The 72,089-nt window shown below is 43.6% G+C and overlaps 1 protein-coding gene across 1 annotated transcript; it reads left to right on the top strand.

The window, feature by feature from the left end:
* The first annotated feature begins 16,851 nt into the window (after positions 1 to 16,851).
* RAD23B (RAD23 homolog B, nucleotide excision repair protein) lies at positions 16,852 to 47,164 on the top strand. The gene is made up of 10 exons (XM_054986715.1): positions 16,852 to 17,112; positions 25,566 to 25,647; positions 27,600 to 27,679; positions 29,346 to 29,641; positions 30,719 to 30,774; positions 36,836 to 36,963; positions 42,151 to 42,286; positions 44,951 to 45,078; positions 45,390 to 45,566; positions 45,794 to 47,164. The coding sequence occupies exons 1-10, from the start codon at positions 17,047 to 17,049 to the stop codon at positions 45,905 to 45,907; spliced, it is 1,263 nt and encodes a 420-aa protein (XP_054842690.1). The 5' UTR covers positions 16,852 to 17,046; the 3' UTR covers positions 45,908 to 47,164.
* The last annotated feature ends 24,925 nt before the right edge of the window (positions 47,165 to 72,089 follow it).

Below are 72,089 nucleotides of genomic sequence, written 5' to 3'. Positions count from 1 at the left end.
TACATATAACAAGAAATCAGCAATAACTTACAGTATTCAAAAGGAACTCTAATGATAGGGTCAATAAACAGTTATTGAATGAATCAGTTAATGCTTAATCTGAGTTAAGCAATACTCAGCGTACATTCCTGTTTAAGAAAATAAGAACTACACCTAAGAGTCCATATTATCCAGCATTTTTTGGGAAAATCCTAGTGACCAAAAGGTGCTAGGTAGAACTACCCAGTGGTTCACCAGCAGACCTACCTTCTGTCCACTCCATGTCCTCATTCAGACATCACAACAAACCTGTTTGTCATAATGGGAATGAATGCCGCTGGTTATTGTATGCAGGGCTTTTTTTCAGCTTGAACGTGGTGGAACGGAGTTCCGGAACCTCTTGAAAATGGTCACATGGCCGGTGACCCCGCCTCCTGATCTCCAGACAGAGGGGAGTTGAGATTGCCCTCCGCACTGGCATGGAGGGTGATCTAAACTCCCCTCTGTCTGGAGATCAGGGGGCGGGACCACCGGCCAAGTGACCATTTTCGCCGAGGGCAATTTAAACTTTTAAAACCTCCCCCCTTGTTCTAGCTGACCCAAAGTGATGTCATTGGTCCTGGGAGCGTGCACGCACTTTACGCGCACATGTGGTACCAAGGGCACCACCTCCCACCAAGAGTTACCCCCTGTGCTGGCAACCCACTGAGTTCCACCGCCTCTTTTCCGAGAAAAAAAGACCTGATTGTATGCATATGATCCCGCCTTCCTTCGGCTTCCCATCATACATGAAATGCAATGGAGAACTTGTTTCCATACTACAGTCTTAGGTTTCTGCCCAGTTTAGAATGCTGACTTGCACAGAGGAAACAAATTCCAGTTTGCCGAGGCATCTGCATTCACGTTACGGCAAACTGGAGTTTGAGTTGAGGCTTTCCAAACCAGGCACAAAAGGGAGTAGAGAAGGAAATATGTGGGCATAGCAAAAATTGCACAGACCAAAGTTTATCATGGAAGGCATCCTAAGAAATTCTAGCTGACTAGCTAAGGATTCTTAAGTTCACAAACTTCAACTGATTTGACCGTTTAAGAAGACGAATCTGCTGGGTCAGACCGGTGCTGTATGCAGGATGTTATAAGAGCAAAGTCACTCTTGATGCACTTCCAGTTTGTAATGCAGAAGAGGCCGTTGACGGCCGGCTGTTTTCCTCACCTGTTCAGAAGTGTTCAGAAACAATGCACTGCAAATATATATCCATATGGAACAACATGCCATCGCAGCTGTTTGTCCTGAAAACGTTTAGGATCTTTTGTTTCCATGTGCCTCCAGCCATTTGAACAAAGCCTCATTTTCTCGAGCACGTCGGGCGGCTTGTTCTGTTTAAAAGCACGGGACAATCTCAACTGCTGTATATTCCATGCACACCTGCCCGTCTATAACATTCAGACCAAACGGAGAGATATTGATTTCTCCTCTCGTCTCAGTACTGCTACCGTGATGGATTACTCAGACTCTTAAACTCCCTGTTGCAAGTTTGGGGTTCTTTTTTTGAAAAAAATCTCTGTTTGGGCAGCTTTCTTTGTTCTGACATTAGGGATGGAATGTGTCAGTCAATTCTGCACCTCAAACTCAGGAGAAGTTTTCAGCATAGATCCCCTGATGCAGCTTCTGCAAAACCATTAGTGAAGGAAACAAACCGTTTAAATGGACAGGGCTTCAGCTTGATGCTTTCTCTGGAGGCAGCTGCTGCCACCTACAGGTTTAAATCTCCGGCTTCCCTGATTTCTTCTTCTTTCCTTCCAAAAATGTATGGTGGTCATTTTTTTTGTTTACTCTGAAAGTTATGACATCAGCTAAGCACGACACAGGCATGCACATGTATGCAGAAGTGGTTTCTATGGCAAAACATGCCCTTCAAGACAATGCTCTGGAAAAAAAGCTAGAAAGCTAGATAGTGGAGCAGGCGCACAACCTACTTAACCAAACATATCCCACCAGCTTATAGAGAGATTTACAAAATCTCCAATTTTTCCTGCCTGAAAAGGACTGCAAAATCAGGAAAAGGGGGCATACTAAGGACCAGGCAAGCCACAATTCATGGCTGGACAGCGCATTTGGCCAAATAGGTCACAACTCAAGTATGTTAGGAGGTGGGCTGCTGCATTCTGAAACTTTCAGTCTGTGATCAAGCCTCATCGCAAACAGTATTCTGACATTGTTTTTTCTGGACTATCCCCCCAGAAATGTATAAATGAACATCAACACATTTTCCCAACAGCAACACATGTAGAGCTCCTGCTATTTTTTCTTTCTTTGATGTGATGGACACGTGTAGCCCATGCGAGAACCGTTTTTTGGAGTGTACTCATCATGTGTTGAAAGAGGTAACTCCCCCCCCCACGCTAAAAATCTGGAACGCAGCTGCACAACATGTGATTCCTCCAAGCTAAACGCCATGTATTGAGTGGCCTTCAGGTGTTTGTTGTAGTTATTTGAAAAACTTAAGTGAGGAGTGAGCTTTCCCTGCTCCTTATGCAGGGCGCTGTTGATTGTTCTTGATTCCCTTAGCATGTGATAGAAAAGCAGCAGATACATTTGCAGCTGCGTGGAAATTTACTATGTTAGCAACATGTTTGACAGGAGTACCGGGAAGATTCTATACTCTTGTATAGCAACACATGGCGAGGGGGGCGTGACCGGAACAAGGAAGGATGCTTGCCCATGTGACAGTAGGCAGGAGAGAGAAAGCAGTTCGTATCAGCCACAAGTAACTCTGTACTTTTTAACTTTTAAAAAATTTTAATAATAAAAGTTACACAGAAAGGAAAACAAGGTTATATAGGGATTATATAACATAGTTGCATAAATCAGAGATAGTTATATATAACAGACTATATAAACCACCAAGTATTTCTCTCCATCATCCTCTTCATCATTTTTAAAAAAAAACACTTTCTATCGGATACAATAATCCTTACTTATGTTAAAATAATTTATATTCCAGATTTTATATTCAACAGTTGAATTACAGATTTAATCATCAATCTATTTATTGATAATCGTTCTTAGTTGTTCTTAGTTTTCAGCTACGTAATCAAAAAAAGTTTTCCGTTTTTCCTGAAATTCTTGGATTAGCTTATTGGGTATATAAGATGTTAATTTTGCCATTGACGCATATTCGTATAGTTTATTCCTCCATTCTGCCAAATCTGGACAGGATATGTATCTATATATATTTCCATTATATATATATACAGCAGGGCTTTTTTCTGTGAAAAGAGGTGGTGGAACTCAGTGAGTTGCCCTCGGAGAAAATGGTCACATGGCTGGTGGCCCCACCCCCTAATCTCCAGACAGAGGGGAGTTTAGATTGCCCTCCGCGCGGAGGGCAATGTAAACTCCCCTCTGTCTGGAGATCAGGGGGCGGGGCCACCAGCCATGTGACCATTTTCAAAAGATTCCGGAACTCCATTCCACCCCGTTCCAGCTGAAAAAAAACCCTGATATACAGTAACTTTGTGCCTCTTTTAGGCTCTAGTATTTTACTCTTTTCCCTCTAAACAGTATCTTTTAACATTCCCAGGTTTCATTGCAAGGCAGAAATGTCAAGGTTTTAGCCTCAGAATCCCAAGGGAAAGGAATAAGATATCACAATTAGAGCCTAAAGGAAAGGGGGCAAGTAGTTTTTCTCAGAGTTTCTCCCTATGCTCCTTCACTATTTTAAAGAAAGAATTTTATAAAGCACCTTATCTTCAGCTTCTGTTGCTCACTCTTCCTCTTTGACGATCATGCTCTGCCCCGTGACTAGATACCTGCTGTCTGATGCTCTCCTGACCTGTTAGGTGCAACTGTATTCCTTTCTACCAGGTACCATTAGACTCTGCCTCTGCCCTCCCAGGCACCAGCCCCTGAGTTCTGAGACTTCACGCGGTCTCTTGAGGAGACTGGGTACCTTAACAGCCATCTCTCTGCTAAATGGCAAACTACTTGTGAAATGTAAGGTATATTCAAAAGCGTTTAATGCTGTGATCTGATGTAAATAGGAGAAAAGTTAACATTCCAGTGCCAGGTTCTCAGCCACAGTGTGAAATTTGATTTCTAGAATATGATCATGGATTAGCAGGAGATAACACTCTAAGGCTGATTCCGCACACGTTGGATAGTGCACTTTCAATGCACTTTATCAATCGTTTGAGGTGGATTTTTTGTTCCGCACACAAAAACATCCGTTCCAAATGATCTATAAAGAGGATTGGAAGTGCATTATCCAACGTGTGCGGAATCACTCTAAATCAACTAACCGTTGGGAAGTCTACGATTCCAATCTCACCCCAGCAGCCATGAATTTGCTGGCAAACTCCTATCATTCACCTTAAACTCCTCTTCTCAACTGTAATCTGGAGATTACAACAGTATGTTTCAGTAAGGATTTGCTGAGTAGATAGATGGATGGATGGATGGATGGATGGATGGATGGATGGATGGATGGATGGATGGATGGATGGATGGATGGATGGATGGATGGATGGATGGATGGATGGATGGATGGATGGATGGATAGATAGATAGATAGATAGATAGATAGATAGATAGATAGATAGATAGATAGATAGATAGATAGATAGATAGATAGATAGATAGATAGATAGATAGATAGGGTTTTTTAGTATTTTAGAAAAAAATCTATCTAAATAGCAATTTATTTTTTATTTTGAAATGAAATCCAGCCCTCAAGTCCGAGTTGACTTATGGTGACCCCCGGTTGGGGTTTTCATGGCAAGAAACTAACAGAAGTGGTTTGCCATCGACTGCCTTTGCAACCCTGGTCTTTGTTGGAGGTCTCCCATTCAATTACTAACTAAGGCTGACCCTGCTTAGCTTCTGAGATCTGATGAGATCAGGCTTTCCTGGCCTATCCAGGTCAGACCATTTTTTTATTTTACTTCATTTATAACACACCTTTCTTCCTGATGGGGACCCAAATCAGCTCATATCATTTTCCTCCCATTTTGTCCTCACAACAACCCTGTGAGGAAATTAATGATGAAGCCTCAGAATATTGTTCATCAGGGCCCCAATGTTGTTTAATCCAGTGCCGGGCCGGCTACTTTCTTGGGAGCTAATATCTGATTGCTACTTAAGATCTTGCAATGCAGTTTAGACTGATCAGTCCCATTACTTGAGTTCACCCACATGAAAGAGATGATTAAATTAGTGTCATCAAACATAGGAACAGTAGATTTACTTTGATAGGCACAAAACTATATTCTATATCTATCTATCTAAAGACAAGTGTCTTGATTGACTCATCAACACCCAGCCCAAACCCCTGGACCTAGAAGCATGAAATTTGGGGAGAATATTCTTTTCATCATGTAAACACCTACTAAGAAGGGATTTTAAGAAATTTGCCCCCTACGGGGGTAAAATGCATTTTCTCAAAGGGATACAGATTCCCTATGTGGCTAGCAGGCTGCTGCCTGCTTGCCCTCCCAACCCGCCCCCCCTCCGCCCACTGCCAGCACGGCCACTCTTCCCTGATTGGCCCAGCCTTTCAAGGCTGATTGGGCCAGCCTTTCAAGGTGATTTGCATATGCAGGCTGATTGGGGCTCACAACATTCCACACATCATCCCCCCCCCCTCCCAGAGACAGCTGGAACATAGAGGTTGTTTACGTATGTGGCCTGGTTGGTCCTCGCCTTCCACATTCTAAACAGTATGCAGTTGCTATTGGGAGTCATTGCATGTTTCCTGAGGTAAAATGTACCTCCCAGTCTTTCCCTAAAATTCACTAGGGTTGCCAGTCTCCCTATGGGGCCTGGCTTTCCTGTGCGGCTGGCAAGCTCCTGCCTGCTTGCACCCCTCTCTCTCTCTGATTGCTCAGCTGTAGAACTCTGTGTTCTGAGATAAAAGTCAGGTAAAGGAAACTGCAAACAGTTGAAGAAAGACGGTACAAGATTCCTGAATAGGGATTTTATATAAAAGTCAGTATGGCAACTGAGTTTTTAAATGTTCATGGGGAGATGGTGCACAACCTTTCTAGGGGGCATTTCAATGTGAACCTCTCACATAAACCTGCTGAAGTGCCCACCACACCACCCCTCCCTCAGTCCAACTCCACCTCACACTTTCGAATTCAAGAGACTGCAGTTCCCCCTCAAGGTCTGCTTTGCTATGATGATCAACAAGTTACAAGGGCAGATAATGAAGGTAGCAGGAATTGACTTCAGGGAGGACTGCTTCTAACATGGGCAGTTCTACATGGCCGGCTTCAGAGTGAGCTCACCCAGCAGCCTGGTGATCCTAGCACCTGAGGGAGAAACCACCAATGTGGTCTACAAATAGATCCTTCAGTAGAAAAAAATGGCTGTATGTATTTTTCACTTTATTCGTTCCTTTTAAAATCTCTTCTATAAATGTTACCTTTTGAAATTTGCTTCATCAGTTTTTGGTGTAAGCAGTCAGCCCAGCCTCCGCCATCTTTAACAGCCATTTTAACGTGGCTGCTTGTGATATTAAAAATCACCAGGCCTCTGGATTTAAAATGGCAGCTTTTATTGCAAACCAGAGGGCCTCCAGCTAACAGTTGCTGAATCCTGCAGGCATGAATGGAATGCCGCACAGGAATGCGGAGAGATTCACGGTGATTAGATTTGCAGTCTCCCCAGCCCCTAAGGAATCCAGTGCAACAAAGGTCTCACAGAGTCCCTCTTAACACATTCCTTTCCCTCCCCCCGTGATGAGATCTCCTGTCCTTGATTGAGGAGCTAATCAAATGATATTCATAAGTATTTACAGTTTTCCTGGGAAGGTACATTTCCCAACTATATTTATCAACTTAGCTCTGGTGGACTTCATTAACAAACTATCCCTTTGTGCAGCGCTAGAACAAATTTTGCATTTACTTTCACACGCGCCGGCAGCTGCCAATCAAGGTAATCAAACCTTTTGTCAATCCCAGGAACTGACCATTGGAGTCTTTGTTCTAATGGCTAGGTGAGTTCTCCCACCTCATGGCACATTTTACCTATAAAGGTAGGGCCCTGGCCTCGTTCAAATTGTGCATGCTTCCTGGCTGCCCTCTTAGGGTCACTTCCCTATGCGTCTCTGTCTCCGTACACGCTTGCTGGATCCAAAGCACTGTTCCCTAGGCCTCTTAATCCTTTAGCCGAGAACGCCGACGTTTGAAGCTCTCCCTCTGCAGACTTCCCTGCTTTTCAGATAGGTAATTATTGCCTTGCAATCCCTCATATCTATTCCACCATCACCACTGCTTTTCTTAGGCCTTTTCTGTGTTTGTGTGTGTATGCATTTGCCCCTTGAATACAAATTACCCTTTAATTAAGAACACCAGCTTCATGTGTGTATATCCTTGGGAAAGGACTCTGTAGATTATTGGTGATTAGATCCCGCAGTTACCGGCCTCTCGCATAACTGTCATCCTTGCTTGCTAATTCCTCCCGCAAGTTCTATTTACTCGCAAGGAGACCAATTCAGATAACATTCGGCATCAACATGCTTTACCTTTGCGAAGCTCGGGTACTATGCAATTATACTACACAACCAACTAAAAAAAACATAAACCAAAAAAATGTTACATACCCATAAGTATTATAACTGGATTTAAAGTAGTTAAATACCATAGCAAAGCACAGGTATCAAGCTAGTATATATATAAAGACAAGTGTCCTGACTGACTCATCAATGCCCAGCCCAAATCCCTGGACCTAGAAACATGAAATTTGGGGAGAACATTCCTTTCATGATGTAAACACCCACTAAGAAGGGATTTTAAGAAATCTGCCCCTTAAGAGGGTAAAAAGGGGTAAAATGTGTTTCCCCAAAGGGATACAGAGTCCCTGTGTGGCTGGCAGACTGCTGCCTGCTGCCTCCCCCCCCGCCCACTGCCAGCTTGGCCACTCTTCCCTGTTTGGGCCAGGCTTTCAAGGCTTATTGGGCCAGGCTTTCAAGGTGATTTGCATATGTGGGCTGATTGGGGCTCACAACATTCCACACCTCATCCCTCCCCCAGAGACAGCTGGAACATAGAGGTCATTTACGTATGCTGCCTGATTGGTCCTCACCTCCCACATTCTAAACAGTATGCAGTTGCTATTGGGAGTCTTTGAATGTGCCCGGCCATTTGTTGCAGTGTGCTGACGCTGACACGTAAGAGAGTTCATGTGTCCGTGAGGATGAATGGTGAATTTCTTGTGGCACAACCCCTGATGAAGCTTCCTTTGAAACAAGTTTAAATTGATCCTGTTTCCTCCCTGCACGCAACCCAAGGTGCCTGGCTCTTTTGCGGCATGCTGAGCCTCAGTGGCGGCAAAACAGGAACAGACCCTGTGCCCCAGCTTGTTGGGGAGGAACTGCCTCTACCGCCGCTTCCTTGAGCACTTCTCTCTGGCCAGAGGCAGAAGGAAGCCTCCCCACCCGCAAGGGCATGCCGGGCAGAGAAGCAGCAGGCTTGGCCAGTCAGCGCAGGAGATTTCCTGTCCCGGGTGTGGAGACCAGGCACTGGTGCTTCCCCTTCCCTGCACCCAGGCAACCCAAGCTCATGGGCTTGCTCAGGCCAGTGGCGTAGTATGGGGGGATCAGAGGGGCGGTCGCCCTGGGAACAAAATTTTTAGGTGGAGCCACACCGAGGAGAGCCTGCACTGTGTCCATGGGAGGCTGCCTGCATCGCCTGCTGCGCTGACAGGGTGGCTGGCTCACTGGATGCCGAGCTGGCCCTCCTGCAGTGACTGCTGGCTGAGGAGGTGGTGCTGAGCTTGTGGCGGTGGCATGGGTGGCTGTGTTGAAGAGCTGCCAGGTAAGGGGCGGGGAGGTAAGTGGGCCTGAATCACAGGAGTGCTCCGGGGGGTGCGGGGGGGGGGCCGTGCCCTGTACAATGACATCACTTCCCAGAAGTCATGTCATTGCGTGGTCCCGGGAGCATGCGTGCTGTACCAGCGGTGCCACCTCCTGCTGGGAGTTGCCCCGGGTTCTGGCAACCCATGCTGAGTTCCACCAGCTTTTCTCAGAAAAAAAGCCCTGGAATGATATATTAGAAACCATTAGCACGTGTTGGTCTTCACTTATCTGTGACTTCGGGCTCAATACGTATAGGTATTGTATACGTGTATGTATATATATATGTATTTTAAATGTTAGGATGTTTATATATTTATAATTTTAAACTGTGTAAATTGTTAGATGTATTTTAAATGTATGTAAATTGTAATCTGCCCTGAGCCTGCTGGTGTTGGGAGGGCGGGATATAAATCTAATAAATTAAATTAAATTAATATTGCCTTTTTGTTCACCTGCAAAAAAAAAAAGGTTATAAAAACTGGACTTTCTGACCATTTATTAACTTTTTGGATCATGATTTGGACTTTGATGGTGTTATAACAATTGTATTTATTATTGTATATTTATATTTACTATATGCCAGCATTTTATCACTTCTGCACTTTATTAGATATATAAATATTTTTCTATATCTATTGTCTACTTTTCCCCCTCTTCCCTTCTATTGGTGGCACCCCACTCTTTGTTTTCTGTCTTTTCCTGTGTGGCTGGCAGGCTCCTGCCTGCTTGCACCCCCCCCCCCCCCCGATTGGTCAGCTGTGGAATTCTATGTTATGAGGTAAAAAATCAGGTCAAGGAAACTGCAGACAGGTGAAGAAAGACGTTACAAGACTAGGGATTTTAAACACCTTTGTGAAGCTCAGGTACTATGCTATTATGCTACAAAACCAACGTTAAAAAACCCCACAAACCAAAAATCTCATAAGTATTATAACTGAATTTAAAGTAGTTAAATATTGTAGCAAAGCATGGGAATGAAGCTAGTAACTCATAACTTTGGAAAAATGACAGGGGAAGAAATTAGACCTTCTCTATTTTAAAAGAACAAAACCAGTACAGTGTAGCGCCAAAATCAAAAGTGCTAAAATTATCATTCATCTGCCCTCTTTATTGTATAGCCTTCTCCCTTTTTGCAATACTCAACAGGATATTCAAAAGACCAAGTACTGTGCTGATATGACCTACAACCTCACCATGTGGTGGCTACATCTTAAATGAAGGGGTGCATGGTGAAAGAAGCTATTTTACTATATATTCTCTGTTCCTACAATTCTGTATGATAACCAGAGTGGGATCAGTTGGCTACATTAATAATAAGGCCTTCGTCATTGTTACAGCCACAGCATAGCACTTGACCAACTGAAACAATCCTAGGATTGAGTCCAGTTTGATTGATTAGGTGCGGGGCTCATTTCGAGGGGGAACATGCAGGAATGCAGTTCCAGCAGTTCCCCAAAGAGGTCACATGTCAGGTGGCCCCGCCCACCTGACTCTTGGCCATTTTGGGCCCGTTTCAGCCTGGATTGGGGCCGAAACGGCCCGGATCAGGCCTCTGGAAGGTGATGAATCACTCTCCCACTCAGCAGCGGCCTGATCCTGACCATTTGGGGCCCCTTTTCAGCCGTTTTCAGCCCCCTTTTGCCATTTTGGACTCAATTTCGGCCCTGAATAGCCAGGATTGGGTCCAAAACAGCCAGGATAGGTGATGTAAGGGGGTGTGGCATATGCAAATCAGTTATGTTAATGACATACTTCTGGTGATGGCAAGGGGTGTGGCATATGCTAATGAGTTATGCTAATGAGTTCCTCCAGCTCTTTTTCTACAAAATGACCCCTGATTAGGTGACATGGAGAAGGACTGAATGTACCTCTCTCACTGACATGTTAGCATAGAATATGTACAGAATATTTTTATGTGGTGGAATATTCAGCTTGAAGTGGTACAGGAACAAAATTAACCTTACAATCTGCTCTTTGCATATACTGGGCTGTGATGATTAAGCGGCTCAGAACTTTGTTCATTGTCTTCCAATAAGATTGACAGGCACGATGACCTAAGAGATTGAATCTCTTTCTGAGTAATACAAAAACTAACAGAGAAGCTGTGCTTTTCAGCCTGGTCCCTGATGAATTCATTGCACTCCAGCTGGAAAACTACCTATATGCTAAGAGAACCATTTATTTCACCAACGACATTATTCCACAGCAGATGGTGTGTGCTGTTTGTTTAATAATGTGGCAGCAGCCTCAAGGCACAGTTGCATTGTTCTGTATTCCAGTCATCACAACCATAATGTAGAAATATGGGTGCCTAGTGCAATACATAATTAGACTCCTAAATATAGCTATATCTCCCCTTCATCTTTAATCACTTCCTTAGGAAATGTTGACCTTTCTTTCTTTTATACTGCAGGCATGTTTGAAATGGGCATTCTGAATCAAGCACAACCTTGCGTTGGTATTTAAAGCTATGTGCAATTTGCTTTATAGAATCCCTTGTGATGTTGTGTCTCTACTGATGCATGCCTGGTTGCTTACCACCTGTTCAATCTGTAGATGCTTTAAAAAATTGTTACAAAACACCATACATTTTTCCATACTCTTCCGTTACAGAACGGTAGACCCAACAAAGCAAAAAGGTGCTCACAGGCTCAAATGTGATGGTTAGCAAAGTTAAGCAGGTTTCAAGTGACACATGATGCTTCTTTGTTCATGCAAGAAAAGTGTATAGATTTTGCTTCTGCTACAACCTCAGGCAATCCGTCTTCTCGTTATTGTAAATATATTCCATGTGTGATTTGGTTTTGAATTAGTATTTCATGCTCACCCCCACCCCCCAAACAGTAGGAAATTTCAGGAGCAATCTTTTATAATGTTCTGCATTAGATCTGATGATGCACCAGTGGAAGATGCACACTGCTTTATATTTATTATTTACTACTACTACTACTACTACTACTACTACCACCAACAACAACAACAACAACAACAACATTCAATTTATATACCACTCTTCAGGATGACTTAACACCCATTCAGAGCTGTTTACAAAATATGTTATTATTATCCCTACAACAACAAACACCCTGTGAGGTGTTGTTGTTATTTGTACTCCAAAGAGTACTTCTTTTCCCCAAAGAGGACCCAAGGTGACTTAAATCATTCTTCTCTCCTCTATTTATCCTCACAACAACCTTGTGAGGTAGATTAGGCTGAGCGTGTAGGATTGGCCCAAGGTCATCCAGCAAGATTTTAAGGCACAGTGGGAAGTTAGACCTGGTTCTCCCAGATCATAGGTGACACTCCAACCACGACACCGTGCTGGCTTTCTGATGTGGCTGTTTCCCACATCCCCTTCTCCTGAAGGCATGTTAAATGTTGATGCTGGAAGTCATGGGACCTGCATGCACAAAAAACCCTCATGGTAACTTGTATCTATTTACCCTATAATATTGTTTATGAAATGTCCTTGATACTGTATTGAAACGTATTTGATACTGATTGTACTAATCTCATACTGTGTAATCCGCCTTGAGTCTCAGTGAGAAAGGCGGACTATAAATGACATAAATAAATAAATGGTGCAAGGACTGAGAATAGAGGAAGGATGAAATTATCATACTTTTACCAGTGTTGGCACAGTAGCTTCATTGGCATGAAAGTGAGGTGGAAACAATTTTTCTCAGCTTGCTGTCCTCACTATAGTCCCTGGACCATGTGGCTTTTTGTCCACGTAGGTCCTGTGTTCTCCATCATGTTTTTTGGGAAGTCTTGGACTTTCTTAGGGAAGTGGCAGGAAACGACGATGTAAGCAAATGCCTTCCACTGATGCGTCAAGAGAGCCAACAAAAAGTACCATAAAAGATTGTTCCTGAAACTTCTACTCCTGAGACAAACATGAAATGATCATTCAAAACTAAGGCTGAAATCTTAAGAACGCTCTTCCGTGAATAAGTCCCACTGAATAAAATGGGACTTACTTCTGAGTAGATCTGCTTGCACAAGATGAATCCCTGAATTACTCCTGATTTGCTTGTTACATGCTTTGGAAACAAATAGTGTGGCATTAGAGTAGAAGCAGAATCTTTTACTGCTTGAAGAATAGTTGTATTTCATTTGAGAGTTTCTTTCTCTAGCTGACTTAACACATTTGATCCAATAAAAAGAATGCAAACCTTTTAGATTGGGTTAATAAAACTAACTAGCAACTCTTCTTGCTAGGATGTTCTATTGATTTATGTTTATAGCCTGCTATGGCCCTAAGGTCCCAACTAATTGTTGTAACTGGTGAGAGGCATTGCTCTGAGAGCTATGGTTCTATATTGACAATAAGCATACTATATTTCAGGAACTCTGGATTGTATGCACAGGAGTATTCCATTGTAGCTTCACAACAACACCATGAGGCAGAGGCAGGTTAGTCTGAGAAGAGACTAGGCCACTTAGTGAGCTTTATTGCAAATTAGAGACAGTGCCATCCTAAACAGAATTACAGAATTCTAAGCTTATTAACTTCAGTGGACATTGGGTCCAACAATGCTTTATGATTTACAATACAAATGTAGCCCGTCAGTAAATGTGCAGCCTCTCTCCCCCAGCAGACCAAGTAATGCCATTTTGGGTAGGGAAAACGGCACTGGGGAGGCTGAAGTCCCTTCTTCCCCTGCAACACAGTTCTAATACAAATTGGAGCCCTGCATGCATGGGAAATCATATCCCCTGCACCTGATGTCTTACTGTCTTAATCAGAGCTTTTATTCTGGGAAAAGAGGTGGTGGAACAGTGGGTTGCCAGCACAGGACCACACAATGATGTCGCTTTGGGTCATCTGGAACAAGGGGGGAGTGTTTTAAAGTTTAAATCGCCCTCGGCGAAAATGGTCACATGGCCAGTGGTCCTGCCCCCGATGGGAGTTCAGATTGCCCTCCGCACCAGTGGTGCGGAGGGCAATCGAAACTCCACTCTGTCTGGAGATCAGGGGGTGGGGCCACTGGCCATGTGACCATTTTCAAGAGGTGCCGGAACTCTGTTCCACCGTGTTCCAGCTGGAAAAAAGCCCTGGTCTTAATCAAAGTTAGGTTGGGGCAACTGTCATTACCTGTTATAAATTGTAATATGTAGCTTTGCCCTAATTAGAAGGATGTAACAGCTTAAAATGGCTTTGTTAAGCTGAGTCTCTAGACTGCATGTCTAACGCACTATCTATTACCATATTATAGCCACAATCCCATGCACACTTACCTGGGACCAATTCCTACAGAAATCAATGGGATTTGATTCTGAGTATACTTGCTTTGACTTGATCCTTGGTGTTCTTTTATTGCCTTCTACAACTCTATTAATTTACCCTGAGGTTGGATCTTGCTTAAATTGCTCAAAAGAAATGATTGCGTATCCAAGTTCTAAGAATGAATTTCCTGAAGCAATAAGTTAGAGTCTACAGTTATTGAATGGAATGTAAAAAATCTTGGGACAAGAAACATTAATATCGCTCACCAAACTCTGCGACAAAAATACAGATCCTGTGATGGAGTCTGAGAGAAAACTGACTTTAATTAATTATCCTTTTCATTATTTTTGAATATATTTTATGCTTTGATTTTTTTAAATTAAATGAAGCCTCATCGTGTTGCTTGCAGTGCGAGCTTGTTCACATTCTATGAACAATTAAAGATAATATGAAGTATGAAAAATAAAGATATTATAGAATTAGAATGTGGCCCCTAGATCAACTTAAAATTAGTGGTGACTAACGGTGTAATACTGTGCCCACTAATCTGAGAATAAACCTTATGGAGTTCAGTGGGCTTTCTTCTGTGTAATGCATAGAATCAGGCTACATATCCCACTGGCAGCAACAAAAATATATACCAAGTTTAAAAGGACTCCCAAGTAAGTATGCGTAGGATTGTAGCCATGCAGGTCAAGCTTACGAATTCTTACTCAAGAGTATTTTTAGCTGCATCAGGACTTTGGTTTTTGACATGTCCAGTAATGAGGCTAACTTACACCCAAGCTGCGTCGCTTACACACAACTTGTACTCCTGAAACTCAGTACTTTAACAGAATTGAAAATTCTTCCCATTAGGTGGTAAGAGAAGCTGAGGTCTGTTCCTATACTTTATTGTGAAAGATACAGAAGTATAGATAATGAGAACTGTGAATATTTCCCATTCTATGTAAACAATGCACTAGGAGACCTTTAAAATATGTTCTTAGATCTATTGAGCTCTCATACCTTGCAGATATTTTAACTTTTGAAATACGGACCCTCACTTCATGTTTATTCAAGAAACTGCAGACATACTACATAGAAATTTCAATGGGATAGCGTGAGGGCATATCAATCAGTTTCAAGCACCTCCATATTTCAACAAATCTCACACACAGAGACGCACACAAAAACACACTCACATGTCTTTCCTTTGCCTGAACATTCACTTTGTTACAGTCCCTCTGCTAACAGTTCATACTGCATTTATTCAAAAGCAACACTAGTTTATTTCCCCAGGTATGCCATAAAAAGAGTGGGCCATCTTACATTCACATACAAGTTACAGTAATGATTTTGTGTGTGTGTCCATAACTTTTTAAAGTAAGTTATCTTATATTCAGGTTGTCTTCGATTTGAATTAACACAGTACTTTCCCCAGAGGTTTTGTAAACAATTTTTTTGCTTCCTTCCAGTAACTCCACAGGACTTATTAAATAGCGCAGCCAAAATCGCACCCTTAAAACTCTAGAACATAACTGTGCACATTTCTGTATCATTTTTTTAAAAAATCTGATTTACAAATTTGCTGAGCCACTCAGGTGTTAAGTTCCTGAATCCTGTCATAAATATAAAATCTTACCTCTGCCAATTTCACTTAACCATATTTACTTCAATATGATTTTTAATTGGTTCTGCAAAGCTCGTTTTAAATGAAAGCTTATGTTGTTTTCTGAATGCTGTTGAGATTCCGCTAGGCCAGGGAAAAGCCCTCAAAATTGGATCCACAGCATCAGTAAGATTTCCATGAAAATTAAAATTCAAGCAGTGCAAGGGTTATCAAGGGCCCATCTGCTTCAGTCCTTGTGCTCCAACAAAGACAGTAAGAAGACACTCGAAACTCACGTCAGTTTTGTGGACTGCGGCGAGGGTAGCATTTGCAGAAAAACGGAAGGCCGAGTCTTGTGTCTGAGTGGATGAACAAATAGTGTGAATGTGCATCTATGGCAAAATTAACTTCCTATATGCATAACTGACCAACCTTAAGAATTTGAGGAAAAACGGGAAGCCCTTAGTGAGGGTAACGTTGAATATAAAACGCTGAGTATAAAGTGAGGAAATGGAGAGGAGCAATATATTTTCTAGCTTAAACGTGTTGTTATATGTTCTTTTTATGGGATGTACTAAAAGGAATGACAAGATTGCCCATTGAAAATAATGGGCAATCCTGTCATTCCTTTTAGCACATCCCTTTTATTGTCTTTTTTAAACGTGTTGCCAGTGTCTTTTCTTTTCCAATAAACTTTTTATCTGGGAAAAAAGTAAACTGACTTTTTTTTTCTTTTTTAAAAAAACTGTAGCTATTCCTTGTGCAGGTGCCTATTCGTTGCGCCTTCTTTCTCCTTTGAAAACGGAATTAATATCTAACCGTCTATTAGGATTCCTTCCCCTTTCCCCTCACACAGCCCTCTTTTCTCGGCCTCCCTTCTGGACCAATCACAGCCCGCCTCTTTTCCCGCTCTTCCACCCTCATCCAGCTCACCTTTCCCAGCCCCCACCCCCTCAAAAAATTCGCACATGCGTAGCGTTCTCTCCTTTTTTTAAAAAAACAAACGTTCCCCGCTTGCGCACTTCACGCCCTTCCAGCGCTTTTCCGGCTTTTACCGAGGGGGAGGGGATAAGGAGGGTCACGAGTCACTCCTCCCGTCACGGTGGCTGCGGCGCGCGCCAACTGCCCAGCCTAACATCGCTCTCTGCCGCGCGTGCGCGAGAAAACGCCGGTCCCTCCCGCTTGGCCCCGCCCCTTCCGCGCGGCTCCTCCCTCCTTCCTTCCCTCCCTCACCCCCCCTCCCGCTCGTTTCTCCCACCGTCGCGTAGCCGAGCCGAGCTAGGCCGGAGTAGTGAGCGGAGGACCCAGGGGGAGCCGCCCTCGCCCGTCGCACTCCCCGAGGCAGCCCGCGAGGTAGGCCTGGCCGGGGCCTCAGCCGAGCAGCCGCCATGCAGATCACGCTGAAGACGCTGCAGCAGCAGACCTTCAAGATAGACATCGATCCTGAGGAGACGGTGCGGCCTGGGGGGGACCGGGCGCGGGGGGGGGAGTCGGGCCTGGCCTGCCTGCCAGCGTCGGGGTCGGTTGCGGAGGCCTTGGCCTGGAAGGCTCGGCCTTGACGCGCCTCAGCAGCTGCGGCGGGGAGGAGGCCTGCTTCGCGAGGGCTGGAGAGGGGAAGTCGGGCCTGCCTGGGGCGGGGGGCGGTCGGGCGAGAGCGCTGGCCGCGGCTGGCTGGCTCCCTCGGCGCAGGCTTCGAGCCCTCGAGGCGACGGGGGGCCCGTTCCCGCCCCCCCCCCGGCGCCTCTCCCCCCTGGAAGCGGCTTTTGGCGCCCGCCTCAGCGGGCTCGGCGGCGCGAGGGGTGGGCGGCGGGCGGCCTCGCGCGGGCTGTGCCATGACTGTGCAGTATTTCGTTCCGCGGGAGGGGAGGAGAGGGAAGGGAAGGGGGGCGTGCGCGGGAGCGGGGGCGCGCGCGCGTGCGCTCCCTGGCCGTGCAAGCCGAGAAGGCCGTGCGGTGCGAAGGGAGGGCGGAGAGGGCAGGTTAGGCTGGGCGGCCTCTTGCTTGTGGGGCCTGCGCTCCTTTTTTCTCGTGGGCTTTAGTCGAAACAGGGCCTTGGAGAGCTCGGGCTGTGTAAACTGGCGGGGGAAGGAGGGGCTTTGGATATATCAAGCGGTGTTGGTAGGAAAGAGCCAGGAGTGCAGTAGCATCTATAAGACAAACAACATTTGTGGTAGGGTTTGAGCTTCTGTGAGCCACAGCTTGCTTCTTCAGGTTCCTTCAGATGTTTGAAGAAGTGAGCTGAGACTCTCAAAAGCTCATACCCTGCCACAGATTTTGTTCGTCTTTTAGGTGCTACTGCACTCTTGCTCTTTTCTACTGCTACAGACAAACAGGGCTACCCATCTTGATCTATCTCAAATCATGGTATATATCATAATGTCTGAATGTGGTCAATGTGTGCTGATTTACTGTGCTACCCTCCTGATTTAAACAGGATGCTGGTGCAGCAGAAGGGATTCTCTATGTGACCTGGTATGTGCTCGCCATTACATTTAAACCAAGCTTCTAGTCACATGCGCGGTCTTAGTATACCAGAGATAGGTAGCCTGTGTAGGTGTTGTCTTGTCATGCTAGTGTTGTACACATAGTGGGATTGTGGGGACCCAGTTTAAACAAAGTTTGGATGATTTTCTGAATTGACATGGTAAGCGGAGGGTATAGTGCTGTGCGTAGGCTGCTCTCCGAAAGTGTTACCAGGCAAACTCTTTGCAATAGAAAGGAAGCAGGGTTAAATCCTACATTTGTAGATTTTGAAGTGATCTGATTTCCCCAGAAAGATATCTGAAAAAGCAGGAAGGCTAAAGTAAGATTGGCAGTATTACTGGAGTATTTCCTTCTTTTTGGCTGGACTTGGATAGCCCATGCTAGCATGATCTTGGCAGCTCTCTGAAGCTACAGAATAATCTCTGAAGCTAAGCACAGTTAGCCTTGGTTAGTACTTGGGTGGGAGACCACCAATGAAATCTAAGGTTGCTACACAGAGGCGGGCCATGGCAAACCATCTCTGAACATCTCTTGCCTTGAAAATCCTATGGCAATCACCATAAGTCAACTGCAACTTGATAACATTTAAAAATTCCCTTTTTGTGGGGAATAAGAAGTATTTCATATTTTGCCCGGTGTAGCTTTTTCAGATTAGGAAGTAAGTATGATTGCAGAGAGGTCACTAATTTCTATCTTTACCTGGGTAGCTCATACAAGCCGAATCTCAGAAGCTAAGCAGGGTTGACCTGGGTTAGTAATTGAATGGAGACCTCTAAGGAAGACCAGGGTTGCTCTTCAGACACAGTGAGTGGCAAATCACCACTGCTAGTGTCTTACCTTAAAAATCTCATGAGAGGTTGCCATAAGTAATTGATGACTTGACGGCACTTTCCACCACTAACTCACAAATTATGTGACACCACATTTTCTTGAAGCAGCAGATACAGTTCCCTCTTATTAGGTTATTCATTTCTGTATTCAGCTTCTCTGTGTCTCAAACATCACATCTTTTCCCTGTTCTTGTTTCTTCTTTATTTCCCCCCTTTGTCGCTGAATTTTGGTAAAGGACACTTGGATCTGGAATTTGAAGGAGCCAGATTATGTATAGTCCCATTGGGAATTTATCCTCAGAAGGTTAAAATTGCTTCCTTCACAGTGTAAGCAAGATGTTCTTTCTGTTGTTTTTTAAACTTGAGTAGTTGACTGAAATTCAAGAACTATCACCAAGAAAGTAAGTTGAAGGTAGATCTTGTAAGTCGGGTCTTTAAAATTTCAGAATATGTCTGAAACCTGTGGGAAATGAACAAATTAATAGACTACCTTGTTTCTATAGACTTTGAGGGTTTTTTCCCTGTGCGTTGGATTTGGGTAGCATATTTTTCCTTGGTTCTTCTAAATCTTATCTTGGTATACGACTACAGATAAACTTAGAATTTGGTGTGATGTCCAATAGGACAGCTTTATGAATATTTTCTTCAGGCCTAACTAATAACTATTGGTTAGATAACCCCCTTTTGTTGTAATATAGTGAACTTGCTGTCATAAGGGGTGGTTCTTTTTAGAGCTCCCTCAACCAGTATGTAAACGGACAGAAACCATTTATTTTACATGTGCCAAATTGTGACATGTCATATAGAGGATTCCCATAACTTTATATTTATTCATTACAAAGGAAGGCTGGGGCAACATGCTCACTGACGGGCAGGTGGCTTTGGATCTAACAGTTCTTTTCCTAGCTTTGCAAGTCAGTGGCAGACCATAAGATCTGTCTATACTTCCTGATGTGTCTGCTTAGGAGTCAAGCAGCTGCCCATGTGTTTGTGGAAAGTGGGGGACATGGCCACACGTTGACCGTAGCATTAATTCATTGGGTAGTTTTGGGCAAGCCACAGTCTTTCTCATCCACAATCCTCCGTATGTAATATGGGGATAATGGTGGATTCCCATATAGTGCTGTTGTAAAAGATTATTGAAGTTATGTTTGGGTATGTCTTTAAACAATATTTATAGTGTTTTTGGTATTAATAGGATTTTGTGTATACATTCATTGCAAGGTGGTATGATTTAAATAGCCAAGAAAAACGTAGATTTAAATAAAAGCTACTTGTTTGGTACTTGAAACATTACTTGTATGAGAGACGTCTGCTAAATGATGGTGACAACGAGGTATCAGCTAAAATAGTTTTCTGTTTCTTGCCAACCAGGGAGGTGTCGTGGTCAGAGAGTTGGACTGGGGTCTGGGAGAACCCAGTTTTGATCCCTGCTCTTGCCATGTAAGCTTGCAAGGTGACCTTGGGCGAGACATGCACTCTCAGCCTATACTATCTCACAGAATAGTCATGTGATAGAATGGAGAAGAGGAGAATTATGTAAGCCATTTTAGGTCCCCGTTGGGGAGATAAGTGGCATATAAATAAAGTAAATAAATATAAATATCTAGGCATAAGTGGTGTATAAAGTAAATAAAATAAAAATAAATGTCTGGGCATATAATTCCAAACTTCAGTTGTAGCCCCATGCTCTTAAAATTGCAGATTATCTCTAATAGAGAAGGCAATTGTGAAATAGATTTTTCTTTGGCTATCTGTCCACATGCAGCAATGCACTGCAAAATGACGGAAGTTTCCAGAAGCAAGGATTCGTAGTTGCAAAGGTTTTTTTTTCCTTTATGAGATAGAATGTGGTTTTATGTGGAAAATGCTTAATGAATTCTAAATACTCATTTTATATAATATAATATATATAAGCCACATTTTGTTATATGTACTTCACCTTGTATTTCAGATGTTTTTGTCCCTGGTTTATTCTTTTAAATAGCCAGTGTTAAGTAAACATGTAATGCCATACTGTATTTTAGTAGGATGTGAGCAAGCTTGAAATTACTGTCATGTTTGTGTGTGCCCCCCCTCCCCGCCAGTAATTACAGCATAATTTTCCAGTGCCTACTGAATTAAGCGTACCCTGTAACCCAGATATTAAAATTATGACCAAACCCTGTTTTGCAATTCTGGTTTGCAGGGGAAGTGCAAGCTGTAGTTTGGTTGGTTGCGGGGGAGAGAAGGAAGGAATCACAGCATACAGGGTGAGAGTGAGCAAGCCCAAGGCTCATTCCTCTTGTGCCAGGTTCTTGATTGGCACTGACTTGACTCTGATGCCAAGTGTTTGATAGTTATTAAGATGATAGTTATTCAGATATTAAAGTAGACTTCAGTGCATTTGTAAATTTAAATTTCATATTATCCGGGTTATCTTTAAGAGCCATCTAAGAACTGCAAGTTAAAATAAATCAAATCATTTTTCTTTTTTAAAAATACTTTTGGTCATCTTGGTTCAGCAGGTCTATTAAAGTAGTAGACTCAACGCTTATTTTGGATTTTATGTGAAATAGGAAATTTATTCTCTAAATTAATTAAGCTACTAGAATTCCTAAGCAAATATTATTAACTTGAAACATGGAGTCTTGAAGCATTACTAGCTGGTAACCACTCTGCAAAAAGCATTACTCGGTGGTTTGATACTTAGCCTCTGTTGCCGATCAGGAGTAAGAGGATATGTAGAGAGTGTGTGTACAGCTTTGGCAACGAGACTTGCTATCTGGCTACTTGGAGGAATGGGGTTTGGAAACTTTGGCTTGACAGTGTTCCCAGCCCATTTTTAAAGTGGTCCTCTGGCAAAACTGGCTGCGGACAAGAAGATACATCGTCTTGAAAGAAGGAGCTAGCGCCATGGCTTATTTTCAGTGTAAGAGAGCATGTGGGTTGCTGGGATGTCTGCATGTGTGATATTGTCACTGGCTTTGTATACTGTATCAGTTTAACTAATACTGTTTCTGTATTGCTGTATCAAGTTGCCTTTCTTTCAGCTTCTGTTATGTGTGTAGATGTCTTGGCCCTCACCTTTTTCTGTCCTGGCCCCCACCTGGTGGATCTCTCTGTCAGAAGACACTCGGGCCTGCCAAGGTGTTGTATCTTTTCGGCGGGCCTGTAAGACAGAGATGTTCCGCCAGGCATATGGTTGGGGCCAGCAAATGGATCCATCAAACCAGCCTCCCTGCCAGTCTCCTGCTAGTGGAGGGGCCATATGACCATCTGCCCCCCCCCCCCGTATGGTGAGCTAGAGTAGAGTTATAAACACACCTCCACCCTTTTCTTCTGGGTATGACATGCAGGGGAAGGGGGCCCATCTAGGTTACTGGTAACTATGCTGTGGTACATGAGTTCTATGATTTTATTTGTTTATTTATTGTAATTTTATCTATTTGTTTATTTATTGTAATTTTATCTATTGCTGTAACCTGCCCTGAGCCCACTCATGAGGAGGGTGCGGTATAAACCAAATAAATAATAAAGTTTGTGTAGTAGATTGGGTCAGGGTTTGGGAAGACCTAAATTCATATCCTTCCTCAGTGATAAACTTCACTGGGTGATGTTGTGCATATCTTTCAGCCTGTAACCTCTTTTATAGTGTTTGGATTAAATGGATTAAATGGTGAATAGGCCAAGAAGCCCTTGATTTCATGAGGGGGGAGGGCTAGATGCTCAGTTCTTAAGGCTTCTCATTATCATAAGCTTTAGTATTGGTAGGAACTACCAACATCTACTTTTCAAACCTATATTCTTCTTTTTAGTTAAGTAGTCACAATTGTGGACAAACAGGCAGGAAGAATAATAGTACAGGGGTTCCCGATGCCTTTTTTGAGGTGTGTGGGCACCGTGGGACGGAGACACTGCTGGTTGCCCTCATGAACGATCTTCGCAGATACCTGGATCAGGACAGATTGGCATTGCTGATATTATTAGATATTATTAGATCTAGCAGCAGTGTTCGATACAGTTGACTATGCTTTTTTGATTCGAGGGACGGCCCTGCATTGGCTTGTCTCTTTTCTCCACAATCAGGGCATAGGGTGGCACTGGGGGAGAAATTGTCATTTTGCCCCCCACTGGTGTGTGGTGTGCCTCAGGGGGCAATACTCTCCCCATAATTGTTTAATATCTATATGCGCCCCCTTGCCCAGCTGGTGAAAAGTTTCAGACTTGGGTGTCATCGGTATGCTGATGACACCCAGTTATATCTGTTGATGGACTGCTGGCCTGACTTGGCCCCAGATGTTTTGGAGCATGCTTTTGAAGCTGTGATTGAATGGTTGAGGCAGAGTTATATTGTTATTTAAACTGTTTTAATATAATTTATATTGTAAATGCTTTTTATCATACTGTAATCCACACTGAGCCTGCTTGTGCTCAGGGAGGGTGCAATATAAATCGGAAATATATATATATAAATAAATAAAATCCTATGCATGTTGGTCTAGGGTGCTAGAGGTTCTAAAATACTTGTAGCTGGTTGACTTGTTAATCTCGTTTAATTGCTTACTCAAGCACATCTTTAACCACTTTTAAGTTTCCTTTAAGAGGCTGCATGTTCATTTGGGACTCGACTGGTAGACAGAACTGTGGAAACTCATTCTGTGGGGATGTTCAGAATCCGTGCCGCAGCCGGTCCAGGGCCCAGTCCTCTCTAGCAGTTGAAGTATAGGCTATCCCCAGAGTTCCTGGATCATCGTCCATGAGAGACTTCTTGGAAGTGGGTAGAGAGAGTAAAACCTGTTCTGCTGGATGGTTTGCTGCTTCAGTAGTAAAGTAACTCATAGCCTTCTCTTCCCATCGTTAGAGTTGAAATTTTACTGCTAAAGATGGTCTTATTTAGGCACGTTCCAAAATGTCACTTGGAAAATAACTGAGATACAGCTGTGTAAGTTCCCAGAAGGAGAAATCTGAAATCGTTAGACTCATTCTTTACTGTGTATGCCTTAATGTTAGGGGGTCAGGGCCTAGCTGTACTGGTGTAACTTTAGTATAACTGGTATCCTGTGCATTCCTAGCAGCAAAACTGAAAAAGAAATGAGTAGTACTTTGAACAGAGCCTGCAACACCAGTGTGGAAAAGTATACTGATGCCCCCATATTAGCCATGCCTGTGAGGTGTGTATTGCGAGAGTATTACCTTTCCCCACCACTCAAACAAGACAGGCCCTTGAAGACACCAACCCACCACTACATAAAACCCTGTGGCAAAGACGGCAGGAGCCTGTAACTAAACCTCCACTATTTCTGCAGTTGGAAATTTATATCCTTTTTCTACCACATTCAGCCTGTGTATACAACTACCATTTGTAAGGAAAACACAGGGATGGATGGATGAGCATTTTGAGTACATCATCCAACTCGGTTCAACAACTCATGTACATGAATGTACATGAAGAGCCTGTTGCCTCCCCCAGTTGGGGTTTCCTTAAGGGGCAATGCTGCTGGGAGGGGAAGGGAAACAGGGATGTCCACTTAACAGAGAATATCCCCATGACCTCTGTGATAGTTTGATGGGTGGAGCATTGTAACAAGAAAGAGAGAGCTTTAAGTCCTACTGTGGGTATTGCTGACTCTTTCATTGCCTGCTGGGTAACAAGAGGAGAGCAACAAGAATGTAGCAAAAGAAAACATCCTGTTACACAGGCCGGTGCTTTTATCATCACACTAATAAAAGGAGGGAGCACACATTGTGGGGCAGCTTAATTCCTCCCTCATCTGTCTTCCCTGTGAAAGCAGCTGTCTGCACCAAGTGAGGGACAGACATCAGGGGAACTCACCTTTAAAAGCGCTCATTCAGGAGAGAGAAGGAGCCTCCCGGTTCCCCTCCCGCTTTGCTTTTGCCAGCGGAAGGGGAGGGCTTTTGCCCCTCTTCTCTGGCTCGACATGTCCTTCCTAGTGCAAAATAGCATAAAATACTTATGAATGAGTTCCAGCATGTGTTAGATATTTAGTATTGTGTGGTTTTCAGTGGTATTGGTGAAAAGCTGATTACTCAAGATTGAGTTAAATTATTGGTTTGAATTGTTATTGGTTTGAATTGTCAAGGGAAAGTTCTATTTTAAATCAGGTTTTCAGTTTTTGTAACAGATACATTTCTTGAACTAGTATGCTGATTGCTGGCTGTCACTGTTAAAACACACTGCTTTGCAGCCAGATTGCCCTTTTACTGACTGACAGAGCAATATCATGCAGCCACATATTCTCTTGCACTACAGAGTGTATCTGTTCAGAATTTTGTGTGTGTGAGTGTCTCATTACATATGCAGAATGCAGTGCAGGATTTTCTGCTTGAAAATTTAAAGGCCCAGAAAGTTCCAGAGGCAAGGCCTGATAGTTATTGGGGGGGGGGGGATTTTCTCCACAAGTTAGAAAATATACGTCGTGCTTGTTTGACAATGTCTAAATATGCTGTAGCGTTCAAATTATGACTCTTGTCGTATGTGCAATACCTTCGAACATATTTTTGGACCTGAGTCATTCTTTCAAATTAAAAAAATACTGTTAATAGAAATAGAAGTATAACATTTTGTTCTAACTAGAATTGCTTATTTTATAGGTAAAAGCATTGAAAGAGAAGATTGAATCAGAAAAGGGGAAAGATGCTTTTCCAGTAGTGGGCCAAAAATTAATATATGCAGGTAATGTGTTTTTATGGGAAGATAATTTATTAGAGTGGTAAGCCCCTCAGGCAAACGTAATGCTGCACTGACTAAATGGTATGACACGTGTATCGGTTTTAAAGTCCCCCCCTTTGTGTGCAGTGTAAAATTCCTCTTTGCTTAGTAAGTTAGGAAAACATCTCTTTGTTAGCAAAGTTTATCAATGATGCTGCTTGATTAACTTGTATGAATGCTTAAGAGAGTTCCATCGAATGCAGTAGGACTTGAGAAGCGTGCGTGGGATTTGACAGCTGCTTCCTCACTGAAGTTTATTGGAATATTACAAAAATGGGGGGACAGTTTAGGCTATGCGTAATCTGCATATTTCATCTAAGAGAAAATGTAAAAATGGAAGGTAAAAAACAAATTCTGTAATAAATGACAGTTCATTATTTGTACAGAAACACTGTGTAGGGCTACCAGCATATTTGCCCTGACCTGAATGGCTTAGGCAAACCCAATCTCGTCAGATCTTGGAAGCTAAACAGGGTCTGCCCTGGCTAGTACTTGGATGGGAGGACCACCAGGGAAGTTCAGGGGGTTCTATGTAGACAGGCAATGGCAAACCACCCCTGAAAGTCTTACTTTGAAAACCCTATGAGGTTGTCATAAGTCAGCTGTGGCTTGATGGCACTTTTTACCACCACATCAGCATATTTAGGATATCACGTCACACTTTATAATGTTGAAAACACTGAACTCTTTAATACATTATAAATCTCATTACAGAATTTTAATTGTTACTGAAATTATTCACATTTAAATAATAAATGTATTCTTGAAAATGCACTATATGTCTGCTGTATACATAGGAATTACCATTATATAATGGTGTAGATTCTTATATAAAATTAAAACTACACATTCTGAGTAAAACATCACTTTAAACATTTTACTCATTACAAAAGAGAAAATAGAAGGGTTTTTGTGCTCCCCAAATTTCCCAATTTTAGAGATCTGTTGGGGGATGGCTTTTTTCCCACTCCCTGCCCCGGAGGCTTTATATTCCTAGACTTGACAACTAGGTCTTCAGAGCTTGTTGAGCAACTATCTTGGCAGGCAATAGATGCTTTAGGTCCTTTCCTTATTATTTATAATTTTCAAATGGCCTCTGTGACTTATCCTGAAGTTCTCCTGCAAATTAATCTCTCTGGTTTTCTAAATGCAATTATCCCCACTTAATTCATACAGCATTCTAGAACTGCTTCACGCTTTATATGACAATTAGCCTTTTTCCATGGCTACGTTTTGTGCACTGAGGACATTCCTGACTCTGCAATAGATTCCTGGGAAGCTGTGATTGACTGCAGCTCCCTGAATTGTTCCCTAAATCCCATGTAAGTTTAGGAATGTATGTTCACGCTTCATATTTGTTGGGAAAAAGACTGATGTAACTGATGTTGTATGTTTTTGCCAGCATCTTTATATCTTATACCTGAATTCATTTGAGTAAATATTTTGCCTTCCCTGTTAGCATTGTAGTATTAAAAAGCGTTTACATTGATACACTGTAGTCTGGTTAATGTATTTAGAGCATTGTAAAGAAGCAATGGATACTCCAGGTGAAATTCAAGGTAGAATTTTGGAACACTGAGCAGGAAACTGCAATAATGTAGGTGAGTGGACACAGCCCTCAGCTCAGTGGGATTCCACTGTAGTTACTTCAACTTGTCGATTGTTATTGAGCGACAAACCTAATACTGTCCCAGAAACTGAGGGGCAAGGTAGCTCCTCCAGTGTCTTTGAAGGCTGCGGAAAACGAGTTCACTCTTGTGTTTATAGCTGCCATGTGGTTTTGGCTGTTTTTTGATTGGCCGCTTCATAGCTTTTAATCATTTTTTCCCATCCTTAGAACTGTACACAAATTGCTTACCACAGTTACGTTTACTGTTAAAGTAAACACCATGTAAAACATCTGTCTAATTTTTTAGGTAAAATACTTAATGATGATACTGCACTTAAAGAATACAAAATCGATGAAAAGAACTTTGTGGTGGTTATGGTGACAAAAGTAAGTTACTATTTCAATATTGTAAATAATATAAGCATATTGAATACCATAGTATGTAGTATGCCTGGGGAGAGCCTGTTGCCTTCAAGGACAGAGCTGATACCACCTGCTCTGTGCCCCTGAGGACTAGTTTGCTGATGCCAAGTCGATTTGTTAAGTAATCTGTGTATAAATACTTGTGATATTGGATAGTTTTCTGCTTGTTGACATTGTAAGTCATTTTGAGTCCTCATTGAGCAGAGAAAAGTGGACTTCGTGGACTCAATATCAAAATAACATTCTGATGTTTGCAGTTTGTGCTGTAGTACCAGTTTATAAGAATTTGATTTTTGTGTGTAGATCATGTGCAGTGATGGTAAATATCTTCAGTAAAATGCGGAAACTGCATTAAAAACTTTAAACTTTATTAAACCCCCAAATCTACCTGCTGCCTTTCTTTGCAGTCAGATTAATTTTAAGGTTTTGGTGAAATGTGTTGAAAGTTGTCGGGAAGTGAAAAATCATCTAACTATGGCACAGAGTGGTGATAACCGTTGTAATTTGTATTGAACTAGCTCCAGACCATCAGTAGAGTTTCACATTACCATAGAATGGAATTGAACCAAGGACCAAACTAGACGGAATGGTGGCCCCTCACCCTGGAGATGTGCCTCTATTTTGTAGAGTGAGTTCCCAGCAGGGAACTCTTTGTAACAGTGTTGTGGGAGCCTGATTCTAGTCAGGACCACCACAATGCAGGGGAGGAGGGACTCCTGCCCCCACCATATTTCCAAACTGAAGTAATGGCATAGATGTGTGTCAGCATTTAATACCCTCCAGCACCATTTCAGGTTGGGGGGGGAGATGGGAGCACCCCCCCCCCCCCCCGCACAGATAAATAGAATTCCCCCATGGGAACTCACTCTATAAAATGGAGGTGCGTCTCTAGGGTAAACTTAGGGACAACTTCTTGTCTAGTTTGGCCCTCAGTACCAAATCTTGGGGACTGACCACATCGTGTTGGGTGACAGTTTTCACTATTCTGCATAAACTGGGTTCTGCTGAATTGCATAGCATATCTGTGTTGCAGTTGGGATGAAAATATTCCTGTATGTTAGAACTGTTTTGTTATTTTACCTTTATAAAAATAGTAAGTTTGAAAATTGCTATACCAGAGTAGTGAACTTTTAAGTACCCCTTTCACATTGATTTTATTGTCTGCCAAGTAACTTCTGTGCCATCTGCCCCTGTGTGTAACTAAGAATGTTGAGTCACGGTCTAAGGGTTTCACTCAGTTGTCACAAGTTACTGACCTCTTGTGCCTTGCTAATTCTATGTTAACTAGAAATGTCCCTTAAAACATGATCCTGATATGGGGTTCTATTACAGTGGAAACTTGGTAGTAGACAGTCCTTTTATCTTTCTGTGGAAGCTTGTTTGCCACCACTGGTTGTCATATTGCATGGACCTCTGATGGGCTTCTGAGACACATCCAAATTCCCAGGAACATAGCTGTGCATTTATGTAATCGAGTTTAAATTAAAGTATTGTGGAAAACATAAGTTGCTTCAAAAGTGAAGAACGGAAAATCATATTTGCAAAGTCATTGCCATGGAGAGTGTTGAAAACAGAGGTTAGAGGCTAATTTGGAAACTTGACTCATTTAGACGATCTTTAATCTTCATAGCCCAAAGCAGCAGCAGCAGCAGCAGCAGCAGCTGTTCCAGCTCCATCGCCAGCTACAACTCAGCAGTCAAATGCTACCACCACTACTGTTAGCTCTTCTACGATAGCTGCTGCAGCCCCAACACCAGCACCTGTCCCAGCCCCTGCTTCTGGACCAGTTTCGGCTCCTGCACCAGCTGCTCCAACTCCAGCTGCAGTAGCTTGTGAGCCTGCACCAGTAAGTGCCCCTGTAGAAGAGAAACCAGCAGAGAAGCCAGTAGAGACACCGGCTGACACCAGTGCATTATCTACAGACAGGTATGAGCAGCTTGTGAAACCCCTCTCCGATTTTATTCAGCATTGGTACTCTTTGGGCAATAATAGACTGCAGTCACAAACCAAAAAATGTTAAATTCTCATGCCTGATAAACACTTTATACAAAGCATTTTCCTGTATTTTACTAGTCTAAGGATCAGTGCTTGAATATAGAGTACCACTGTGTATTTGTCCTATATATATTTATTTTCTGTTCATTGTTTTCTAAACCAACCCCAGTCTACCTAAATAAAAGGGAAACTGTTCCTGATGATGCACTTTTATCCTGGTGCGCTTGCGCGGGAGCACCAGGATAAAAAGTGCGTCCTGGCCAATGCAGCCTCCATAGGGAACTGCCATCTCAGGACAGCCAGACGAGCCTGCCTGCCCCTCCAGAGGGCGCCACCACCACGGGAAGCCCAGCGTTCCCAGGTTTTCTGAGGCCCCCCCCTTTTTTTTTGCTAGTTGACTAATAATATGTACACTTGTGGAAGTCATTAATTGATGGTAGCCCACAAATCTGCCTACTCATTGACTAAGAATAGCAGATTTCTCCAGATGGTTGCCCAGCCATATTTGGTTTGATAATAATTGCTTTGCATGTTTGTATATAAGTGCATATTTTCAGTTTCTTCACTAAAGTGGTCAGACTCGGCATTACAGGATATTAACTTGAAAGGAAATGTCAGAACAGCTTCATTTTGAAGAGGAAGAGTGGGGTAGATCCAGCAGATTTCCCAGAAGCTGGGAACTAGTGGAGCTTTTCCTCAGTGCATTTACTGTTTTGTTCTCAGACTCTTCCAATGAGGAGTTTGGGGACGTTTAATATGGAGCATTTTCTGCAATCCAGTTTGTCTCCTGGAGTTCATGAGAAAGGGAAAATAACGGTTGCACAGCTTTTGCTTGCAGTTGTCTAATCGATATTGGAAAATTATCCAGTTGTTGAAAGAACATGCCATTATAATTTTATAGAGTACACATGACATTTTGCTTTCCCCAAATACTGCAGTATTATTGGAAGTTTTTTTAGCTTATTTCAAGCAAGAGGTACCTATTGGCTGTTTTGGTTTTTGTTACAGTTCAGCAGGTGATATTTCACGATCAAATATCTTTGAAGATGCTACAAGTGCACTTGGTAAGTGTTCAACAGTTGGAAAGGATTTATTATGAAAAATTAAAAGATCCTTGGTGGCACGCTCTTCTTTTTGCAGCCACTGAAGTTAGTGTCATAATTCAACAGATACGGCTTTTAAATGCTCCTTTTAATGGCTGTTCATTTTTATGTGTCAGCTACTTAAGTTTATATAGAATGGTCTGTATTCTTTTTGGAACCAACAAATTGATTTCTCTGGCAATGCCATGAGCTTCAGTGCAAGTTGCATATGTGCAGCATGACTGATGACTTGTCAAATCAGGGAAGTGGTTCACTTTTAGAAGCTTGCATCACGGTGTCTTGTGAGCCCTGGCATCTAGGAAACGTAATCAGGTTATTTGGGCCCTGTATGAATGTGAAATGCTCAAGTAACCACTTGTATCACTAATCCAGCAGGGGTATCTTTATCCATCCCTGATCAAAATGTCCACAAACTCACAATAGCTATAACTCATATCGGGCTAAATGGCTATAAAACCTGTGTGCTTTTGAGGTTTTTATCTGTCCTGGGGGGAAAAAAGAGCTGAACTACTAGGTGGCTCCTGCCTGAAGGACAAGGGAAGAAGCAAAACCCGGTGTGGAATAAAATTTTGAGGCAGAAAAAAGTTGGTACTAGTAGAGGAGCAAATCCACCTGCCACTTCTTACTGTTTTCCAGGCAAGAAACTGCAGTTCCCAAAGCCATGGAGTCCACCCAACTCCTCCTGCCTCCCCTCAAAACCTGCCTGGCAGGGCAGCATTTGCCAGATGCTGTCACTTCCAGTGCTACTCATCTCTGCTGGTGAATGAGTTTGCGCATTGTCCAGCCCTCTCTGCCGCAGTCAATCACCTTTCACGTTTCCCCCACAGTGTTTCTATATAGCACGACTCTTGCAGATCTGTATTCCCAAATGGAAGAAAGCCAAAAAGTCTTCCTTTAGAGTAAATACAGTATTTAGTTGATTCAGTATTCTGCACTTATGCCCTCAAAGAGAGTAGCCACAATAACTTGCTATAAAATAAATGTTAGCAAAAAGCAACACAACATAGAAATTTTGCCCCTAAAACTAAAAAGCAGTTTGAATGTTACAAGTGTATTTTAAGACTGTGGGCTAAAATATATTGGATTCTGTATGAAAGATGAAACACAAGAAGGCAGCCGGAAAGAAGATACCACAATGTATAATTCAAAATAAAAGCAGAATCAAGTAAAAAATGAAACACAATAGTAAGTGTTGTAGTGTTTGTCTCCCCGACAAGCAACTGATCCGCCGGTTTAAATGCCCCGCAGCGGCACGGAAAGGGTCATTGCTTTTTAAAACGAACAAAACGCGAACCAGCATACCAGTTCAGAAGTTTGTGGAAAGGAGCTTCCACAAACCGCTGGTTTGAGAACTACGAACCGGGCTGGTTCGTGCCCATCTCTAGTCTGACGTAATTTCATTTATGCATTTATCCAGTCATCGTAAAGGTGAAGTCACCTGTTGTGACACTTCTGACTACGGTGACCCTTTTCTTGTTAAAATCACCTGTAAGTTCCGGTAAGGAAAGTTGATCACATCTGAATGCAGGGACGTAAATTTTTGCCCCTTGTATTTCCACCCATAGTGAACTAGAGTAAGTTTTTTTCCTTATTGGACGGAATGGAAATGAAGTAACACTGGGCTCTTCCTTGTCCTTTTTGTGAATCCTCGAACGTCTGTATCCCCTTTAGTGCTCTCAGTTTTCTGGTTATGGCCACTGTTACCTGCGTATCGTTCCAGTTCTCATATCTTGACATGTGGCAGATGTGTGTAGACGCCTGTGGACTTCATCTTTTTCCAAATGCCCTTTTTGTGTAAAATGTTTTATTTGAACTTGTTGGTCTGTTTTATAGATTGTCATTTTATTTCTGAATGTACAAGCACGGGGCGGGGGTGGGGGACAGCATTTGTGGCAACACATTGAGATACAGGGCAAACTTCAGCCCAGAGGCAGTGGGCACTGGAGTTCGCAAAGGTGGCACAGGGCAAAAAGTCAGAGTTGCCCTCCCCTGGGCTACAGTCCCCAGCTGAATTGGGGCCTTCCCCAGTTGCTCTTTACCAAGAAAAAACATACTGGCGATCTAATCATGGACCTTGTAGCTTGTCTTTTGCTCTGACTCTTGGTCTGCTTTGGATTTCACCCCCTTGAATAATTGGCTGCCATGCCACTGACTGTACGTAGTTTAGGAGTAAGTTTAAATAACAATAGTACCCATATAGATCTGTTGGAAATACCATATAGATCTGTTGGAAATCAATATTGCTATTGATTGTGAAAACTTGCATTGTTCTTTACTCTCCACTATATTTTGAGTAAATACTGTTCTGTAGGATTACCCCATCACTAGCAACGGACTTCGTTAAAAATTTTCTAGAACTTATTGTCTACTGTGCTCATCTGTTGATGCCCTCCAAATATGTTAATAGCTTGTAAGATAAAGCCCGTTGAAGAAGCTATTCTGATGTTTTCTTAGAAAGGTCTGCTCTTAACCATTCTAACTTAACACCCCCACCCCCATTTACCTGTAACAGATTGGGATGGTAAGACTGTAACTGGGTCCAGCCCTAGAAATAGTAATGCTTTAATGGCCGTTGTCTTAACCCAGTAACCCTGCTGTATAATTGGTGAAAGCAGAATACTTCCTTGCATTCATTAACCTGGATAAAGCTGGAGTTGACAACGTTATTGACTCTGAAACAGATGCCTTTTTCGATGAATGCATATACTGTTGTAGTACCATGGTAGAGTTGGAGTTCAGAGTTGGCTAGCAAAAACAATGAATGGGTAGAGCGTTTCCAAAGCCCAGTACAAGGTCATACAGAAGACCCCTGCCTATCTTTCAGTATGTATGTTTCAGTATTGATGCCACTTTCTTGGCAAACATTTCTGTGAATGCAATTTAAGAACTCCTAAGAGTGAATGAAAAGGTAAAGGTAGTCCCCTGTGCAAGCACTGAGTCATTACTGACCCATGGGGGGACGTCACATCACGACGTTTTCTTGGCAGACTTTTTGCTGCGGGGTGGTTTGCCATTGCCTTCCCCAGTCACCTACCCTTTACCCCCAGGAAACTGGGCACTTGGAAGGATGGAAGGCTGAGTCAACCTTGAGCCGGCTACCTGAACCCAGCTTCCACTGGGATCGAACTCAGGTCGTAAGCAGAGCTTGGGCTGCAGTACTGCCACTTACCACTTTGCGCCACGGGGCTCTTAGCTTCTGTTCATTGTTGATGTGATGATTCTTGTTCTGTCAGAAAACAGCCACTACATCTCAAATCTTGCGTCCTGGAGATTTCTGCAGAGAATGCATTAACATCTGCAATTTCTTGTTCCTCCTTCAGTACTCCTCTTTGTCTTTGTTCAGCACTCGCATTGTTTGTCTATGCGATTTCCTGATTATTTTGACTTTACCATGAATTTAAATCTTGGTTTGAAAGAGTTTGCATTGCTTTTTATTTTCATCATTTGACAATATTTCTGCTTTATTTTTGTCATCTTACAACCTCATCTGCTGCTTAATCACAATTGAATCTTCAGCAGTTGGTTTTCTAATCTATAGTTGGACTTCTTTCAGCCTCTGCGAAACTTTTCAATTTTTATAAAAGAGTTTGACTCATTGTTTTTAGATGATGCCCTTCATCTTTCATGTAATTCCATCACTCTGAGAAGGACCTGCTTTTGAAATTAAATGACAGCATTGAGCTTTCTCAGCAATTTGAAATGTTTATCAGAGGGGAAGCTGTATATTGGCTCATTTCTAAGTTTGTGCATTGTGGCTCTGGACAGAAACTAGTATTCCTTTTTAATCTCCCTTCTAATTCTTCCGTTTCTAAACCTACCTTGTCTTTTGAGTTTCTCTTTTTTTGTTGCCTTCAACTGTGTGTCTGTGGTTATGCTGTTTTATACTTCACGTTCATGGCTGTCTTGTACATTGCAGGCTAGCCAGGTCTGGGCTCCTCTGGAGTGGGACCACCAGCTTGGTTGGCTAGACTCGGGAGTGTAGACTGGTGCTTGGAGCTGGAACACAGGGCTTGTGCCTAGTGGACCAGCTGATCCAGCAGTCCAGCTGTGTCAAGCCTCAGCCTAAATAGGCTGAGAGCTGATCTAGCTCAGTTGCGTTCCCTGGCAAGTGCTAAGGCACCTTCGGTGAGGAAGGATCTTGCAAAGAGGGATGGCTCTCAGGGCCCTGTTTGGGAGTTCGTGCTGCCAGCCTGGCACTTTGCCTCCATTGCACTGCCTCGGCCTGGGCCTTCCACTGACACTTTTCTTGCGGTGTTGGGAGTGGGTCCTGAGGGACTGTGTGCCTGAGTTTGTGTCTGGCCCAGTGGAGGCCTAGTATCTACCTTGGGTTGGTGGCAGAGTTTCTTTTGCAGAGTTTCTTCTGGCAGGCTGGCCTTTGGCACAACTGGAGCATGGTCAGTGGGGGCTCTTGCAGTGCCAGGCTCTTCCTGGTCCCCTGGCCTTGGCTCCTCAGGCTCTTCTTTTGAGTACTCATGAGTCAGAGGCTGATCAGGGTTGGTCACGACAGCGGCCTCCTCTGTTTGTTTTTCTGCAGCTATCTGCAGTATTACTGTTAAGGTGAAATAGGCAAGAATGTGTACCCCTGTGTTTCGGAATTCTTCCCCCAGACTGTCAGATAGGTATGTGGTGAGTTGGTGCTTGAACTTCAGGCAGAAACTTGCTTTCTGAAAGTGCATGTACCTGCTTTAATTCAGCTCTTGATCTTCAAAGTAGCTCATATTTTGCATTTTCTTCTACCCTTTGAAAAAGGGTTTGGCGGGTGTTGAAAGTGGCATTCATATTTGAAATAAAAAAATTTGTGCTGAATGTTCTGATTGCTCTCTTCAGAACTGGAAAGTTGCTTTTACCCAAAGGCCATTGCAAGGTACCAAGTAGAAGAAAATAGTGTGTCATTGTGCTAAGAGCAATAAAGCAAGATTACCAAGCAGGCAAGTTAAATCAAAGGCCTCAGTTCATTTAGCTAATTATATGTATGGGAGGTACTGAGAATCAGTTTAAGAAGTTGGGGACAAGGTTAGCCATTCCTCCTTTCCATCCATCACTGGGAGGTGTTATCTCAGAAGGGTGCAGCAGCTGCCATGTGATGAACAGTGTTATGGGGGGATTAGAGCACGGGCAGGTAGTTCAGGCAAGGGAGTAGAGGGAATTGGGTGGTTGTGAAGGGATCTGTTAGAGATTGATGAGGCACTTACGGTAATGTGGCAGAAGCAGTGAGTTGAGCATGTATGTGGGTGCAGACTTTAGAAGGTTTAGCTACCGGCTGTATGAACGTTTTGCTATAAAGGAAAGGATGAGGTTGGTCAGGGCTTCCTTTTTCATTCACAGTTAACTTACTGAGCTAGTGTGGTGAGCAGGGTGGAATGAAACCAGGGTAGTCTGGATTCAAATCCCAACTTGGCTGTGAAGCTCTATGGGTGCCCAGGGGCTAGTTGCACACACAAAGCTTCGCCTGCTTCAAGAGATCTGAGGATATGCAGAAGGGATATGTGAAGGGAGATCTGCGTATGCAGGCCGTAGCTCCTTCAAGGAATAGTGGGATGAAAATGTTTGATTCTCTGGTATGTAGAGAACCTGAGCCTCCCGCCGCTCTCCTGCTGAAGCAGTCTGGAGCTGACAGCAGGCCCTTTGTTGTTTCACCTGCACAGCTTTCGTGTTGGAGTTTTGGCTCCTCAAAAATGGCAGAAATAGTTTGGCAGCTTGGCTTCTGCTACTGAACTAGTTTCCAGCCTTGTGCATTAGAGAGCTATAAGCCAGAAATGGTTACAGTTAAGATTCACATGACCATAGTAAAATCATGATTGGGGAGGGGACTTGTTTCATTTATTAATACACTGAGTGTTGCAGATAGACTTAGCATCCAGGGGTGGAAGAGAGCATTATGTCTTGCCACCACTGTGAGTGCTGAGTACAAAGCCTGTTATTTTGTCACTTTTATTTGAATATATGAAGTTCAGACATCTTTTTAAAAAATAACTTCTGTACATTTCTCCCCCATTCCACTCTGCTACTTTCCTCTTCTCAGTGACAGGTCAGTCCTATGAAAATATGGTGACCGAGATCATGTCAATGGGATATGAGCGAGAGCAAGTGATAGCTGCACTCAGAGCCAGCTTCAACAATCCTGACAGGGCAGTGGAGTACCTTCTAATGGTGAGCATGTTTTCTTTGCTTAATTGTGTTTGTATTCCTGTTGTCTGCATTATCCTGTACGTGCCATGGCTTTTTAAGTACTAAGGAGTAAGCAAGACTTGGAAGTAGGAGGACTGAAGGCTTGTTTCACAAATGAGCTTCAGGATTCTTAATACTGTAAAAATCTAAGCTTAAAATATTGGCGTTGCCTCGTTTTCTATTTTGCTGTTCACAATTCAAAGAAAGGCATGTCTCTTCTTTATTGTATAAGAACTATATTGCAATTCATACTACAGAAAAGATAACTGTGGTTAGGAAAATGGCAAGTAAAAAAGGACGGCCAGGGTTCTTCACTTTTCATGAGTTCTGTCTTTTCAAGATTTACTTGGTAGTATCTTTTAAATGTTCTAGAAGTTGTTTGCTATTTGGAAACAGCTTTCTCTATCATAGGATGCTTGGCTTGGAAGTTCTCAATGTATTGTTCCCAGCCCCCATAGCAACCATTTTGTGATTGGGCCCACCACTATGGCAGCCGTTTTGTTATGGTGCCTCCACGACCTGTTTTTGAAAGCAGTTGAACAAGATCGGGGAACTCTGTGCTCTGTTAGTGAAACAGTACCTTTTATTAGCAGACTGACTGACTTCTGTGCTCTGTTAATCTGCATACAGGAATTTCATGGAAGATGGGTAAAAATCTTATTGGGCATCAGCTTGGTTTAAAGTCTTTAGTTATCTGCATGAAATAGTCAAGTAAATCCCAGTGACCTTCCTGCCGTATGTTTTAACATCTGCTTTTTTTAACCCATGAAGGGTACTTTGGGTTTTAATTGATTTTATGATGTGTTTTTATGTCTTTAAATTGTTAACCACCTTGGTGATCCAGATTGGGCAGAAAGGCGGGATGTAAATTCTGTAATTAAACATTTTAAAATGTGATAAACCAAGATGGTTGTAATCTGTGAAACTGCTGTGCTGAATAATTATGGTGGTGTTTGCTCAGGGCTTTACAGGGCACAAAGAACTTTGCATACATTGTCAGTAGTCCTTGCAAAATACAAATGTAAACTATTGTCATCATGTTGCAGATGTGAGGCTGGGCGGTGACTGGCTTGCCCAATTCCACCTAGAGAACTCATGGTTAAGGGGAGAGATATGTAGGGTTTTTTTCCAGTTCATGCTCTGCACTGTATCAGCCCATGTGTAAAATCAAGATTTGACTAATACCCGTCTTATGAGAAAGCATAGTAAAAAGGGCATAAACATTTTACTTGCAACTTTGGGGGAAAATGATACTCTGCATTTTATCCAAAGCAAGCACATGCTTGGTTCTCTATGGCAATTAGATGAGTCAGAACATGCAGGGGTTCTGTGTTCTATAATGTGCTTAACCCTACATCTGCAATCAAACATTCACAAAATAGGCTGGTTTGCATAATTTGCAAAATATGGATCTGCTGCCATAGCGGCCAGCTGGGTGGTGGGGAAGCCTGGAGCCAACTCCGCCGCCAACCATGCCGCCTCCTCCACCACCGCAGCGGTCAGCGAGGTGGCGGTAAAGGCCCAGATCAGCTGCTTGGCGGGGATCTCCTCGTCAAACAGCTGATCTGCAGGTTTAAATACCCCTTTCCATGCTGCTTTGCAGTGACACAGAAAGGGGCATTTAAACTTCTGCTGGCTGAATCAGCTGCTCGGTGGGGATCTCCCCAGCCAAGCAGCTGATCCCAGGGTTTAAGTGCCCCTTTCCATGCCGCTGCAAAGCAGCATGGAAAGGGGCATTTAAACCCACGTATCAGCTGTTTGGCGAGGATCCTGACCTGAAGCTTCCCAAAGCAATACAAATCGCTTCAGGAAGCTTAGATTTGGGAATCCTGAATCATTGGGAATCAGAAACCTGAATTGCACACCCCTAGTCTTCTTATACTGGTTTTGTATTCAGATCTGAGATGGCGGGGGGGGGGTTCTGAAATTAACTGATCTATTATTCTCTAGAGGAAAGTCTTTCCTGGGGGTAGGGCTGGAAGAACTGTTTTCTGTGCAGGTGTTACACCAAAATTGCAGTGGAGTTAGTGCTGCCTGTCCACTAATGACCCCCTTCAGGTTTCAAGAAGATTGGGTCAAGGAGTCCAGTTCTACTGGCTCCTGCACAAAGTACCCCTAGCCATTCTCCTTTGTTTCCTATTGTGGAGGAATCCAATGCTTTCTTGAGGGCAAAGAAGCCCTAGCCAAACACACAATAGCAACCAGTAAAACCCAGGAGAACCAGTGCTGTGCCAGGGAATTCCAATAGAACCAACTTGCCAGCAGACCACACACACACACACACACACAGAGAGAGAGAGAGAGAGCAGTGGGTTGCAGCAGCTTGTTTTGTCCCCTCTTTGCAGGTTCACAGGCAAAAAAAAAAAAGTAAAGGGGGGCAACATGATTCTCATGGATCACTGGCATTGCTTGTTAAGGGGAGCGCCACTGTCTCTCCAGTCATGACAATTCTCTCATAGACTACATGAGAGAATCATCATGATTGGACAGACAGCTGCACTCCCCTTAATGAACAATGCCATTGGTGTGTGAGAATTGTCACCTTGCCTTGGAATGGCAATGCTTCTGTGTCACTTGCCTTATCGGTCATGAATGGTTTAGGAGTTATGGTTCCGAGAGTCATTTTAGGTACCCGAAGGACACCCAGTGGACGAGAGATTCCACGTCACATCTCAAGCTCTTCCTGGAATTCCTGTTGGTTTCAAAATTCCCCTCCTATGCAGCATTGTAAGCTGCCTTTTGAAAAGCACAAGCCCACACATCCCTTGTCTGCATGGAACTAGTTGCTCAGTTCCTTGTATCTTGTCTAATATGTGTTCTTGGTTTGTTCCAGTGCCTCATCATTTCTTGCTTCATTTGTTTTTAAACTTTTGTTTGAATGGTTTAAGAACTTCAACAGTTGTGGAAGTGAATTCTTGAGTCCACTGTATCACAGGTATACTCTGAGCATTTCTGGCAGAACTCTGTTCCCACATGCACTGCTAGATTTCTGTGTCAAGGAATCTTCTGTCTGTGCTCAGCGAAACGAGTGGAATTCCTCAGGGGTGGGCTAGGAATCGCAGACAGTGAGGGAGGCAATATTTAGTTTTACATGTCCAATAAAGATTAAAACTTTACAGAGGTTTTAGGGAAGTAGAAAATTCAGATAGATTGAAGGAGCAATGCAAAAGACTAAATATGGGGCTTTACTGAAATGCAAATAATGACAAGCTTTAATTTTTTAATTTGCTTCTTTTATATTCCACCTTTCTCCCCAGTGGGGGACCCAAAACAGCTCACATCATTTTCCTCTCCTCCATTTCATCCTTACAACAACCCTGTGAGGTGGGTTAGGCTGAGAGAGTGTGTTGGGCCCATGGCAAAGTAGTGATTCTAACCTAGGTCTCCCAAGTCCTAGTCTGACACTCTAATCAACACATCAACAAAAATCACTCCAGTGTAGGGCTGTGCACGGATGGGAATATTCGGTATTGGATTCGGAATACCCCCAAATCCGAAGCAGCAAGCCGCTTTGGATTCAGGGTTCGGGAATCGCTTCGGTATGCTCCGTAAAGATTCGGAGCATACTGAAGCGAGGGGGGAAACCCCCACCCAACACCCTCCCTGGGGAAACCCCTCTACCCCCCCACCCCCCTGGGGAGACCCCTCCACCCCCCCAACCCTGGGGAGACCCCTCCAGCCCCCACTGACTTACCTGGCAGCGGGAGGGTCATCAGCTGGGCGGCGGCGGCACAAGGCAGCGTGGCCTGGAGCCAGCCGTCCCCGCTTCGGGAATACTGAAGCTTTCCGAATCGGGTCCGCTTTGGGTATCTTTACCCGAAGCAAAACCCGAATAGCACAGCCCTACTCCAGTGTATATGAAACTAGCAACAACAATGAAATCAGAAGATTGATACACATTCCTCCCTGAGAAAGTCTGATCTTTCCCTCTGTGTTGTTATTAGCATAGAGGTCCTGAGAGAATGAGTGGAAAGATGGGGGGTTATGAAGAGCCAGAAGATGCAGGTTCTTTCTGAGCAACATTTCAATGAAGGGATGAGACTTGAGAAGTGTGTGTGTGAGAGAGGCTTAGATTAGAGAAGCTTCTCAGAAAGTTTCATCTGTTGCCTGATCCAGGAGTCTTAATGCAGTTGAAGGGCATCCAGAGTAAAGGGGAGGAGGGATCCAGGTCGAAGAAGGGGGTCTCTGTCCAGTGATTTCAGCAAAAGCAAAATTCTTGCTTTGATTGGGGGAAAGTCAGAATCCTGGCTGTTAATAGTTGGTTTGGATTTTTGTAAAGGTAAAGTGGAAGATGGCCAGAAATGTTCATCAGGAAGGAGGCGGAAATGATGGCTGCCAGTTGAGACACTGAGGAAGTTGTGATTAAAAGCGTGCACAAAAAAATCCAGGAAATCCGGTTTCGATGTTCTGAGGTTCCCCCAAAATTCAAAATTCTGGGAATTTTGAATTCTTTAATTCAGTTCAGTTCAGCTATATTAGAGAAATTCTCTGGAATGAGCTCAGCTTGCCTTTGGGAGTGTGCCTTGACCATGGCAGCCTTGCCTCAGTGTGTTTTTGCAGCGGGAATCGACTTTGACTTCTTTCCCGTAAGAAACAGTGGAGCGGCCCATAGATTTGGCCCACTAGATGCAATCTTCTTGAAAATTGGGGGGTCTAGAAGGTAGTCAGGAGTAGGTTCCCTCTCAAGTTTGTGGAATTTGGTTGAAAATAAATAAAAATAAAAAGCTTAAAATCCCATTAATGGGAAAAGAGGAAGTGTTCACTTGTGTATGCTGTAGCATAGTGGTTTGGCTGCAAATCAGCAATCTACTGGTTCAAATCCCACTACTGTCATGAGCACTCTAGGCGGCCTTGGGTAAGCCCCAGCTGAATTGTGGTGATAATAATAACACCAACTTGTTCTCCGCTCTGGGTGAGGCACTAATCTGTCTAGAAGAGCGGTATATAAGCACAGTTGTTGGTGTATCTAAAAATAGGCACACTTTTATTTTTGGACTTCCACAAAGTTGATTTGGGTTTGTTGGGATTTGCACGAGAACGTCAGCATCGGCCAAAATTTAGACATTGATCGATACATGGTGCTTCAGTATATGTTGTCATAGTGTGTGCTACTAAGTAAATTTTTGTGGTTAGTTAAGCCTAAAATCTATGACATGTCTGCTCATTTAGGGAATTCCTGGAGACAGAGAGAGTCAAGGTATGGCCGATCCCCCTCAAGCAGCCAGCACTGGTGCTTCTCCATCTTCAGCAGTGGCGGCAGCAGCAGCGACTACTACTACAACAACTACTACTAGCTCTACAGGAGGTAAGAGCCGTGTTTCAGATCCTTTTGCAAATTTTTCCTCACACTTGTGTCACATCTTTTGTCCAAGGAACTCAGGGTGGCATATTGATGATTTGATCCCAGCTTCTCTCCTGTTGTTCTGCCCAGCCTGGTGCGAAGCCTTCTTCCAACTCCAAGGAGCCTTCCTCTGACGGAAGAGCCTCTTCTGTGGGTTGGGAGGCTGCAGACTTGACCAAATGGAGTGGTCAGATGCATTAGTGCGCTCAAATGCTGTGGATGTCACCTTTTCTTTTGGATTAGTGATCCTGTGACTGTGATCGCTTATTGACTTTTTTATAGTTTCATTTTTAAAAAACTGATCATGTACATATCTTTTAGCTGGGAAAGGTTTTCAAAGCAGTTTATAAGAGGGACTTTACAGATATGTTATTAAAGCAGTACAGAAGATACCTGAATTATAAGAGTTTCTGAATTTTTTAAAAAATTAATATTTGTGCTAAAGTTGGGCTTGATGTATCACTTAATCTTTTTCAGCGTCTCTCTGAACTGAACATAAACATCAGCCTCTTGAAATACTCAGATATGCATTAAGTTTTATACATTTATTTATTTATTTAAAACATTTGTATGTTGTCTTTCTACCAAAATTAGGGTCCTGCAAGATGGTGAACAGTAAAACACTAAAAACAATTTTAAACAATTTAAATTTAAAACAGTTTCATAAATAGACAAAACAGGGAGGGAGGCAATAACAGTTTTTAGGGGTATGTCAGACAAAACAAACATCTTCACCTGCTGGCGGAAGACAGCAATAGAGTGGGACATACGAATCTCCCTGGGGAGGGAGTTCTAAAGTTTTGGTTCCACAACTGAGAAGGCCCTTTCTCAGGTTGCCCCCTGTCTAATCTCAGAGGGCAGGGGCATCCAGAGCAAAGCCTCTGAAGATGATCTGAGCGAATTGGTGGGTTCATGTGGGAAAAGGTGGTTCTTAAGATATGCTGGTCCCAAGCCATATAGGGATTTAAAAGTTAATACCACAACCTTGAACTGGGCCCAGAAGCAAATTGGGAGCCAGTGTAAATGAAACAAGACTATGACCCACTCCACTCAGCATTCTGTACCCACTGAAGCTTCCAGACAGTCTTCAAAGGCAGCCCCATGTAGAGTGCATTGCAGTAGTCTAATCTAGATGTTACTAGGAAATGTACTGCAGTTGTAAGATCTTCCCTGCTCAGGACGGGCAAAAGCTTGCTCACCAGCCAAAGCTAATGAAAAGCAATCCTGACAACCACTGTATTCTGTTTATCCAATAAGAGGCCTGGGTACAGGGGTACCCCAAGCTATGAACCTGCTCCTTTAGAGGGAGTGCAACCCCATCTAGAACAATGTTTCCATGGTCAGATCTTTCCTCCACCAGTAGTACTTCCATTTTATTGGGACTGTTCCAGCTTGTTCGCTGCCATCCGCTCGAAATCTCCTTCCAAGCACCTGTTCACAGTTCCCACAGCCTCCCTGCAATTTACTGGCAATGTGAAGTAAAGCTGAGTGTCATCCACATATTGGTAATGACTCAGCCCAAATCTCCAGATGACTTCTCCCAGTGACTCCCGTGAAAATCACGGGAGACACGATGGAACCTTGAGGCACCCTATAGGGTGGAGGCCAAGGGGCAGAGCAGCAGTCCCACAGCACTACCCTTTGAAACCTACCCTCAAAGTAAAACCGTAACCACTGCGGAACAGTGCCCCCCAGTCCCATTCCCGAAAGGTGGTCCGTAAGGATACCGTGATTGATGGTATCAGAAGCCGCCAAGAGGGCCGCACTTCCCTGTCCATCTCCTGGCGCATGTCATCCATCAGGGTGTCCAAAGCTGTTTCAGTTCCATTACCAGACCTAAAACCAGATTAGAATGGATCCAAAGGATCTGTTTCATTCAGTAATCCCTGGAGCTGTCCAGCCATAGCATTCTGCATCAAAACTAAAGGTATCCTGGGAAGTTAATTTTAGGCATTATTAGGGCTCAAGTTTCCTCTTAATGTTCATTTGTTTGTTTACTTTACAGTCCGCCTTTCTCACTGAAACTCAGGGTGGATTACAAAATGTAGCAATGCCATGGGAGTGTTAAAAGACGTAATGATATGGTTGTAATAAGATTGGAATACCAAGTTAGACAACATCGTGATGAAAACGTTTTAAGACAAAAGCTAGATGACAGGTATCAGAAAACAATGCAACAGAAACAAGAAATGCATAAAATAGTGACATAAACTGCACCGTGTTCTTTTGTAAAAGCATCTGCCTCGACCATTTAATTTTGCTACATTCCTTTTCTAAAAACTTCCTTCTGTTGCTGTGTTTGTGGGATTTAAAAAAAATATCCATGTCAATTAGGCAACAGGCACAGAATTCCTGCCAGTAAATAATAATTTACTTCCTTGTGGATTTGAAGCTGGAAATTGAGGGATTATTGCTTTGTCATTAAGACTCTTCACCTGCCCTCAGGCCCTTCATGAGTAATAGATCACTAAGAATATTTGGACAAAAAATAGGGGTCTCCTTAGGGGGAGAACTCTTTGCAGTAGGTTCAGAGCATCATAACTTTTGTAGCTTAAAGTCTTAACTGTAAATCCTGTTCATACCTTGTTTTTGGTATCAAGCAGCATTATTTACTCCTTTTCCTTTCAGGACACCCACTTGAATTTTTACGAAATCAACCTCAGTTCCAGCAGATGAGGCAAATTATTCAGCAGAATCCATCTCTTTTGCCTGCATTGCTACAGCAAATAGGACGGGAAAATCCTCAGCTATTGCAGGTGACTTTTTAAGCATCCTGAGATTCTTCTGTCATTTTAGGCTGCCTTCACAAAAGATGCTAAAAATGCAAGGGGGATTGGCGGGGGGCGGGGGTGGATGCAAGGAGACAAGGCACCTTTAGGTGGCACTGATAACAGTCGTAGATATAATATTGCAGGAGCTCTTCTCAGTAACCTTTCCTTTTCTCTGTTCCAGTGTTCTATAGGCTGCCATTTTTAGTGTAAACAGAAGTCAATTTTGAGGCTGTCGGTAGAAATGAATATGCTTTATTTCAGTGTATTCTTTCCTTTTGTCCTCCCATGCACCACAGCAAATAAGCCAACACCAAGAACATTTTATTCAGATGTTAAATGAGCCTGTTCAAGAGTCCGGTCAAGGGGGTGGCGGCAGCGGCGGCGGCAGTGGAGGTGGAGTAGCCGCTGAAGCTGGAAGCCGTCACATGAACTATATTCAAGTAACACCTCAGGAAAAAGAAGCTATAGAAAGGGTGAGTAGAGCTTCATTGGAGGAAAGTAGCTTGGGGCCTGCTCTACCAATCACCTAACTTAATAGGGTTACCTGTTGTCTTTGTTGGACTGCTGCAGTATAGACTTGCGTCGTAGACCGTCAGTGTGGTTGGGCCACGCTGGTGGCAGCACCAGCAGGGCTCCAGAATGTTAGGTGGCTTGGGTTTGAAATGTGAATAGTAAATGTGTTTTTTTTTCCTTCCTACAGTTAAAGGCACTAGGATTTCCTGAAGGACTTGTGATACAAGCATATTTTGCATGTGAGAAGAATGAAAACTTGGCAGCCAACTTCCTTCTACAACAGAACTTTGATGAAGATTGAAAAAGAGACTTTTTAAAAAAAATCTCACACATCACACCAGTGCATTACACTAGCTGTTCACTGGATTGTCTGGGATACTTGGGCTCATATCCATGATACTTGGTGTAAGGTATGGGGGGAGGGGAGGGAAATGAAAATATAGAAAGGACACGAGGAAAGACAAGCATGTCTGCTCTAAATCAGCAGATGCAGCAGATCACAAAATGTAAAATACTATACAACCAAAAATCAGCTTTTTTGCAGATACTTAGTTCCTTCTATAAACTTGCCTTTATTTCTCCCCTCCCCTGCCACCTCTCCTCAGGTTTTCACTCTTTTAGTGTACTAGTTCCCAAAATTAGTGTGGTGCCCTGCTTTGTTTCTTTTTAATTAACATTGGTCTTGGAGATAGCATTTGCTACCTAAAATTGACAGTCTGTATTTCATGGTAACACTGGATAATGGCTTTGTAAATTGAAGAAAAATATATTTGAGCAACTTGACAACATAAATGCCAAAAATGTAGGTGGAGGGGTGTTTTTTGCTGCTTCAGATGTATCGGATTACTGCAAGAGACCCGTATCACCCATACAGTTGGATTAGAACTATTCAAATTTATAAAAAACATTCATTTGTTTTAGATTATTGATCATTGGTTTGTATGCGATTTTCCCTTAGCCCTGTCCCCTTTATCCTTTTATTATATAAATGGAGAGGCTATGTACACATGCAGATTAAAATTATACTTTTTCTCTATTGGTTGAATACTACAAAATAACCTAGTTACTGATTACTGCACCATTATGTTTCAGTAAATTTTTTTTAAAAAAAACAGATATTGCATGTTTGGGTTTGATGTATCCCTTTTTGTGAATTGAGCACTTTTTATTGCCAATGAAGAAAATGTAAACTCTCCATCCTAGTAAAAGTATTTATGAAGAAATGAGATTCCATTCTACCTATATTTTGTTTTAAGCAAAATGGATCCAATGGATACAGCTGCAAGTATTTCAAAACTAGGTGTCTTAAATGCTTGTAATCTTATAGTTTCAATCTCTGGGACTCTAAAGGCTATTGTCACTTGTACTGCTTTAAAAAGGACTGTAATGTTCCGGTAACTTGCCTTCTCTTCTGTTTAAAAACATTGTGATTTTTTTTTTTTGCTCTTGAAGAGATGTTAAGAACATGGGGAGAAAAGATGAACAATCAAGTTATTGGATCCCTAAAAATTATGCACATCCCCCTTTTGTTTCCTATTAAAAGTAACATCTAATTGTACAGTTTTGAGTTGTATTTCTTAGAACCCTTTTAGTCTGTCTTGTGTAGTGTGATCTTTACCCCCAAAACCCCCTTTGGTTTTGACAGCTTCTCAAGATACCAGTTCATTTCTGTAATCTCTACAGTAAGGACAAACAAAAGAACCTGGGCCAAATTGGGCCTTAGAGGAGCCTGGTTCCCCTTCCCCTCCACTACGTTGCCACATCAGAAGTGGAAGAGAGAGTGACAGGCATTGCAGTGATTCACTAACCTCATCTGAGCATTTGAGTTGCTTTTCAACTGACTGTCGAGTGTTTCAGTACACTGAGAACACTGATTAAGGCATCATTACAAGCAGTAAAAGCATTAAGCCAATGCACCCTCCACAAAAATAGACTTGTGCTACCTTAAAGATTAACAAATGCATTGGAGAGGCCACTTCCTCAGGTGCATGTTGTTGCATGAAATAGATTAAGATATTCTCAGAATTTCATATCAGAAAATGGTTGCTGTGTTTACCTGCAGTCTTCTACTTTATTTCATGTGATTTCTATTTTGCTCTGCCCGCAAGCGAGCTCAGAGTGGATCACAATAAAATTTGCAGGAATATAAACAGTAATAACACATCAGTTGTAAAACAGCTATACACATTTTGCCCAACTACCTCAGACTAAACTCGCAGAGCTAGGTGGCCAGATATTTACAGAGCCCGAGGCAGGTATTTATCTCCCCCCCCCCACACACACACACACATGGCAGGAGGCCAATGGAATGGCTCCACATTGACAGAGGCAGAGAGTTCTACCAGGTTGGGGCCAGGGTCAAGAAAGCCCTGGCCCTGGTTGAGGCAACCAGGCAAGGCAAACCTCTTTGGGGCCAGGGATCACCAGTAGGTGTTTATCTGCTGAACGAAACAGCCTCAAGGAAACATGGTGAGGCAGTCCTGCAGGTATGCTGGTCTCAGTTGGTTAAGGGCTTTAAAGGTTAGAACCCGCACCTTTAGCCTGATCCAGAATTCAACTGGGAGCCAGTGCTGTTGGCACACAACCGGTGTTACATGCGACGAACAGAGTTCCGGACAAGATGTGTGCCGCTGCATTCTGGACCAGTTGCAGTTTACGGAGCAGTCCCAAGGGCAGCCCAGCATAGAGCGAGTTACAGTAGTCCAACCTGGAGGTGACTATTTAGAATACACCACCTGATGATAACTCTATTTACATACCGCTCTTCTAGACAGCTTAATGTCCCACTCAGAGCAGAGAACAAAGTCCGTGTTACTGTTACCCTCTCCAGTACAACTGGGGAGTTGGGGCTGAGAGGAGTGTCTTACTCAAGGCCAACTACTGAGTTCATGACAGTAGTGGGATTTGAACGAACAGAGTGCTGATTTGCAGGCCAGTCATTTAATCACTATGCCACTGTGATCCATTGCCAGCCCTGCCAGGGCTCACAATCATATCTCTGTCCATCCTTTGGATGGAAACACAGCTGCAAGATTTTCCCTAAGCATTCCCGAAATTGCAGTAGCCATCTGGAGAAGCGATTGACGCAGGTGTTCTGGCGTCACCTTCTATGGGATGGATCTAGCAGAAGAAACAAAATCACTGGGATGTATACATTAACAACCATGACTCTTCACAAGCCTGGGGTCTAGGATGCAGGCCGTTCCTTGCTTAGACATTGCCAGGGCTTTTTTTCAGCGGGAACGCGGTGGAACGGAGTTCCGGCACCTCTTGAAAATGGTCACATTTCCGGTAGCCCCGCCCCCTGATCTCCAGACAGGGGAGTTTAGATTGCCCTCAGCGGTGCGGAGGGCAATCTAAACTCCCCTCTGTCTGGAGATCAGGGGGCGGGGCCACCGGCCATGTGACCATTTTTGCCGAGGACGATTTAAACTTAAAAACTCCCCTCTTGTTTCAGCTGACCCCAAGTGACATCATTGTGCGGTCCTGAGTTCCACCACTGAGTTCCACCACCTCTTTTCCCAGGAAAAAAGCCCTGGGCATTGCTTCAGAGCACGAGTTATTTATGCTAGCAACAATGGACCACCCACTGGAAGTTCAATGCCAGGGCTAGGCTGATACTGTTTTCTGTCTCCCCACACATTAAATTGACATCAGAACCAGTATCATCAGCCATACTCTTCAATTTTATTTACTTTTGGCCTTTTTCCTGAAGGGTCTGAGATAGATTCGTTCACCTGCACATCCAATATAATGTGCACAAGTGAATAACTCATCGACATTTGGGCTGGCCAAACCGGAAGAGAAAAAAATTGATGCAAACCAGATGTTATCAGTCCCCACCTTTGACTGTGTTTTGGTTTTACCTACATTGCAAATATAACGCATGTACGTTCTATATAATGATCTGCCTTCCCCCTGCCCTTCCGCTGTTTGTAGCATTGAGGGTCTTATGTCTGTGCCAACAAACGCTTCATGCATCTATGTGCTCTTTGGCTCATGATTTATGTCGACAACAAACAAGTTAGTGTTGTGATACATTAAAGCTTACATCAAAGTACTGTTAAAACCTGAGATACGGTGGCTGCTTGTTAATCCTGCAAGGAGGCTACTTATTGGCTTCACTGGAATTTGGTAGAGGTCGGGAGCTTTATGTGATACGTTATGATGGAATGGTTGACATAAGCAGTCCTGGCTCTTGAAGATTGTAGAGCTCGGCAACGTGTGGTCTCAACAGTCTCAAAACAGGTATCAGCTGAAAGCTTAGTTTCAATGTGAAACTTGCTGCATGAAATGTCTCATAGGCGAGTTTTCCTGCAGTGTTGCCAGTTTGGTGTAGTGGTTAAGAGTGGCGGGACTCTAGAGAACAAGGTTTGATTCCCCACTCCTCCACTTGTAGCCAGCTGGGTGACCTTGGGTCAGTCACAGCTCTCTGGAGGTCTCTCAGCCCCACCCACCTCACAGGGTGATCACTGTGGGAATAACACACTTTGTACTGCTCTCGGGGCATTAAGCTGCCCTGAAGGGTGTTATATAAATTGAATGTTGTTATCATCATCAAATTGGTTATACAGGAGGATCCCCTCATAGCCCAGGAGAGCCTGCTCGCAGATCTCAAGAGCTAAGCAGGGTCGGCCTTGGTTAGAAATTGAATGGGAGACCTCCATCAAAGATCGGGGTTGCAGAGGCAGAAATGGCAAACCGCCTCTGTTAGCCTCTTGCCATGAAAACCCCTCCAGGGGTCGCCATAAGATATGCCTCGAGGGCACAATTTCATTTTATACGGGAGGAGAGGGGTCGAGTAAGGTGGTACAATTTTGGGCTGTACCGCTTCAGTCTGTAATTGGGCAATCCAAAGGAAGCTAGCATAGTATCTGATGGGGAGGGTGGTCTAGAAATGAAATAAATAAAAGCCTTACCTGCCTTTGATTGGAATAAAATGCAACACCAAAGTTACCGTTATAACTCTTAAGAAAGCAAGAGGTATCCGCTTCTTCTGAAAGTCTTGTGCCCTTGAGAAGTAGCCATTGTTCATGGTGATGTGTGATGGCTGAGCCCTCTACTGGCGAGTTGTGCAATATACAAAGAACCAAACTGAGCTAAATGTCTGTATCTTGAATCTAAATGGTTGAGAACAGCAAATAGAACAAGGAAAAAGCTGGGACTCAAGACAGTGTCTTAGGGCCAAGCTACACATGACGAATGACACTTGAACAGCAAGTGGATTGAGTGGAGGGCAAGTGAACAGGGAGAAATACACTTGCTGTTCAAGTGTCATTCGTCATGTGTAGCTTGGCCCTTAGTTGCATGTATAAAGGGACTGGATTCTAGCAAAGTGATCAGTAAATGTTGGGTGCATGATTTAGCCGGTAGAGCTGATTCCTTTGTTTATAGTTATGGGTGTAAAAAGCCACATAAGAGTGATATAAACCAGGCTGTATGTACAGGCCTATGTGGCAGCCATTTCCATTACTGCAGCTACAATTTATCTGACACCGTTACTTTTACAGTAACTTTTTTGCAGGTCTAATATGGTTAAAAAAATAGGTTCCCCCAGTTCTCCACTGAGAAATGTTTTGATGAAGGAGCACGTACTTGGGGATCTCTTAACAGTTAAGGCTAAACTAATCTGCGTTTTGCAATCCTGACTGCAGTCTTGCTCTTTAAGTTCATCATGCCTCATCAGAGAATTGGGGATCATTAAGTGTTTTCCAAAGGTGGAAGCCGTATTGTAGCAGAAATTTAATGGTGTCAGTATGGAAGCTTTGGTCCAGATTGGCCATGGAAAAGTGCAGGAGATGGCTGTCCCCTGATTTCTCTTGTGCTTATCTTAACGCTTTGCTGCTAGATCTTCCGCACAAAATAATCTAGAATATGAAGTTAGACCTGAGCATGTGCCAACATCCACAGCTGGCTGTGAAGATTAATGCCACTGACTGAGCAGACATAAATATGCTCAGAATACTGCCTGCTTTAAATTGCAAAAACGTCAGTGTTGAACTTAGAGGGTGTGCTATGAGCAGGGTGTAAGTTTGAAGTTTAAACATACTATTGTGACCATTGCAGAATCTCAAAATGTTACCCTTTACAGCTGACGGGATCCCGCCCGCCCCCAAGTCCAATGGGCTGTTCCCAAGCAGCCCTGCCTCCTGGATGTGCGGGTTGCAGCTGTGGTCAAGAGGGATTCTTAAACGCTGAAGTTGATTATCCGCCATTTCTTGAGAACAGAATGCAGCTATTCATTGCAAGTAGTTTTCTTAGTCCTAGGATCCCCCGTTCAGTGGCCTTAGGAATTTCTTCTCATTGGTTAATGAATTTATTTGTGGTCAGAGACCATAACAATGGCAATACATCCTTAGCAATCCATAGAATAATTAAATCCAGCGTAAAAACGTAAAGGACGTAGAAAAATACATTTAGCATTTAAAATCATATCTTAAAATGTATATAGTTCTTTGGGAACCGCAGTAATTCTAATATTTAAAACATTGACATTAAAATAGTTAAAATCGTAAAAAGAGCAGGACAGACTATGTATGGCTATTTTATTACGGAAATTAACCAAATAGAGACAGAATTTGGTTATTTGCTTGGAGATAGTTGGATTTTCATTCTCCAGGCAGGCCTTATTTGCCTCTGCAATCGGTCTGTCTAAGAGTGGGGAAATAAACTTGTCCCTATAGACTTGATGGAAAGGACGACGAAAGAACATATGAATAAGTGATTCCACTTCACCGATGGAGCAACGGCAGTGTCTATCCTCAAATGGGACCTTTCTATATTTCAATGATCATTGAAGGGATAACTTCACATCGGGCCAGGGTGAAAGCTGTTCTATAAGATGGAACATCCAAATGAGTGAGATATCTGGCCATACCCATAACATATCTAGATTTCCTAGGGGCCATAAAACGAGGAGATTGAGCTAAATCTCGTTGGCGCTCTATGTCTCTCACCCTTGGTTTAACAATACTTTTTGCCTGGTCACTGCCCTGAGTCAGTAGGTCATCAGGCAAGAGCCCCAATCTTTCTAGGTTGCTCTTAACTATCTGCGTCCACCTAGGCTGGTAAGGATCTTGGTTTATTAGAGGGTGTGTGTGTTATGTGCCATCAAGTCATTTCCGGCCTATGGCGTCCCTTTGAATGAAAGACCTCCAGAACATTCACTCTCTAACAGACCTACTCAGATCCTGCAAACCGGAGGACGTGGCTTCTTTTATTGAGTCAAGCCACCTCCTTTTAGGACTTCCTCTTTTCCTGCTGCCTTCCACTTTTCCTAGCATTATTGACTTTTCCAGAGAATCTTGTCTTCTCATGATGTGACCAAAGTGCGATAGCTTTAGTCTTGTCATTTTAGCTTCTAAGGAGAATTCTGGCTTGTTTTGATCCAGTACCCACGTATTTGTCTTTTTGGCTGTCCATGGTATCTGCAAAACTCTCCCCCAGCACCACATTTCAAATGAATATTTTTTTTTCCTGTCAGCTTTCTTTACCGTCCAACTTCCACATCCATACATGGTAATCGGGAATATCATAGTTTGGATTATCTTGATCTTGGTTCCCAGAGACACATCTTTATCTTTAAAGATCTTATCTAGCTCCCTCAAAGCTGCTCTTCCAAGTCTCAATCTTCTTCTAATTTCTTCATTGCAGTCTCCCTGTTGGTTGATGATTGAGCCAAGGAACAGAAAATCTTGAACAACTTCAATTTCCTCATTGTCAATTTTAAAATTGTGTAGTTCCTCGGTAGTCATTACTTTTGTCTTCTTGATGTTCACCTTTAATCCTGCTTTGGCGCTTTCTCCTTTCACCTTCATCAGTAGTCGTTTCAAGTCTTCACTATTTTCTGCCAGTAACATGTCGCATCTACATATCTCAAATTGTTAATGTTCCTCCCACCAATTTTCACTCCACCTTCTTCTAGATCTAATCCAGCTTTCCTTATGATATGCTCTGCATAGAGGTTGAACAGATAGGGAGATAATATTAGAGGGAGAAGGCCTTTTTGATTGTTATATATCTCGAGCCACTGATAAACAGAAGATAGCAATATTCTGGCTTCTCATTGGTTTATTCCAGGACCAGGAGAAGGTGTCTTATGGTACCCCCCCCGCCCCCCATGCACACTGAAATGTTTACTTGTAAGCAACCGTTGCCTTGAGGGTTTTTCTCGGGGGTCCTGTTTTTCCACTGCCTCACTTTGTGCTCTTCCTTGATACTGGTCTAGTGAGCAGATCCCTTGTTAATATGGGTTAGGTGACGAGCCTCAGTCAGCATTCAGCCAGCGTACTGTTTCAAGCAGCCACTCTATATGTTAATACCGAATCTAAAGTACTTCGCCTTGTCTATGGATATGAAAGCAAGAAAATGTTGATTCTGTTCTTGTAATACAGCTAAACGAATGCAGGAATTCAAATGGTCAGCACTGTTATATCTGTGGTATAATAGTCATTTTATTATTTATAAAAATACTTGCACCCCGCCTTTCCTCTTGGCTCAAGACAACTGAGAAGGGTATAAAGTATGCAGACATTTTTTTGTATAGCCTTCATTTGCATGATCCTGCATTTTATTGTCTGTTATGTGCTGGCACATCGTTTCCAATTTATCGTGATTCTAGGAATTAATTATCTCCAAAACATTAGCAACAGCCTTGCTCAGGTCTTGCAGACTGTAGCTTCCTTTATTGAGTCAATGCATGCTCTATCTTCCTCTTTTTCTATTGCCTTCAACTTTTCTAGCATAAGTATCTTTTCTAGTGAGTGTTCTAGTCCTGCCAATCACGGGGGAAGGAACAGCCCGAATACTGAAAATCTTTAGTCACCTTTCTGATTTCTGGAATCTCAACAACCTTACGTGAAAAAGCAGTTTTGCCATGCCTCTAAAAAGCAGGTTACTGCTGTTCTTCTTTGTGGTTTCGATGCAATCCCACATGGGACTGTGCATGCGCAGGGCCAGCTGTGGAGAACTTTTGTCAAAAGTTGGCTTCCCTAGGTGTTGGGAGAGCTCCCCTCCACCCCCTGGATCTCACAACAATGTTTTCCTGCCCAAAGAGGCACATGATCCGAGGCAGGGGGACTGCTGCTCCCTCAGTCCTCCCTTCGCTGCTGTGGAGAAAGGATGCTTGTTTGGCTTTCCGGAAGAAATTTACCTCAGGGACAAAGTCTCTCTTTATTTCTGTAGCTTTGTTCCCCCAGTATCGTTTTCCTTATTTTTTCTTAATGGCACTTTTCAAAACATGCTGACTGCTTCACAAAAATGGCCCAGGCTGACAAGCATGCCCAGTACCTACTCTGTCTCGTGGACGGCCTGTAATGCGTGTCATCAGTTCACATCAAAAGTCAGCAATGAGGGGGCTGCCAGATTAAAGGCTGCTTCTGGGAGAAGGCTCTAGGGGCTCCTGATTCACAGCCTTAAATGCCCCCGTTGACCCATGGCGAAGGTGCAATCATAGAATCACAGAGTGTGAAGGGGCCATACAGACCATCTAGTCCAACCCCCTGCCCACTGCAGGATCAGCCTAAAGCATCTCTGACAAGTATTCATCTAGCCTGTTCTTGAAAACTGCCAGTGAGGGGGAGCTCACCACCTCCCTAGGCAGCTGATTCCACTTTTGAACTACTCTGACCATGAAAAAATTCTTCCTAATATCCAGCCGGTACCTTTCTGCATGTAATTTAAGCCCACTGTTTCGGGTCCTACCCTCTGCTGCCAACTGGAACAGCTCCCTGCCCCCCTCCAAATGACAGCCTTTCAAATATTTAAAGAGAGCAATCATGTCCCCCTTCAATCTCCTCTTCTCCAAACTAAACATTCCCCAGGCCCTCAGCCTTTCCTCGTAGGGCTCAGTCTCTACACCCCTGATCATCCTCATCGCTCTCCTCTGCACCCTCTCGATTTTGTCCACATCCTTTTTGAAGTGAGGCCTCCAGAACTGCACACAATACTCCAGGTGTGTCCTGACCAAGGCAGTATAGAGAAGGGCTATGACCTCCTGCGATCTGGACGCTATGGCCCCTTTGATACAACCCAGGATTGAATTGGCCTTTTTTGCCAATGCTATCGTTGTTGATAGCATTGGTGCCTTTGGTTCTGTATTCAGATCTAGCTCCACATTCCTTGAAAGAGGCTCCTCCGAACCTCTGCTTCCAGGAACAGCAAAGAAGAAAACAAGACTCCCTTGACTCTGAGAGCTCTCCTAAGCATCGGAGGCAGTCTCCACCTCACATACCCTCTCCAATTTTGAGCGAACCTGGCAGTGCGTCATCTTTTAGCGATGATTCGGTACAGGTGGTCCATCCATTGCCTCCATCTGCTAAGTCTAAGAGATCTGAGACTCACTCTACTTTCTGTTCAGATCCACTACTGGTTCAGTATCCATGGCCTCAAATACAGCCACGGTTCCAATACCCCACCCGCCCCCCCAGCTCCATCAACAATGTTTTTTCTCCAGTGGGGTCTGTGGTGTCGGAAACCCATTATGGGCCAACCCCTATTCACTTTTCAACAACTTCTCAGTATCCTCGATGTCAAAGGCTCATATTTCATTAGCACAGGACCCTTCATCAGATCCAGAAGAAAAAGATGTACAATTGTCAGAAGGTGGATCTAACAGTGCCTTCGATTCATCACCTGATCAACTGGTTAGAGACCAGCTACCTGTATCTCTGTTGGAGGATTTGAGACTGTATTCAAAGCAACTCATTGGAGGCTATGTCATCAAATCCAGAACCTTTAGATCTGATACTAAAGGCAGGGCTTTTTTTCAGCTGGAATGCGGGGGAATGAAGTTCCGGAACCTCTTGAAAATTGTCACATGGCTGGTGGCCCCGCCCCCTGATATCCAGACAGAGGGGAGTTGAGATTGCCCTCCGTGCCACTTGGCGGTGCAGAGGGCAATCTAAACTCCCCTCTGTCTGGAGATCAGGGGGTGGGGCCACCAGCCATGTGACCATTTTCTCTGAGGGCAACCCACTGAGTTCCACCACCTCTTTTCCCAGAAAAAAAGCCCTGACTAAATGTATCATACAATGCGAATTGAGGTCCTGTAGCCTTTCTTGTTTTGAAAGGCCTTATAGAAATTGCGTTGAACATCTGGCTCCAGCGGGCATCAGCAGCCCCCTAGGCAAGAAAGCTTGAAAATATATACAAAGTGAGAGATGAAGGATGCGAGTTCCTATTTACCCGCCTGCTGGCGAACTTGTAGCTGAAATCCTCCCTTCCAGGCAACGCAGTGGATCCCATATGGCTCCTTTAGACAGAGAGGGGCGCAAAGGGGATATGAGGTGTAAGGCTTACTCATCTGCAGCACTCACATTCTGTATTGCTAAGTACACTATGATTATGGGACGCTACCAGACATTCCTATGGGAATGGATGCTACACCATCTACAACTGTTACCAAAGGATCCGAAGGTAGTCGCAAAAGTCCTGCAAGCTGAAGGTGCCAAGTTAGCCGAAGAACTCAACGCGGCAGCAGGTCCATTGCCTCCGCGGTTGTCCTTTGCCACCATTCTTGACTGCGGTCTTCAGCACTGCCTAACAAGTCTTGTACAAAATTGGAGGACTTTCCCTTCAAGGGGGGAAATAATTATTTAGTTCAAGGACAGACAGTTCTTTATATAGAATGTACAAGAATAAAATCATAGCAAAGTCTCACAGCTCCACCAGCCCCCACTTTTAAGCAGAGGTATTTTTCCAGGCAGGGGTACCAACAACAGGCTCAGAGGCCTTTGAGACCTAAGCATTATCCTAAGCCCCAGTTCAGGCCGCTGTACAAAATGCCCCTCCACAGAATCAAGAGCCTCAACATAAACATAGAAGGGGAATTGGAACACAGTCCCCTGGGGAACAGCCTAATAAAATAAGTCATTTCAGTGACTAGAGGACAACTAATTCTTAGACAGGCTATCTCATTTTTATGGATCCTGGTCTGAAATTGATCAGTGAGTACTGTCAATTGTTAAAAGAGGTTATTGCTCAGAGTTTCAATCTTCTCTGTCTGCCAACCCTCCCTCTTGCAATGTTATGCATAATTCTCCTGAATCACAACTGGAGATTCAAACCTTACTTTAAAATGGGGCCATTCAACCTGTTCCTGAGCAAGAGGTTTCTACAGGTTTTTACTCACGTTCAGGGCTTTTTTTCCGGGGAAAGAGCTGGGGGGACTCTTACTCAGGGCAACTCCTAGCAGAAGATGGCACCCCTGTCACTACAGGCGCATGTATACAAAGTGCATGTGTACTCCCAGGACCGCACGATGACATCACTTCCAGGAAGTGATGTAATTGCGCATGGCACAGCTGCCCCCCCCCTCGGGGGAAAGAAAGAGACAGGGAGGAAGGGAAAGAAGGAAAGACATGGAAAGAAGGAAAGAGGAAGGAAGGAAGAGAAGGACAGAAGGACAGAAAGAAAGAAAAAGAAAGAAAGAAAGACATGGGGCTGCTTCTCTAAGATCTAGGGTGAGGGGCTGTTTAATCACAGATACTTCAAGAAGACAAAAGTAATGACTACTGAGGAATGACACAATTTTAAAGTTGAAGGAAATTGAAATTGTTCAAGATTTTCTAGTTTAGTGTAGTGGTTAAGAGTGCAGGACTCTAATCTGGAGAGCCGGGTTTGATTCCCCACTCCTCCACTTGAAGCCAGCTGGGTGACCTTGGGTCAGTCACAGCTCTCTGGAGCTCTCTCAGCCCCACCCACCTCACAAGGTGTTTTGTGTGGGGATAATAGTGACATACTTTGTAAACCGCTCTGAGTGGGCATTAAGTTGTCCTGAAGGGTGGTATATAAATTTGTTGTTGTTTTTGTTGTTCCTTGGCTCAATCATCAACCAAAAGGGAGACTGTAATTAAGAAATCAGAAGAAGATTTGAGGCTTGGAAGAGCAGCTGTGAGACAGATAAAGATGTCTCTCTGGGAACCAAGAACAAGATAATCCAGACTATGGTATTCCCCATTGCCATATATAGATGTGAAAGTTGGACAGTGAAGAAAGCTGAAATTGATTTATTTGAAATGTGGTGCTAGAGAAGAGTTTTGCGGATACCATGGACAGCCAAAAAGATAAGTAAGTGGGTACTAGATCAAATCAAGCCTGAATTCTCCCTAGAAGCTAAAATGATCAAACTTTGGTCACATCATGAGAAGACAAGATTCCCTGGAAAAGTCAATAATGCTAGGAAAAGCAGAAGGCAGTAGGAAGAGGAAGACCTAAAACGAGATGGCTTGACTCCATCAAAGAAGCCATGTCCTCCAGTTGGCAGGATCTGAGCAAGTCTATTAATGATAGGATGTTTTGGAGGTCTTTTCTTCATAGGGTCCCCATAGGTTGGAGGCGACTTGACTGCGCATAACACACACACACACACACACACACACACACACACTTTAGGTGTGTATATTTCTCAAAGTGAAAATATCATTTTCAAAAAGTCCTAATAATGTCTAGAAGACCAAGAGCTATTTCATCACCAGAAATAAACTACACTCTACAGGATCTGTGTATATGAAGAACACTGAAATGTGACTGATTCACCAGAGTACACAGGGATACATTTCAACCACAATTTCCAAAAATTGTTTTGGAGGTAGGTTATATTGTCCTTTGAGCATGTAGGAACTTCTGTGCTTTAATATTATTACATCCAACATGACCTGGATGCCCCAGCTGGCCTCATCTTGCCAGATCTTGGAAGCTAAGCATGGTTAGCCCTGGTTACTACTTGGATGGGAGACCACCAAGGAAGTCCTGAGTGTGTTACTCAGAGGCAGACAATGGTAAACCACTCTTGCCTTGAAAGCCTTATACAGTTACCATAAGTAGAGATGGGCACGAACAACAATATGAACAAAAAGAAGCCATGAACAGCCCAATCCGCTGTTCGCGAGCAAGCTGTTCGTGAGGCCCCATTCCCGGCAAACATGTTTGTTCCAAGCCTTCTTTGTGGCGTTTGTCAGCCGTTCGTAAAGCCAGACACTCTGGCACCTTTCAATCAATTCCTCTGGCAACATAGGCATGGACTATTTGAACTCCTTTCCTTCTGGCTTTCCTTCTGGCTTGTAACCCCTCAAAGTAGCTTCCAGCAGACAGTACAGTTTTTTTCCACTGTGAAAAGAAAATGACAGGAAAGGGAGGGACCCATGGATTGTGGCTTTCCCAGGGTCCAATCTCTCTGAAACTTGGGGGGTCTTCAGACGACAGTGAGGACTATGTCCTCTGCATATTTGGTGGGTATTGGACATTGGGAAGGTCAGTTTGTAACTCCTCAATTAGCTTCCAGCAGACAGTCCAGTTTTTGCCACTGTGAAGAGAAAATGACATGAAAGGGGGAGACCCATGGACTCTCCTTTCCCCGGCTCAAGTTCAGCTAAGTCCCAAGGGGGCCGTTCTGGCTCCCACGAACCTCCAACTACGAACATGTTCGTGAACATATGTCCATCGATGTTCGTGAATCCCTGCTCGTGGATGGCAACGAACAACGAACATCGTGTTTGGTTTTTTCCTGTTTGTGCCCATCTCTAACCATAAGTTGGCTGTGACTTGACAGCACTTTTCAGACATTACTCCATCTCATTACTGTCTTTTGGAATACCAGTGTAACATTGTTCATTTTTGTAATATAGATAATATAAACATTTTTACATACCCTACCATTACACTTGCCAGCTCCAGCTTGGGAAATTCTTGGAGATTTGGAGGGTGAAGCTTAAGGAGGGCAGAGTTTGGGGAGGGGACCTCATCAGGTTATAATCCTATAGAGTCCACCCTCCAAGGCAGCAATTTTCTCCAGGGGAGCTGATCTCTATGGTCTGGAGATAAGTTGTAATTCTGGGAGATCACTAGCCACCACCTGGAGGTTGGCAATCCTACCTACCATGTTATATAGCTCACGTTTTTCCATAGTCTCAATGCATATAATACTGCAGTTCCATTTTATTTTGCAGTGGTCTATCAAATCCATGTGAATGGTTTTCCTTGCCAAAACCACAGTATGAGGTCTCCTTTAATTGCATAGTTGGTTGCTATGAAATATGGTTGCTGAATCCCTCTTGGAATGTGATTTTTTTCTGATCTCTGGGAGGAATATTCCTGGTGGAACGCATTTTCAAACTGTCCATGTATCAGGAAAGCCTGCAGGCACCGTTGCCTAGCCACCAGGCTGCACCTGTACCATAGCTGTAGTTTGTGTTATAAATGATCATCTTTGGTGATTTGCAGCAAGTCTTGATGTATTAAGGTCACTGAAGGGGTTCAGAGCAAAAGAGAAACCATTTTATTTCATATGGTAGAGACTGCTTTGCAGACGAGGCCTAAGGAATCTGATCTGATATCTTCTAAGATAAGTGGGACCATTTCTGTAACTGCCTGTAGGGAGTTGTGGTTTCTTTTTCAAAGCTGCATTTCTCATTGAGACTCAAGGCGGATTACATAGTGTGAGATTAGTACAGTCACTATCAAGGACATTTCAATAAACGACGCCATAGCGTAAATAAATGCAAGTTTACAAAGATGTAACTTTAGCAAAAAATTCAATACAGAATGGAAGAAAATGCTGAAAAAGAGCATAAGCAATTCTAGGACTGACATTAGACAACATAGAACTACCCAGTAGAGTCATACTTAAAGCAACAGGTAGTACATAGGAGCACATACTTAAAGCAACAGATAGGCCATGAGGCAACATAGTGGTGAAGTCTATGGTCCCATGAAGCCATGAAGGCAAATTCTAGAGCTGTGTAGATGTATCTTATCATGGTGCTTGGTCCAAAGACATAGCAGAACCACAAGTGACAAAAGGCACAGATTGGACACTTGTCAGCTTCCCTCAAGTTTTGATGGGAAATGTAGGCATCCTAGTCTTGCAGCTTGGCTCTCCGACTGCTGTCCAATGGACTTTTCAACTGTCAGTTGTCCAACATTCTGCCAAGCGGCCTACATTTCCCGCCAAAACTTGAGGGAAGCTGACAAGTGTCCAATCTGTGCCTTTTGTCACTTGTGGTTCTGCTCTCAGTGAGAACAGACAGTTTAAGTGTAAACTGAATAGTTTGTTTCCTTGTTGCGAGATGGTCTCATTTTGAAGGAGAGAAGACTTTGGCTGGAGACAGTAAATTTTAACAGTGTCGAAGGTGGGTATTCTACGGCTCCTTCCTGAGGGGGAAATTGTGTTAAGAGATGTCTACTGGGTTCAAATTGTTTCTTGGCCACAAAGCTTATTTGAGCCTGTCACTGTGTCTCAGCTTAATGTAACCACTGGATTATTGTTTAAAAAAATAGATCCTTGGAGAAAGAACAAGATGGAAATGTGCGACTGAGCACACTTCCTCTGCAGGAGCAACGTGAGTGCTCTGATATAGCAGCACCCCACATGAATCACCCCAAGACCTTTGGCTTCTGAATAAAAACTATAAAATAGCCCTCCTGGATTAGGCTATAAGGTCCAGCATGCCACTTCTAATAACAATGGGATACCTCTGGGATTTCTGTCAAGAAGGCTATGAAGGTGTTGCCATGAAGTTTTGTCTCTGGGACCTGGTTTTGGGAGATACAGAAATGTCCCTCAAAATGATTTGAAGTTTATTTTGATACAGAAATGCCCCTCAAAATGATTTTGGGTTTCTTTAGATACAGAAATATCCCTCAAAATTATTTTGGGTTTACTTTGATACAGAAATGTCCCTCAAAATGATTTGGGCGTTATTTTGATACAGAAATATCCCTCAAAATGATTTTGGGTTTCTTTAGATACAGAAATGTCCCTCAAAATGATTTGGGGCTTATTTTGATACAGAAATGCCCCTCAAAATGATTTTGGGTTTACTTTAATACAGAAATGTCCCTCAAAATGATTTGGGGGTTATTTAGATACAGAAATGTCAAAATGATTTTGGCTCTCCTCAACGTGCTGCCCCCCATCTTTTGCCCTTCCCCAGGAGACTTGCCAGTGCTTATTCCAAAAAACAGGGCACAGTCGTGGTCCATTCAGCCCCCACTCGCCACATGATGGCAGCTGGTTTTTTTAATGCCGGGCATTTGTCTTTGCGTCAGTAGACATATGGGCAAAACAAAGGCCCATTAAACAGTCGCTTTCATCCGCCTGTGTCCCAGCTTCAGCATTTGTTTTAATGCAAAGTTTTGTATGTATCAACAAAGGCACGTTAAAAATATGTTACATACTCAATTTCCCACAAGAGCTTTTTTTTTTCCTGAGGAGCAAAGGAATTTTTAGAAAACTAATGACACCTTTTAATCAAGGAGCGAAAAGCTGCCCTTTTGTTCTGGGTTTGGCTGCAGTCTAGAGAGATTGAGTCCTCTTTCAACTTTTAAAGGGCTCCTTCTGCAGATTGCCAGCCGGAAAACATTGAGTTCTTTCAAGTGGGAGGACAGGCTGGCCTTACTAGGTAGTGGTGGGGGGTGTCTGTGGATATGAGTGGTTTAGCGAGAGGAAATAAAAGGAAGTCAGAACGACTTGCACCATATGCACGAAGGCTGGATCCATCTAACACAGCATCCTGTTTCCATCAGTGGCCAACCAGCCGGTTCTGGAAACTCTCACGCAGGGCACAAAATAATGGCTTTCCTCTGCCAGACTCCATATTCTGGTCTTTGTATGTGGAGGTTTTGTTTAGCTATCCTACCGAATGGCTATTGAATTGATAGGCCAAATCACCAAGAATTTGCTTAATTAAAGCTACTAGTTGTAAATATTATACAGAAAATATGGACGGTTTGAAAAAAAGCAATTCCTCCTGTCAGGTCTGAACCTGCCAGCCATGTTCGTTAGATCACCTACATATTATGAGAGACGGAAATTCCCATTCAGTGCATTCGTACTTTTATATACCTCTATCACATTTCCACTTTTGAGTCCATTAAGAGCCCTTTTCAATCATTTCCACTTGGGGTGATCTGTCCTTAAGTGCCAGGATAATGCACTGTATACATATATGTGCAATCACTCTTTTCCATGAAGTTTCCAGCGCAAGATTACAAATGCCTAGGGCAGCACTCCATTCCTACGAGATTTGTTTTAATTTATTCTCTCTAGCCTTAGTTCATTTTATCTAGTTTATTTTAAACCTTATTTCTCATTTTTTATCAACAAATCTAATAAATATAACAAGTCTCACTTTTTCTCAACATCAAGTCTAACATTTACAATAAATGTTTTATTTATCATTTTAATTCTTTGAAAGCTTTTTGAAGGATAAAGTTCTATGTTCTGCATTGGGTTTTGTTTGATTGGTCAAACAAGTTTTGGTTGATGATTCATTTTGTCGTCTTAAATTTTATCTAGTTTTAATTAGCAGGGAGGTCCATCTGGCCTCTACCAGAGACAGGGCCTTTTCGGTCCTGGCTCCGACCTGGTGGAACTCTCTGTCTGTGGAAACTAGGGCCCGGCGGGATTTGTTATCTTTCCACCAGGCCTGCAAGGCAGAGATGTTCCACCGGGCATTTGGTGGGGGCTAGGCTGTCCACTCGCTGGCCATACCACTGAAGTCCATCCACCACACATGCAGGAGCTCATAAGTGTGGCGCAGGGCATGATGTAACAGCCAAGCCCTGTGCCTAAAATGCTGTATTTTAATATTTATATCCACCAATTGAGAAATTTTATTGTATATGAAATAGTGTTTTAATGTTTATTTATAATGTTTTTATTGTTTTTAAACTGCATGTTACAAATTGTATGCTGTTACATCGCCCTGAGCCCGTCTGATGGGGAGGGCGGTCTAGAAATGAAATAAATAAATAAATAAGGTATATTGAGGTTTATATTTGGCTGGATTTCTTAGCCTACCAGCACCACTGTATTTTTCATGAATAGGACAACATTTCAAAATTTGATACATGCGACCAGAAAGCCAGTTTCATTGTGGGTCTGCATTTCCATGTTCTGAAGACTGAAAATGACCCATTCCCATAGAATGGTGATCTGCCAAAGGGAGATGTGATTCTCGAAAGCTTATACCCTGAAAATCTTGTTGGTCTTCCAGGTGCTACTGGACTCAAATCTTGCCTTTTAAAACTTTGCAGCTTCAAGGTGAACATATCAAATATATAGCCTTGCTCGTTTCAGTCCCAGACTGAAATGTGAAATGACACTCTTGGTTTTGAGCCAGATCTTGCTCTCTTCCACTAAATCCCATCTCATATGTTTTCCCCAATATAATACTATTTCTCTGTCACATCTAACTACCCTGGAGATCAATCCTTCTCTTTCTTCATTTCAGACTGTTTGTGAATGACATTCTTTGAATGCCTTTTTGCATGGAGATGACAGGTGCACTGATAAATCTTTTCCTCCAGGGGGCACTGTAGCACCGCTTTTAAAGCCATAGAGCTAAACTCCAGTTTCCTCGAAAAGTCGGAGGCTCTGAAACTTTAAAAAACCAAACATAATTATGCTGAAAATAAAACCCCTGGAGAGATTTGTAGAGGGAGTGTCAATCTGTGCCCTCTTGTTCCCGTCCCTCTAAGCCTTTCCAGCTCTTATTTACTAAAAGGTCAAGAGAGGTAACAGAGGGAACAAGGAAGACTTACCTTGTCAAGACACCAGAAGTTTGTCCTGTATTGGAATTTTTAGTATGATATGAATTCATCTACACATAAAAATAACTCCTGTCAACTCAGATACCATGTATTGTTTGGGACCGTAATCACACAATACCAGTTTGAGAGGCAGTTTTGTATAGTGGTTAAAGAGCAGCAGGTCTCTAATCTCATAGAATCATAGAGTTGGAAGGGGCCGTACAGACCATCTAGTCCAACCCCCTGCCCACTGCAGGATCAGCCTAAAGCATCTCTGACAAATATTCATCCAGCCCCTTCTTGAAAACTGTCAGTGAAGGGGAGCTCATCACATCCCTAGGCAGCTGATTCCACTTTTGAACTACTCTGACCGTGAAAAAGTTCTTCCTAATATCCAGCCGGTACCTTTCAGCATGTAATTTAAGCCCATTGTTTCAGGTCCTACCCTCTGCTGCCAACTGGAACAGCTCCCTGCCCCCCTCCAAATGACAGCCTTTCAAATACTTAAAGAGAGCAATCATGTCCCCCCTCAATCTCCTCTTCTCCAAACTAAATAGCCGCCCTGAGCCCATTTGTGGGGACGGCGGGGTATAAATCGAATTAAATAAATAAATAAACATTCCCAAGGCCCTCAGCCTTCCCTTGTAGGGCTCAGTCTCCACACCCCTGATCATCCTCATCGCTCTCCTCTGCACCCTCTCGACTTGGAGCGGCGTGGAGGGCAGTCTAAACTCCCCTCTGTCTGGAGATCAGGGGCGGGGCCACCCCGCCATGTGATCATTTTCTCCGAGGGCAACCCACTGAGTTCCACCACCACTTTTCCCAGAAAAAAAACCCTGATCATCATCATTATTACATCTCGAGGGATAAGATTTTGCCCAGGAACCTCAACTTGCAGACCAATGGGTGATTAATCCAATCTGGCTGGTTGGCTCCTTTGTATGGGAATTTACCCACAAGATGAGATAAAGCTTGTCTCTTCTGCAGACATCTGAATAACATTTCCCCCAAAATGTAAAGAAGTAACTATCCATCTATCATTGGTCCACATTGCTCTTGCTAGGCCTGCCCTTGTGCTGAAACATGTACTGTGCTTGGTCCACCATAGCATTAGGGATATCCCAAAAAGTAAAGGTATTTCTATCTGTCGAAGTTGCAACAGTAAGGAAGCAAGTTGTTAAGCCAATCTCATTGAGTGTAGCATCAGCGGTGCCGCCACAATGAGATCCAAAGGGGAATGAGCTGATTAGATATTAAAATATCTCGAGCTGGTACGTGAAACATGAAAGTGCATACCGGGCAAGAAGACCGAGATGAAGCTGATTATTCAGATAAGGCCAATCAAATTTCAATACAAAGGATTAGAAATTACATAATTGTCAGCTGTTTAAAATATCTCCAGTGCAATCTGTCTTCTGCATGTTTTAATTACGGATGGATAAATGGTTGAGAAAAGGCATGAAACCACCACGCCCAAATGTTTGTCATTCTCTAGACGTGAATTCCAGAACTAATTTTGGTTTTTTTAAAAAAATCAGAAATATTTGTTTATTGCAGAAGTTGGAGAAACTGGGGTTGAAGAGACACACAAAGAGCCACTGGGAGGTGCCTTTGCTCTGATCCACCCAAAGCACCTTCCCAGATCAACCTCTAAAAAACAAACGGTGGGCATTTATATCAGAAGTTGGGTTTGCACAGTACTGATTGGATAGTTCCCATAACGTCGCCAAGAATCTTGCCCCTCCCCCGTACAAGCCATTTTTCATATTAAAAAATGTTTTTTAATCCTAATATGGTGCCAGTGTTCTGATAGACACATGAATGCTCATAAAGGTAAAGGTAGTCCCCTGTGCAAGCACCGAGTCATTACTGACCCATGGGGGGACGTCGCATTCATGATGTTTTCTCGCCAGACTTTTTATGGGGTGGTTTGCCATTGCCTTCCCCAGTCATCTACTCTTTACCCCTAGGAAACTGGGTACTCATTTTACCGACCTTGGAAGGATGGAAAGCTGAGTCAACCTTGAGCTAGGTACATGAACCCGGCTTCCGCCAGGATCGAACTCAGGTCGTGAGCAGAGCTTGGGCTGCAGTACTGCCGCTTACCATTCTACGCCACGGGGCTCTTATATGAATGCTCATACAGTAGTTTAAAACATTTAAAATGGTGTAAATCCTTCTTAATGTATGCAAGAAGGAGTATGATTGATCGTCTTAACTGATCAGTATGCATCTCTCTCTTTTCAGTTGTGAAGTTTCGTAGTTGATGGAGGCACATTTAGGGTTTTTTTCTCCTATTGTCATTCTTTAGTCTGTCTGGAGATTCCCCACTTCTCTGCTTGAAGCCAGCTGGGTGACCTTGGGTCAGTCACAGCTCTCTCAGAGCTCTCTCAGCCCCACCCACCTCACAGGGTGATTGACCTGAGGATAATAATAACACATTTTGTAAACCACTCTAAGTGGGTGTTAAGTTGTCCTGAAGGGTGGTACATAAATCGAGTGTTGTTGTTATTATTATTTATACTCCACCTTTCTTGCCAATGGAGACTCAGTGATTTACCTTGGTCTCCTTCCCTCCATTTATCCTCACGATAGGCCTGTGCGGTTGAGTTCATGTGACTGGCCCAAGGTAACCCGACAAGTTTCCACGGCAGAGTGAGGCTTCAAACCCGGGTGCCCCAGTTTGTAGTCCGACACTCTAACCACTACACCACACTTACTCTCACTTGAATTCTCTATACTCAAATTCCTCTTATTTCTGTAGGATCTTTATGCCTTCTCATAGTTTAAATGACCATGGTGGGGGAGGGGGGAATTGGTCTTGGTGAATGTGTGCTGTCAAGAACATGTCTCCCAGCATTGATTGATTGATTGATTGATTGATTGATTGATTGATTGATTACATTTCCTGCCCTCCCTGCCAAGGTGATAAAATTGAAACAGTGGAACATACGATTATGGAGTGTCCCATATTTGATGAGCTGAGGGCTAGATTGATCTTCCCTCTGCTTGAAAATGTGGAACTACCTAGCATGAGAGCCAAGGTGACGTGGTTGTTATCGGATACAAATGATTCCGTTACCCTTTCTGTGGCAAAATATATAGGGGCAATAATTAAACATCAGAGACATGATACCAAGTGAGGTTCTTCCCATTTTAATTTCTACTTAAGGCAATAGCTGTAGCAGCAGTGATAGATAGATAGATAGATAGATAGATAGATAGATAGATAGATAGATAGATAGATAGATAGATCGATCGATCGATCGATCGATCGATCGATCGATCGATCGATCGATCGATCGATCGATCGATCGATCGATCGATCTTTAAGCGGCTGAAACATCAACTTGGCCCTAGCATGCATTCAGATGAAGGAAATAGCCTTAATGACATAGATGTATTTAATTTTCTTTTATATCCTTGGCTCACTTTCGTCTTCGGAAGAGCCAAACAAAATCAGAGCTGAAATGGCAAGTCTCGCTGGGGACAGTTTTGCTTTAGTGAAGCTCCATGGCTCTGGGGGTGAACAGCCATTGCTTTAACGCAATAGTCTCTAAATTACGATATATAGATTTCTCAGACTGTCTTTTCATTTGCAAGGGGGATATTTTTGCTGCAGCATGACAAGCTGTTGGCAGAGTGCTAAATAAACAGCGGTAATTGCGCAGTACTAGTTCGAAGGTGTAAGAAGAGTTTATTTAGGAACTACATTTCAGAGAGTAAAGAGGAGAGAAAGAGAGAGAGCTGCTGGCTATCTAGCTACATAGTAGAGACGGAGAAGGGGGATATTGCCCTGTTAACCCAAAAGGAGACAAGGAAGTGACACGTAACAGAAAAGAGAGGTGCTGTCCTCACCTTCCTATCTGACTAATCCGTGCTGCCCCCTGTATGGCAGAGTCTCCTTCTCTTCATTCCTTGTACACCAGGCATTGCTACTTCCAACACAAGCTGCCTCTCAGACCTTGGTAATGATATACAGTCATTTTCACAGATAATTGCAATGCTAATTTTTTTAACTTGTGCATTATACGCAACCCACTTGTTTTACAAAACAAACCATTGTAGGGTGAGTTTATTATGGTTGCTGTCATATTTTCTCACTATTCAATTATTTAACAAATTGAACCCCACTTTGTTCAAATAAAAAAATAATTCTGCACATAGTGGTTCACTGCAGGAACAACGATGAACGTTAGCTCACCCTACCATTCATGCGCTAATCGGCTAGTAGTTCAAGAGTTCTCTGAAGTCAGCTGCACCCTGAATAGCCCCACACAAGTTCTGGAGGGCTACTCAAGTCCACCACTTGTGGGAGAAAGTGAGCCAGTGTGAGAAAGAGGCTTGTGTTTGCAGATAGAAAGGCATCATTAACAGTGACTGTTAGAAGGACCTAGGCAAACATGTGCATTGACAGAGGCAAAGGCAATCGTTTAGCTAGGTGGCTCCCAGGTCAGAAAGGACTTGATAGGCACTGCCGGTGCCAGGGTTTCTGGCACCTGCAGCCACCCCCACACAGTGCGCGTGCGCACCCCCAGACTGTGTGATGATGTCACCGTGTGATGATGTCATCACGTGGCAAAGCCAGCCCCATTGGCTGGCGGGGGGCTGAGATGACGCGCGGAGGCTGCCCGCGCTCCACACACCACCCTGGACGCCTGCTGTGCCTGGCCCGCAGCTGCTGTGCCCGGCCGGGGGTGTGTGGTGGCGGCGGCGCGGGGCTGACCGGCTGCAGCAGCTGTGGGCCAGGCACACCAGCTCTGTGGCACATGCCTCTGCCCCCAGCACCCCCTCCGGTGCCCACTGTAGCACCCGGAGCGCCCACCTCGCCATCTCAATGGTGGCACCAGCCCTGTTAATAGGTGAGAACCAGCATTTTGTATTGAATCTGGAAAAAGGTAAATGCATTTCCTTCAGGACTGGAGGTCTACCTCATGCTAGGGTTTCTAGGTGCCCACTGGTGGTGGGCAAACTCCTAGGGATTTGCCCCCTTGCCCAGTGATTGCCCAGTGATCCACGGGAGATAGCAAGCACTCTGGAGGTTGCCTGCTACTGACTGGTAAGCATCCAGAGAACACGTGCTGTGCATGTGCTCCCAGGGGGCACGGTGACATAACTTCAGGAAGGGATGTCATCGTGCCAGCTGTGGAAGTGTTCCTGCATGGGAGCACGGCGGGGCACGGGGGCATGCCACTCCACCCTGGGGGCATGACCCCCCATTGGCCAAGTAAGTGGGATCATGGAGGAGGAAGTGGGAACAAGGGATCCCCCGCCCTGGGCGGGGAATTTGCAGCCCTATGCCATCCGTGTCCATCCTTAGGCCATGAAATTTACGAGATGCCCTGGGAGCAGGCATTCTCTCTCAGCGCAATCAACCACACAGGGATTTTGCAAGGAAAAACAGGACAGGGGAACAATGCATGCCTCCTTGAAGTCCTATGGGGAAACGGGGGAGTAAAAATGTAAATAATTCTTAGATCTAGGGGTCCTTGTGCTGTAGCAGCAACCCAAAATGACGTCCGAAGGAAGAAGAGAATCAGGAGGTGAGGGTGGAAGAAGGCACAGCTGGGGTTTCTGCTTCTTCGCGAATGCTTGTGGCTCCTCCTCCCATAAATAATAATTCTCAAGTTCTTCTATATGGCTATCCGCACTCAGTTCAATATCCTGTACAGCAGGCTGCTTACTGCTCTTTTTAAGGCCTCAGCTGCGGAAAGGGAAGAGGGTTGGTGAGTCCCCCTCTACTGCCTGAACCTCAGACCCTCATTCTGGGACATCAAGCTGCCACCGTATCTCCTTGGGCTCGAAGGACTGTTGGGAGTTGTAAAGGTCCTTTATGTGATGACATGTAGATAGGCCATCACAGATCAAATGTCCCGGTTACCTCACACCCACTCAGAGTCTCTCTACGCAGGACATCTGACACAAGAAGAACACGTGTTGGGAGATGCAATGGTAGCCAGGAAGGGTAGTTTAAAAAGATAGAGCTGGTGGCAGGGCAAAGGCTTTGCTATACACTGGAGCTGTGTGAAGGGGCTGTGAAATGCCAGAAGAGAAACTTCAACCCATTATAACCTCTCCAGGTCCAAGCCCTGCTCTGGAAGGCAGCTCCAGCCCATTTCCATTCCTCGCTGTCCTCTGGTTGAGATCCCACACAGTTTTAAACTGGAGAGGTGAAACTGACAGAGCCTTCAGGGAGGCGAGGATGAAATTAACAAACCCTCTGAGGAGTGATCTTCACCGGCTCTGTCTTTTTAAACTATGCTTCCCAGCTAACAGTGTCTCCCTACACTTGATGAACACATGCCAAGGTGTCTCATGTAGAGAGGCTCTCAGATTCAGTGCTTGTCAACACAATTACTTCACACCCTCAGCTGCCAGTAATCAAATACAGAGAAATTAAGGAATACACACATACGTGTGAATCAGCCCAAAGCTCCCATGCAGCCTTCATAGCGCTGCCTCCTTTAATACACCAGGGTTCTTGGATGCTCTGCTTGCTCTACAAGTTCTGATGCTGAAAGGAAGAGAAGTGTTGTGGTGTATTTTCAGGGAACAGAACAACATGGATGGTGACCAGTCCCAAAAGTTTAGTGCTGGAAACCAAGAAGGCAGATATAAGCAGCTGAAAGAGCAGAAGTTAGGTAAAAAATAAATCCAATGGGATCTCAAGCAAATGGAGCTGTTATGAGCCTGGGCCTAGTGAGGCCTAGTGGCTATGGGGAAGCCTGCACTAAAGTGACTGCACAGCCTACGTTTCCTGGGTTCTCTTTGGCCCTTGTGATTGGGTAAGAGGGGATTCTGAGGGGAAAATTGCACCAATAGGAAAATAGGGGGATGGTGCCTGAGAGAAGGGATAAAAGGCCTCACCCCAGTGGGAGGGGGTTCACTCCTAGGGAGCAGAGCTGAGGAGAGGCTGCTGCAGATGGGGGGGGGGATCCCTCATCCAGAAGGGG

Source organism: Eublepharis macularius, chromosome 8, assembly GCF_028583425.1.
Source record: "Eublepharis macularius isolate TG4126 chromosome 8, MPM_Emac_v1.0, whole genome shotgun sequence".
NCBI classification, from domain to species: Eukaryota; Metazoa; Chordata; class Lepidosauria; order Squamata; family Eublepharidae; genus Eublepharis; species Eublepharis macularius.
The sequence above is the reverse complement of the archived record's forward strand: the minus strand, read 5'-3'. Positions and strand labels throughout refer to the sequence as shown.

Bases quoted from the DNA above. Each gene is read 5' to 3' on its own strand.
- RAD23B (XM_054986715.1), top strand. From the start codon at position 17,047: ATGCAGATCACGCTGAAGACGCTGCAGCAGCAGACCTTCAAGATAGAC. The intron at 25,648-27,599 runs GTAATGTGTTTT...CTAATTTTTTAG, and splicing joins CCAAAAATTAATATATGCAG to GTAAAATACTTAATGATGAT. The intron at 30,775-36,835 runs GTAAGTGTTCAA...TCCTCTTCTCAG, and splicing joins AGATGCTACAAGTGCACTTG to TGACAGGTCAGTCCTATGAA.